Source organism: Vigna unguiculata, chromosome 4 (genome assembly GCF_037176805.1).
Source record: "Vigna unguiculata cultivar grain cowpea cultivar isolate G323 ecotype 2 chromosome 4, ASM3717680v1, whole genome shotgun sequence".
Classification (NCBI taxonomy): domain Eukaryota; kingdom Viridiplantae; phylum Streptophyta; class Magnoliopsida; order Fabales; family Fabaceae; genus Vigna; species Vigna unguiculata.
In genome coordinates, this window is record NC_140795.1 from 28,220,787 (window position 1) to 28,292,875 (window position 72,089).

General features: G+C 34.7%; 1 protein-coding gene and 1 long non-coding RNA gene across 2 annotated transcripts; both read right to left on the reverse strand.

The window, feature by feature from the left end:
* Positions 1–22,127: 22,127 nt before the first annotated feature.
* On the reverse strand, positions 22,128–35,352 carry LOC114180593 (uncharacterized). Its single transcript, XM_085671957.1, has 20 exons — positions 35,221–35,352; positions 34,974–35,128; positions 34,763–34,883; positions 34,382–34,561; positions 34,220–34,297; positions 33,951–34,151; positions 31,777–31,870; positions 29,462–29,590; positions 29,191–29,265; positions 29,002–29,073; positions 28,574–28,744; positions 28,382–28,477; positions 28,234–28,287; positions 28,094–28,151; positions 26,904–27,641; positions 25,458–25,924; positions 24,202–25,350; positions 24,020–24,156; positions 22,497–22,635; positions 22,128–22,198 (listed from the first exon to the last, which is right to left on the reverse strand). Exons 1-20 carry the CDS (start codon positions 35,350–35,352, stop codon positions 22,128–22,130), a joined length of 4,317 nt encoding a protein of 1,438 aa, XP_085528083.1.
* Positions 35,353–35,482: 130 nt separating this feature from the next.
* Positions 35,483–35,882, reverse strand: LOC114180252 (uncharacterized). The gene is made up of 3 exons (XR_003603647.1): positions 35,816–35,882; positions 35,596–35,717; positions 35,483–35,522 (listed from the first exon to the last, which is right to left on the reverse strand). It is a non-coding gene; the product is annotated as an uncharacterized LOC114180252 (long non-coding RNA).
* Between the last annotated feature and the right edge of the window lie 36,207 nt (positions 35,883–72,089).

The window sequence follows — 72,089 nt, forward strand, 5'->3', positions numbered from 1 at the left end:
TTGAAATTGATGGGTTAGATATGACCTTGGCTGTGATCTAATCGAGTTGGTTGGTAACAAAGTGGCATGGCATTGATGTGAGATGGAGTTCCATATTCATGGTTTGAGAATAATGGGTTGTTATGGATTCATTAGGACTATGACAGAGGTGGATTATGAGGCACTAGTGTGTGATATATGTATATATATATATATATATATGTATGTGCATGTTAAACCCTTCTTGATTGATTGAGTATGATTGGTCCGTGTCAGTGCGTAATTCCTTGAAATCTCTAGGTGAGATTTTCAGGGTCGTGCTTCAATGGTCGGGACGTAATTCCATGGCTCCTGTTAGTGGGTGTCCATGGTGGATCCCCATCTATATAACTTGGTAAGGATTCAAGGTAAGGATTGCATCTAAACACTCTAAGAAGTTAGTTAGTCTCACTTAGAGCGGACTGACTCATGTGGTGGGAGTAGTAGGAGGCCTGAAACTCATTAAGGGCTAACCTTGTGTGTGAGGGAATTTATTCATTGTAACACTTGTAACACATTGCACGATAAGTATATATAGTTTTGTTTACAGAAAATTGCACAAGAAGGTTGTTTGCAACTTTGTTCACAAAGAAGTGTATGAAAGTTTGCAATTTTTTCCAAAAAAAAAAATGCATGTTGAGCAGTAACACATTTTCTTGACTATTCGTAGATGTAGACATTGAGGTGTTAAACCATGTTAAATTTTCTTATGTGCTTTTACTTATAATTCTACTATTATTTATGGGTGTGCTTATGCTGAAGAGATTATATTCTTATTGCGTGATTCCTAACAATTGGCGATGGTGGTTGTGGATTATATGGGATGGTGGCTTTTTATTGTAAAGCCTAACCTGGAGAGAAAAGAGAAGAGGGGAGTATGTTAATTCTATCATGAATATGTTTCCCCTCCTCCTTAAGCATGAAAAACGTATGTTGGTTGACAGTATTCTACCTTTGTTTTTTCCTGTTTCTTGCTTTCTAACCTTCTTTTCTTGTTAAACACAATTTAAATAGTGATAAAAGTCTGGCGAAATTGTGAGAGAGTGGATGTCTTTTCTTTGTTTGAGTTTTATTATGAGTGTGAGCTTCAAGTGACGACTCCGCTTCAATAATCTCAAAACCTTCTTCATTCATCTCTATTTATTCTCATTCCAATCGGCTTAAGTTTTCAATTGCTTAAGTCTTGAACCCCGTAAGTCGCAATTTCCATTTACTTTTCAATTGTTTCCTTCTTTAAGTCTTCTTGAGGTGTTATCATTGTGTTTTTATTTAACCGAAATATTTTTGAATCTAAGTATATCTAGTTTACTTGATTTTCATAGTCGAATTGAACAATGCAATTCGCATTTGAACCACACTTGATAGTTTACAATGCATTTTAGCTTGTATCAATAATGCCCCTTTATACAATTGAACAATGCAATTGTTTCTTTCTTTTTAGGCCAAAACAAACAACTATTATAAGGGATAATTTCTCTCATAACACTTATTAATTAACGGTTTAAACTTTTTTTAACAAAATCACTAATATATATATATATATATATATATATATATATATATATTATGTATATATAAATATATTAAATTTAAAATATTTTACTTTAAAATTATGTAAGATTAGATTTTCTTATTTTTATAAAAAAACAATTGTACAGAGTCCAGACATTTATCTTCTAATATAATTATTCTATATATCCAATTTATTTTTTTATTTATCTTATTTATGTATTTAATTTATTTATATTTCTATCCATATATTTATTACTATAAATAAATATAAAAGAGACAAATTAATGTAAATCTTTAATTAAATATATGTAAAAATCTTTGGTCTCCTCTCAATTTTCTTTCATTTAATTTAAATGTTCATATTCTAATATTTTAATGTGTAATTTCATTATCTTTTGGTTAAAATAATTTCAGTGGTTTTAACAATATATTTTTAATAAAATTTAAAATATCTTTTGATATACTTTTTTTATATATTTTTGTATTTTTAAAAAACTGATCTTTTCAAAATTATATATATATATATATATATATATATATATATATATATATATATATATATCAATGAAATTTAAAAATTGAAATTATTTTGATATATTTAAATTTTCGAATAATCACCTATCATAAGAGGAAAATAAAAGTTAAATATCAATGAAATTTAAAAATTGAAATTTTTTTGGAAGCCGTTAAAAAAAATGAAACCTAAGTTTATTACGCTATTATGTTATTAATATTATAGTTCAAATTTCATTTCAAACCGTGTTTTAAAAATAAATTTACCTATTATCATTTTCGAAATGATCTAATATATTATCAATCTATTTGTTTCTAATTGATAAATATTTAATTTTTTAAACTAAACTCAATCATCTCCATTATTTGACAACTAATTTTAAATGTTTCAATTAGGAATGTAAAAAAAAATTCGTACTCGCAAATATTCGTGGATAAAACTCGCAACTAATTTATGACATTGATGTCTTTTATTTTATTTGCATTTATGATGAAATATTTATTTTTTAAATAATTTTGTAAATACCCGCAGATATGAAAAAAATAGGCGGATACACACAGGAACTTGACACGTGACATTTTTATTTTTAAAAAAAATAATAAAAAAAATTAAATTTTTTTTATAAAAAATCAAAAAATCCACAGATTGACACGTGACACGTTGACTAACGGCGTTAGTCAACTCATGCAATTAACACTTTTTTTAAATTCGGGTACCTATTTGACACAGTAGTCCCAAACTGGGTACTATACAAGTAATTATACGAATTAAATTCAATCTAACAATTGAAAACAAAAAAAATTAATGTCATATAATTTATTACATAGCAAATAAAACCAAAGGCCAACTTTTGTTTCAAAACTACAAAACATTATAACTACCCAAAATTAAGACAAATATATATTTTTTAATATTAATTTTAATGTCTTATTATATGCAACATTTTGATTTTTTTAATGTACTATAAACCTATTAAAATTATCTTCTGAATTAAATATTTTGATATTACTTTTTTACATAGCAATTTTTCAAGTCCTGATGTCCATTAATTTGTGGAAGACATAACGTATTAGAAAGGATTAAAGTCACATTGATTTTCATAAAAACAATAAGTTAATATATTAAAAGAGAAATTTAAAAATATTTAAAATACTAATTAAAATAACAATAAACATGAAATGTAAATAAATATTTTTTAGAGAAGAAAATAGTAAAAGTTATAATTTATTTAGTATCTAATTTAAAAATGATATTTCATATTAAAAAAATTATTGATTTATAAAATTCTACATTTATGATTCTTCAAATGGTAAGTGAGTTTGATAAAAAAAAAACTAAATATTTAATTAACAAGTGTCATGAGAGAAATTCTTATTTGTAACAAACAATTTTTTTAACCTAGAAGGAGACAAACTTAAATGAATTTAGATAAGTTTATATTTACTTCTTTTTTTTTTTCTGTAAATTGTAAAACGGTATTGATATCATTATATTAAAAGTCACCATGACAAGAGAAACTTATTTAATAGTTTGTGTTAGAAAGTTACATCTCCATACTAGGCCTAGCTTTCTTTGACATAGGTTCATTCAAGTAAAAACTCGCAAAATATATATATATATATATATATATATATATATATATATATATATATATATATATAAACTAAAATGGATTGTATGTTATTTGATATGTTGCAAATGTAAATTGCATTGTTCAATTTGGCAAAGACACTCAAGTGAGCTAAATATATTTGGATAAAAAACTATTTGGTTAAACAAAAACACAACAATAACATCTCAAAAAAAATTCAAGGAAGGAAATAATTTGAAAGTAAAAAGATAGGCCTCAGTTGATGTTGGGATGGATGCTACCACCATACTTGGAAGAAGATTCTAAAACGAGAGGAGTCCCTGCTTGAAAGTCACCCTCAAGATAATAAGACTCAAAGAAATACGTGACAATCTCGTCTTTCACAATTCTTTTCAGAATTTAGAAATAACTTTTACTTCCTCTCATGAAATTATATTAGTAGAAAATCAATTTTTAGTATCGGTTACCGACGATTATAAATTTTATTAATAGTTAATTATAAGAAAAAAATTATTAAAATGAATTGAGCTTCTCAAAGAAGTTAAATTTCTACTTGTCGACTTCAGTCTTGCGTCACCATGATCAAGTCTTAGAGTGTCATTTATTTGTGAGTTAATATCATAAATGTTGGTTTGTTTTAGAATTGCAAAGGAACAGTGATGTAACTCTTATTTATTACAAGATATATAGTTGATATATTCATTAAGTCTCTACTAACAAACAAGTTTGAAATGTTGAGAATGAAACTTGGTGTTTGTAATTTCTAAAAAAAATAAGTGTTTTAGTTGTTTAGGACTATTATTTTATTTTATTATTATTTATTTATATTTTTAATAAATAAAAGTTAGTTTCATATTTTTTAAGAATTAAACAAATCATCATTGAATTTGTTATAAACGTGACCTACATTGTATGTTGTAAATTATTTGATTCCTTTAAAATAGCCAACTCATTAAAAATTCTTCAATTGCTGCAACATAAATAGGTAGAGTCTGATGTTTTTTTTTTTTTTTTTAAAGTTGATACATTTTCATCAATTATTATTATTCACTTTTTCTTATTAGTTAATGTTCTGTCTTCAACTAAGTTGCAAAAGAAGAAGCTCAATTATAAGACATTATTTTGGTTACTCGTAATGCAGTAATATGAATTTTATTTCTGACAAATAGCATTTTTTTCTCTATTTTTTCTGAACCAATGAAAGAAGTAATTTAATAAATATTGTTTTTACATCCAACTATTTATAATAAAAAATTGAATTTGCAAATTAAAATTGTTTCCTCCTATAAAATAATCTTCCATATGCGTCACTTTGATTATATCTTATTTTAATAAATGAAGTACACTATGAATGCATATTTACATGATAAACACATATCTAATTATGCATACCACATTTTTATGTTGACAAAATATTTTATTATTATTATTATTATTAATATCCTTGTTTATAAATGAATATAAATAAATCAATTTTTTAAAATAATTTCAAGGTATGTAATCTTATACACGAGTCTATGAATACATTGATTAGATGAGTATTAGCAAAATATATTTTATGAATTTGTCGATATATTAATTAGACGACTGTAACAATATACATTAGACTAGTCTATTCATATATATATTAGACGAGTCTATTAATATACATTAGACTACTCTATCGATTATCTAATTACACAAGTCTTGTGATACACATTTAGATAAGTCTATCAACACAATGATTAGACGAGTCTAACAATACAAATTAAATGAGTGTGTTAATACACTGAAGTATAACAACACATATTAGAAAAGTTTGTCAATAGATTAATTATACAACTCTATTTATGAAGTTAATTAAGAAGGTTTTTAAAACTATTATCCACACCTCGGTGAAAAATGTTAACTATTAAGATTAAAAAGAAAAACACACACACCAAAGACTTTTTGGTGGATTTAAATTAACCTCTTTTTTTCTTAAAATAAGATGTTAGTGGATATCAATAAGGGTGATGATCATGATAACTAAAATATTTGAAGATTGCAAGAATAATTTATTTTTTTATGAAAATAAGATAATATATCAGAACCTTCCTCATTCATCTCTGTTTATTCTCATTCCAATCGGCTTAAGTTTTCAATTGCTTAAGTCTTGAACCCCGTAAGTTGCAATTTCCATTTACTTTCCAATTGTTTCCTTCTTTAAGTCTTCTTGAGGTTTTATCATTGTGTTTTTATTTAACCGAAATATTTTTGAATCTAAGTATATCTAGTTTACTTGATTTTCATAGTCGAATTGAACAATGCAATTCGCATTTGAACCACACTTGATAGTTTATGTTCCTGCAGAAGAACAAATAAGATAAGTTAGGCACGAGTGTCACCTTACCATGTAGTCCGCTATCTCCTCAGTTGGCCTCTTCTCATTCGATACATGTCGGCTTGAACCCAGGAGGGGTTACCTGCAGAAGAATCTTCGAAGCTCAAGTAGGTCAAAGCTCTCAAAGAGTCAAATTAGTGATTAATGAATGCGTACCTTTAAATGATGAGGTCCACGTGTATTTATAGAACATTAATGACGTTTGACCATTGCATGGGCTGGGTTTTGACTTGGGCCCCAGCTTGGGCCATGAGTGGGCCTGGGCCCCCAAAACAGGCCTTGGAGGCCTTTTGAAGGCGGGGCATTGATGTTAGTTAACTTTCTAGACAGGTAGTCGGTTTCGACCGGCTACCTGCCTAGGTGGCTTATGCCAGTGGTGTCCGGGTACTAGATGCTAGGCGGTTTTAATGTGTATATTGTTTACTTGGTTGAGTTTGGCTAGGTACGGTACACCAGTCCCCCAGCCTTGTCCGATATGAGTTGTCGGTCAAGGATTACATGTGTTGGTGAACTAGCAAAACCGGCTAGGTGTGATACACCAGTCCCCTAGCCTTTAAGTGTGGTGAACAGTGTTAAGGCTTGGGATTTGAAGGTGTCAGAAGGTAGGTGCAATGGCGTCAGGTGGTCACATCGTTAACTTTTGGCGCCATCGTTTTATGTGTCATATCCTTCATAATGATGGTGTCGATTGGTATGGGGTTTTATTTTGGCGGGAAGAATTTTAGTCGTTTGGGATCGTGGATTATAAATATGGGTTTGAAAGCAACGGAGGGTTTACTTGGTTCATTTGCGAGAGTTTCGAATTCAGAGATCTTGTACGCCTCATATTGTCTGACTAGTTCCCAAATTCAACCGACATCTTTCCGTAAAAATGAAAACAGGTATGTCTAGTAGCGATAGCACATCGTTATCTGCGTCTAGTAGTAGTCAAAGTACTGAGTCGGATAGGAGTAGGGATGAACGGCTTTGCGGAGAGGGTATGAGTGCTGGAGTTGGCACAAGCGGAATGCCAATGGAGGTGGTGAGGGAAGTTCGAGAAGATCCTCCTGAGGAGCTGGAGGAGAGTAACTGGCCAGCCAAGGGCGGTTATGCGTGGGTCGCATCTGATGTTCGTGACCAGTCATCACTATTTAGGTGGTCTCGCTTGTTGAACTCTTGGCTAAACTGTACACCCGTCATGTCTAGAGGGGTCAGCGGAGATATTGTTTCGTTGGAAAGGGTGAGCGCCATCGAACGGGTATGCCACGGGCAAGAAGGGGCTGCCGAGAAGTTCTTTTATATGTATATGTGCCATTTTTCCCAGCTTCACATACGACTACCCTTCGACGACTTCACTATGGGCGTGCTGCCGGCGTTGAATGTGGCGCCTACTCAGCTACACCCTAATAGTTGGGCTTACTTACAGGCCTTCCGCATTCTGTGCGAGTCGTTGTACTTGGAGCCTTCCCCTTATGCATTTTTGTATTTTTATGATACCAGACCCCGGAGGCCGGCTACTTGGCTTTCTTTAATCAGTCGTCCTAGCATTAGCAGGTTGGATGCATTCTCCCAATCTTTCAAGCACTTCAAAGATGGGTACTTCAAGGTCGTAGTGAAGGAGGGAGGTGAGCCGTATTTTCTGAATGCAGATGGGAGTACCAAGTTCCCTTTTAATTGGACCAACAATCCTTCTCGTTACAAGGACATGGGAGTGGAGGAGTTGTCGGCTGGAGACAAGGAGGTGGTGGGGATGTTGTTAAGATTTGTGGATAAGTTGCCCACTAAGGGCTTAATTAGGGTTTATAATTCGGTGCATCCGATAATAGATATTGAAGGTATCTGTTTATTACTTAAGCTGTGTTAATGATGCTAAGTTGTTTTGATCCGAGTTGTGATATGTTATTGCAGGGCATATGGCGCAATCTGGTAAGAAGAACTTGGCGCTCTTTCAAGCACTGAGGAAGGAGATGGCCGCCAAGGCCAAGGAGGCTGGGAAAGCTGGTGTTCCCAATTTGCAGGAATCCGTGGTGGAAGTACATGTACATGGCGGAACGAAGAGGAGAGCTGAGCTCCTGCCTCGACCTGGGAAGGGTAAGGATGTGAAGAAAATAAGGGCAGCTATCCTCGGGTCAGCTGATGGGGCGGGATCGGCCAGCGGGGAGAAGTTGCCGGAGGCCGGTCTGATTGAGTTGCCGGAGATATCCGTGAGGAAGGACATCTCGATCAACCTCCCAGATACTGTTGTGAACTCTATCGATAACATGGAGGTTGATCATATCGTGAGAACAATGGTTGAGTTTGGGAGCAAGGCGTTAGTCTTGGGCCGACGTGTGGGGTCCCTTTACAGAAGGGAAGTGAAGGAGGTGGGGGAGTTGCAGGGTAAGGTGGACAAACTTGCGGAGGAGAAGGCGGCGCTAGAGAAGGAGAAGGAAGGTTGGGAAGCTGAGAGGAAGAGGTTGGCGTCATGGAAAGTACGTTGTTTAGATTCCGAGGAGAAACTGAACAAGCGTATAGGGGAGCTGGAAGAAGACTATGAGGACTTCAAGGACAAATATGACGGGGCTGTTGGGGAGTTGGATGACTTGAAAAATAGCGTTATCCAGGAGCATATAAATGGTTTCGAGAAGGGGTTGCGGCAGGCGGCTTTCTTCTATAAGGATGTAGATGCCCTGGATGCGAGGTTCGATGTGGATAAAGATGTGGCTGGCGGAAAGTTGGTAGGGGAGGATGATGAGGGTGGGGAAGAGGTTGGGAATGAGGCGGCTGAGGAAGAGAAGGATGTGGACGCGACCGTGGAGGGTGATGACAACAAAGCAGCTTAGGATGTAGTTTTTATGATGTTCTATTTCGCACTGAATCCTAAGTCTGTAATAACTCGTACAATATTTTGACTTGTTTTTAATGTGATGCATATTGTGGATATATATGTTTTGCGGTTGTTGATGATAGCATATGTAATAGGAACGTGTTGGTTGGATAATGATGTTTTGTATGTGATATGTTATGTTATATGCGTATTTACCTAGGGGAGTATTGCTGATGTTTGTATGTTAAATTAGAGTACTCGACTCGGGCCGCTAGCGTGTGGATGAGGTGATGAACTAAAAAGATTTGAAATTAAGTAAAGGGTGTTCGACCCAGGCCGCTTACTTGTGGTAAGGGTGGGGAACTTAAACGAATTAACCACGAGTAAAGGGTGTTCGACCCAGGCCGCTTACTTGTGGTAAGGGTGGGGAACTAGAAAGATTTGAAATTAAGTAAATGGTGCTCGACCCAGGCCGCTTACTTGTGGTAAGGGTGGGGAACTTAAACGAATTAACCACGAGTAAGGTAGTATAGAGTCATAAAGTAGGGAACCACTCATTTTATTTATTCAAATAGGGGTGCCTCGTTAAAACCTCCTTGGCCAAAACCCTCCTTAGGGAAAAAAGACCAAGTGAGGAAAAAGAGTACACCTGTGGTTACAAGTATTGATCCGCTTATGATACATGTTCAACTGAAGTAGAACTTGAGGTGGGATACATTCCATGTGCTGGGGATTTCTTCCCCAGATAGGTGCTCTAAGCGATAAGCCCCACCTCCTGCGTCTTCTCGTATGCGGTATGGGCCATCCCAATTGGCGGAGAACTTGCCATCCTTCTTTCTAGCACTGCTGGCCATTCTCCATACTATGTCTCCTATGACAAACGATCGTGGGTGCAGGTTTGCGTTATATTTCCTGGCAGCTCGTTGTTTGGTAGCGAGATTGCGTATTTGGGCCTTTTCTCTAAGTTCGGGAAGGAGGTTGAGATGTAAGGCCATGTTACGGTGGTTGTGAGTTGGGTCGTACAGTTCTCGGCGCAGGGATGGTTCGCCAATTTCTACTAGTATCATGGTGTCTGCACCGTAGACTAGGCTGAAAGGGGATTCATTTGTGGACGATTGAGGGGTGCATCTGTAGGCCCATAGCACTTCAATTAATTCTTCTGGCCATCGGCCTTTAGCGGTATCCAATCTTTTACGCAGCTCTACGAGGATAACTTTGTTTGCCGCTTCCGCTTGCCCATTGGTCTGTGGGTGTTCTACAGAACTTGTGATGTGTTTGATGCCTAAACCGGTGTAGAATTTTGCTAACTCCTTGTCAATGAATTGTCGGCCGTTATCTGTTATGATGGTATGCGGTATACCATATCTGCATATGACGTCCTTCCACACAAACTGCTGGACCTGCTGGGCCGTGATGGTGTCAATGGCTTGGCTTCAATCCATTTGGTGAAGTAATCAACAGCTACGATTAGGAACTTAACCTGTCCTTTGCCGGGTGTGAAGGGGCCTAGGATGTCCATTCCCCATTTAGCGAATGGCCAAGGGGACAATATGTGGTGTAGCTGTTCTTGTTTTTGATGTATAAGGTTGCCGTGCTTCTGGCATGGTTTACATTTCTTGACGTAGTCTTGGCAGTCCGTCTCCATTGTGGGCCAGAAGTACCCGGCTCTGAGAATTCTTGTGGCCATGGTGCGCGCGCCTGAATGATAACCACATATTCCTTCGTGTAGTTCCTTAATGACGTACTGGGCTTGTTCTGGCGTGACACATTTAAGTAGTGGCTGGCCGTATCGGCGTTTGTAGAGGTCGTCGCCTACCATAATGTACCTGGCGGCCTTGGCCAGCCAAGTTTTGTCCGCGTCGGCAGGGGGGTTGCCAGTTTTGAGGTACTGAATGTAAGAGGTGGTCCAGTTTGGGTTTTGGGTGGGGAGGAAACTGTTTGATGGGGTGTGGGTTAACGTTTGGCAAGTGTGTGTGACGGAGGGTGTGGATAGTGTTTGCTGTAGCAAGGACCGGTTACGGTTTTTGAGTTTGGTACTGGCTAATTTGGAAAGGATGTCAACTCTGACATTGTCGGTTCTGGGTATGTGTTCGACGCGGACTTGTTCAAAGGCGGATTGGATGATTGCGCGGACCAGATGGTAATATTGTTGGAGGATGGGGTCTTTGATTTGGAACTCGTCGTTCAGATGACCTACTGTGAGTTTGGAGTCGGTTTTACACGTTAACTTTTTGACGCCGACTTCACGGGCTAGAGAGAGCCCGGCCATGATAGCTTCGTATTCGGCTTGATTATTCGACGTTTTGAAAGCGAAATGAAGAGATTTCTCAATGAGGATGTCGTTGGGGCCTTCCAGTACAATGCCGGCACCGGCACCCCTTGGGTTCGAGGAGCCATCTACATGAAGCGTCCATTGGTCCTCAGCAGGTGCTTGCTGTAGGTCGTTGACGAAGTCCAAGAGACATTGGGCTTTGATGGGGCCGTGTGGTTCATAGCGGATGTTGAATTCGGAGAGCTCCACGGCCCATGATGACATGCGTCCGGCTAAATCTGGTTTTTGTAGTATTTTCTGAATTGGGTAATCGGTCTTGACGGTTATGGTGTGGTTTTGAAAATATGGGCGTAAGCGGCGTGCGGCGTGGACCAAGGACAAGGCTAGTTTCTTTACCATTTGGTGTCTGGTTTCAGGATCTTGTAGTGTCCTGCTTACAAAGTAAACAGGATGCTGCGTGCCTTCTGCTTCTTGGACAAGGGCAGCACTGACGGTGTGATCGGTGGTCGTGATGTATACTAGCAGGGGTTGGGTGATGTCGGGTTTGCGGAGGATGGGGGGTGAGGTTAGGGATGTTTTGAGCTTGAGGAAGATTTGTTCACAATCTTCAGTCCACGTGAACCGGGCGGATTTCTTTAGGAGCTGAATTATGGGTTGAGTTTGTTCTGCTAGTTTTGGCAGGAAGCGAGATATAGCCGTGAGGCGGCCAATTAGTCGCTGGACTTCCTTGATGGTGGTGGGGCTACGCATCTCGATGATGGCCTTGCACTTTTCGGGGTTAACTTCTATGCCGCGCTGGGTTAACATGAAACCGAGGAATTTACCCCGGTCGACGCCGAAAACGCACTTGTCCGGGTTTAGGCGGAGGTTGTACTGGCGTAGGGCGGAGAAAACTGCCTCTAAATCTTCAGTGTGCTGATGATGGCTCGGGGACTTGACGACCATGTCATCGACGTAAACTTCGACACAGTGTCCGGTGAGGTGGCTGAAGACTTTGTCCATTAGCCGCTGGTAGGTTGCCCCAGCATTTTTGAGGCCAAAGGGCATGACTCTATAGAAGTAGTTGGCATCATCTGTGATGAAGGCGATCTTGTGCATGTCTGCTGTGGCCATGGGTATTTGGTTATAACCTGAGTACGCGTCCAAAAAGCTGAGTACTTTATTTCCTGCCGCACCGTCTACGAGGCGGTCGATGTTGGGTAGGGGGTAGGCGTCGCGAGGGCATGCCTTGTTCAGGTCTGTGTAGTCCACGCACATCCGCCATTTACCATTGGCTTTCTTGACCAAGACAACGTTAGAAAGCCAGGTGGTGTACTACGCTTCGTCTATAAATCCTGCGCTCAGCAACTTCTCGGCTTCTATCTTGGCGGCCTGTCTGCGTTCTTCCCCAAGTTTGCGTTTTTTCTGGGATACGTAGCGGGCTTCTTTGTATATTGAGAGCTTGTGGGATGCGACTTTAGGGTCTACCCCAGGGAGGTCGGCGGCTGACCAAGCGAAGAGATCCGTGTTGTTTATGAGGATGAGTGTAATTGTGGCACGTTCATCAAGATTTAAACCAGTGCCCAAGTTGATGGAATGACCGTTGGGGAGTTCCAGAGGGGTTGTGTCCTCGACTGGTTCGAGGCGGCCATCCCGGCCTATTCTGGGGTCAAGATCCTCGCCCGATAGGGCTATACGGGAATTAGATGGTCGTTCAATGTGGTTTGTCTGTTGGATTGGGAGTTGGGGCCTTAAGCTTGCCATGTAGCATTCACGTGCCAAACGTTGATCACAGTGGATGGTTAGGATGTCACCGGATGGTGCTGGGAACTTCATGGCCAAATGGGGGGTGGAGACGACTGCACCAAGGGTGTTGAGGGAAGGACGACCCAGGAGTATGTTGTAAGATGTGGGTGCGTCGACTATAAGGAAGCGGATTGGGATTGTTTTTGTTTGGGTTCCTTCCCGAAAGATGGTATGGAGGTCTATGTAGCCCCGGGTGGATACTTGTTCGCCCGAAAAGTCGTATATGGGCTCATCATACGGTATCATAGCGGTGTCGGGGAGTTGTAGCTTCTGGTAAGTAGTCCAGTAGAGGATATCAACGGAGCTGCCTTGATCTACCAGGACTTTCTTGACGGCGTAGTTTTCAATTTCCACTGTGATGACCATTGGGTCGTCTTGCTGGTGGTCGAGGCCATGGAAGTCGTCATCTGTGAATACGATAGGGGGCATACGTCGCCTGTGATGGGATTGGGTGAAGTGCTTGATGGATTGTATGTGGCGGAGGTGTTTCTTTCTGGCGGAAGAGGTGGAGCCTCCGCTTGCGAAGCCACCAGAGATGGTGTTAATGGTGCCTCGTAAGGGGGGGTCAGCAGGGGTAATGTTGGTGGAAGCGGGCTGTGGTTGTTGGTCATTGGGTTGGGTGGGGTGGTTACTGTGGTGGGTACCGCTTTGGTGTCGTCTGTGGTCATGTCGTGGAGGGTGGCGGGTGTGGGAGGAGGAGTTGTGGTCATCCTTGCGGATAAAGCGGCGAAAATGGCCGGCGCGTACCAGTTCTTCGATCTTATCCTGGAGCGCTTTGCACTCTTCTGTAGTATGGCCGTGGTTGCGGTGGTACCGACAATATTTGGTCATGTCGGCGTTAGGAGGGGTGGTTGTCTTTCGTGGTGGGGGGAGGAGGTCAGCCTGGAGGGCTTCGTCTAGGATGCGGGAGCGGGCTACTGTGAGTGGGGCGTATCTGGTGAAACGAGGTTGGCGGGGTTCACGTGGGCGGGTTTCAGGGCGCGGGTAAGGTTGTGGGGTGGGATTGGGGGTGGTATTGGAGGTGTTGGCGACATAGTCGCTACAGAATTTGGTGTGAAGGGTTTGCATTTCCTCCATGCGAACGTAGTCAGCTGCACGCAGCTTGAGTTCATGCATGGATGTGGGTGGGTGGAGGTATACATTGTTGGCGAAAGGTCCGGGTTGTAGGGTGAGGGTCATACATTGGAGTATCATCTCCTGATTGAGGTGTGGTGTGCGAAGGGCTGCTTTACTGAAGCGATCGATGAATTTTCTGAGTGGTTCATTGGGCTCTTGTCTGATGCCCAGTAGGGATATGATGGTGGTTTGGTGTGGGCGGCTGCCGGCGAAATGTGTGGAAAACATGTGGGAAAGGGTGTCAAAATTATCAATTGAGTATGGTGGGAGGGTGGTAAACCATTCTAGGGCGGGTCCTTTGAGGGTTGTGGGGAAAGCTTTGCAGAAGACTGCGTCTTGGGATGTATATAGGGCAACTGTGTGATGTACACTTTCAGGTGTTCATCGGGGTCGGTTTCGCCAGTGTAGCGATCGAGGTTTAATGGTTCCCACTGGGTCGGTAGAGGGGTGTTAGCGATAAAATCGGTGAATGGGTGGCGGCGTCTGGGCTGGTGAGGAGGGGGAATGTGGGGTGGGGGTGGGTGGGTGATCATAGCGGGAAAGGTGGAGGTGATGTTGTGAGGAGGAATGTGGGTTGTGGGAAGGTACTGTGGGTTGTAGGGTGGGACATATGTGGTATGGATGGTGGTGGGTATGTTGTAGGGGATGTGGGTGGGAGGGAGGGTGGGGGCGGGAGTTGGGGGTGCGGTGAGCCCCGGTTGACCGGATGGAAAATGGTGAGGATGAGTAGAGGTAACGGGTGTCTGTTGGGTGGTGGTGAAGGTGTGGGGGGTGGGATTGTATTCACTTTCCTCCTCCGTAGGCTGGAAGGCCGGAGACTTCACAGCTTCAGAGGTCTCTTTGGCTTTTCCCTTGAGGTCGGCATCTGCCTCGATCCTCCTTCTGAGGCGGGAATTCTCTTGTTTAAGCGCTTCCATTTCTTCAGCGTTGCGCTTCTTCGGGTCTGCGAGCTCCTGTTGCATTTTCACCTGGCCGTCTAAGATGGCGGCCAAGTCAGGGGTGATGCCGGAAGGTCCAGAGGGACCAGCGTCCACTTGCTTGCTAGCTCCAGCTTTGCTACGGGTAGAAACCATCTTCAGAGAAAAACGGGTACTAAAGGTGTTCGTCTCGTGCCCCACGGTGGGCGCCAATTGTTCCTGCAGAAGAACAAATAAGATAAGTTAGGCACGAGTGTCACCTTACCATGTAGTCCGCTATCTCCTCAGTTGGCCTCTTCTCATTCGATACATGTCGGCTTGAACCCAGGAGGGGTTACCTGCAGAAGAATCTCCGAAGCTCAAGTAGGTCAAAGCTCTCAGAGAGTCAAATTAGTGATTAATGAATGCGTACCTTTAAATGATGGGGTCCACGTGTATTTATAGAACATTAATGACGTTTGACCATTGCATGGGCTGGGTTTTGACTTGGGCCCCAGCTTGGGCCATGAGTGGGCCTGGGCCCCCAAAACAGGCCTGGAGGCCTTTTGAAGGTGGGGCATTGATGTTAGTTAACTTTCTAGACAGGTAGTCGGTTTTGACCGGCTACCTGCCTAGGTGGCTTATGCCAGTGGTGTCCGGGTACTAGATGCTAGGCGGTTTTAATGTGTATATTGTTTACTTGGTTGAGTTTGGCTAGGTACGGTACAGTTTACAATGCATTTTAGCTTGTATCAATAATGCCCCTTTATACAATTGAACAATGCAATTGTTTCTTTCTTTTTAGGCCAAAACAAACAATTATTACAAGGGATAATTTCTCTCATAACACTTATTAATTAACGGTTTAAACTTTTTTTTAACAAAATCACTAATAAAATGGACTCAATTACCATTTGAAGAATCAATAATTACAAAATCTTATAATTCAATAATTTTTCAAATATGAAATATCTTTTTTTTATAGTGGATACTAAGTGAATTAGAAATTTTCACTATTTTTTTCAGTAAAATATATTTGTTTTCATTTTATCTTCATTATTATTTTAATTGATATTTTAAATATTTTTAACGTTCTCTTTTAGTATATTAGCTCGTTGTTTTTATAAAAATCAACATGACTTTAATACTTTTGTATTACATTTTGACTTCAACAAATTAATGGATATAGTTTTTGAAAAATTGGTATATAAAAACTAAGATCAAAATATTTAATTGAGAAGGTCACACCAGGTATTAAAAAAAATAATAAGAATGTTACATATAAAAAGACATAAAAATAAGCAAAGAATGTTACAAGTGATTCGGTCACAACATCCCAAGAGTTTCAAGAAAAGAAAACTATTAAGACAAAACAAAGAACACCTAGTGACAAGTAAGAAAAACACATAAACAAGGAAAGCTAAACTCTAAAGAAAAAAAGTTTGAGACAAAACTTTTAACAAGACTAAAACAAGAAAAGCACATTTTAAGGACTCTATGGAAAGCACTTGACAAGCATATTCAAGTCTTAAATCATGCATACACCAAGAAAGATCATAACCAAGTTAAAGCATGGAACTAATTAGCCAATATCACCCAATTCTCAAGTATGAAAACTAGTAGCATAACACCTAGTGAAAAACACACTTTTAGTTCACCAAGGAGCAAGGTTGCTCTCGTTTTTAGGCAAAAATTGATGCAAAATTTTCTTCTTTCACAACTAGTTTCATAAAATGGTGAGAAAGAGTTTTAGGTGGCTTGGACACTTAGTTCCTCAAGTTTTAGGCCAAAATCAATTTCATGGAGCTTACATCAAGCAAGACATAAAGTGAAAGCAATATTCAAATACTTGGAAAAACAAGAATAAGAAAACTTCAAGTTAACATACGACATATGACTCAAGCAAAAGTTAGATACATTTAAAGACTCAACATGACATACACAAAGACACAAACATATAGCTATCATGCATTTAAACTCATGGATTTGAGGCTCAAAGACTAAGCATCCAAAGACATGTTATCCAACCACATTTAGGAGCTGAAAGAGGTGCAAAAATCGTAGCCAAACTGCCACAACAGAACCTGAAAACGGTGATTCACATATTCTTGGCAGATCTGACCTTTGCTCACTAATTTGATCATAACGTTCTCCACAAAACTCCAAATGCGTTGGGTCTTCTTTTTTTCTGGAAACTAGAGTCAAAGAGCTTTCTTTCGATACCAAAAACGTAACTTTTGGACCGCTGAGCGGGTGCAGTTTAATGTTTTAAAATCATCACGTTTTCTGCCAACACTATTTTTTTGTGTAATGGAAGTGGATTTGAACCATACAAAGATAGTTACAACAAGACAAGGTTAGCACATGAAAAACACCATATTAAAGATAACCTAGGCTCTATATACCAAATGATGAAGGATTATCTTGTTCCTTTTTAAGATTATTGAATATGGTGTGAGCTGATTAAGAAAACTAAGTGAAATCCCCACTGGACATTAAGATAGCAAGCTATCTAGATGTGAAGGTTCCTTTTACAAAGCTCAAGAGAAGAAGATGATGGATTGATTCAAAACAAAAAGGAAATGGAAAGCACATAAACCATAGAAAACCAAGAATAATTAAAGGAAGAAGAAAACATAAAATAGAAAGGAAAGAAATGGTAAAAATGTGAGAAGCACGCCACTACAAGGCTAGGCTAGAAGCCATGGCAACCTTGAAGATGAGTGGATGTGTGCCACCACTTGCTATGCAAGATAAGGCTTAAAAGTATTCACTCCCTAGGGAGGAAACTCTCACAAATGGTTGAGACACAAGAGTGTTTTTACTTCAAAATGTTCAACCCTTTTACATTTCTAGGAGCATCCCTTATATAGAAGAGTTTAGGGGCCTCTAAGCAAATAAAAGATACCTAAGGATGTCTCTAAAAAAACCTAACCCTAGCTTCTAGAAACTAGGTCAAATAAGGTTACAAAAATGAGAGACAAAAGAGCTAACTATGGTGTGTGCAAGGCTAATTTCGTTCTAGCACAAAAGGAGACAAAGAATGTGTCTCATATGTCTCCAAAAAGCGGCCAAAGTGTGCTAAAAACAAAGGAGACCAAAGGTACATAGGTACACTTGTTTCATGCCTTTTACTTTATACTTTATGCCTTTGCTTTACTCTCTCCTCCACATCATTTATGCTCCCCAATCACCATGCACCACCTAGCATTGCTTTCTTACTCCTAATTAACCTACAAAGCAAATAAACATAGATTAACATGTTGGCTTAACTCTAGTCAACTATAGTCAACAAGTCAAACCTAGCCAAAGGTCGACAAGTCAACTAATGTTGATTCAACTAAGTCAACTTTGGGAATCAAAAATAACAAACACAAATGAAAGGGATGAAGGATTAATGAACTTCCTTTCTAAACATGCTTAGTCTTCTTAAGCATGTGCCTCCATCCTTGGTTGGGGTCCATCCTTCATGAGTATTGACAGTAATAAGGTGAACATCTTGATAGTAGTAATGACAATGGTGCATTGGTTTAAGATAAAGAAGAAAGTAGGTTTCATTTTTTTAGAGAGAAAAAAGAGAGTAGGTTTCGTGAGATGTGAGATGAAGAAAAAACAATTTGTAACCTAGTTAGAGGGAAGAAGAATAGTAGAGATAGTTTTTAACTTATATATGTTGTTACCTTATTAATACTTTTGCCATAAATATGTCTCACATTTGTTTTTTGTTTCTTCATTTATTTTTTCTTTTTGTAATTTAAATTTGTCAAGTCAATTAGACATTATTTTTGTGTATGGTTTAACCTTAAATTTTTATATTCTTAGGAGTTAAATGAGACTTTAAGTAAAATTTTTCTATAATTTTTATTCACGATAAAGGTTACAATTTCAAAGTTATAGATGAATATAATTCTTTACTGATTGAATCTAACATAAGACCGTTGGCTTTTATTGATCCAGAAAAAAGTAAGTTATTCGGTATACTTTTTTACTAGAACTTTTATGGTGATTAATTTCTTTTTATTTTAGATGTTTTTATTTTCTATTTATAAAAGTTATATGCTTAACACGAAATAAATCTCATTAGATTTGAGTTTCTCACCATCATATACACCCTATCATATTATATATATATATATATATATATATATATAGTGGCGGAACTTGACCAAAAATTTTAGGGGGCCAAATTATATTTATTATATATAAATTATTTTTTTAATTAAAAAATAATAATTTCTTTTAATTAAAAAAAAAATTATTTCTTTATATCATTTTTTTATTCAAAATAAGCACCCATGACAATAAAATCCAAACAATATAACAATAATATATATGAAAGAGGAACATAAAGTTTATCATCAACAATAATATATGCATAAGAAAAACAAATCTTATCTCAGATGCATTTGATATGGACCCCATTTTAGATAAGTATTTCATACCTCATCAATTTGATTTTGTGGGTGATGAGTCATTATTTTCTTCTATTCCACTAGCCTTTGTGCACCCATTAGACAGTTGATTAGTGCTTAATTGTTCATCATTAGAGTGTTTTACATCTGTTGGGCTTTATTGGGCCACTGTTCCGAATTTGGACTAATTTCACATTATTTGGCCTAATTTTTGTTTTTAATTATTTTTAGGTATTTGGGTGAAGCAAATTTTGGAGCTTGGACATTAATATTTAGCTGAAGAGACTTTCCACATCATTGCCACATCATTTCCATGTCATTTCCACGTCAGCAAAGTCAATGGGTCAACATTTGAGGCCTAGAGTGGCATTTTTGTAAATTTGAGTGGCAGAGTGGCAGTTTTGTAAATATGAGTGCCAGGAGTGATATGACCACGAATTAGGTCTGCATGAAAGGAGGCCAGCCGCTCCATCATCTTCAACCTCTCTTCAAAACCTCCATTTTCGTTCTCCAAGCCTCCATGGATGCCCCCCTTGCGGTTTTTCACGTTTTTGGCTCATTTTTACCGTTTTTATGCATATTTGATAGCACCCATTGAGGGTTTTACGTTTTGAATTCGTTTTCTTGCTTGGGCAGTTCGTTTTGTGGGTTTTATTGACTTGGAACAATACCCATTCATGGGATTTTCGCATTTATATATGACAATACCGTTTTGCATTCCATTTAAGCTTTGAAATCTCTATTTTTGCTCTTAAATTGCGTTTTTGAGATTTCATAAGTTAGGGTTCTTGGTTCTATTTTGTTATTGCAGTTTTGAAGTGTTTGATTGTTCATTTTCCATGTCTAGCTAAGTTTTTCGTATTGGTTCCTTGAAGAAACTGATTTGAAACCATGAGGTTGATGTTTTGCAGTGCACTCCAATTCCTAATTTCTCTTCATCCTATTCAATTTCGTAGCTTTGAATGAAATGGAATTTGTGATGCTTAATCGTGGGTTCATATTTTGCACAATTTCAGAATCCTTGTCATGCTTAGTGAGTTCGGGTTTTGGCCACAATTGCTTAATCTGTGTGTGTGTGTGTGAAATTGAAAGTAGGATGTGTGCTATGCTTAATGGCATAATGAAGCTGTGTTAATTTTCGCATAGTTGATTAATTCGGATTTCATGAAAGTAAATTGGATAAGAGACTTGATTTAGTAACCTGTGATTGGTGGATTTTCAGTGGAATCAAGGGACCAGTACGTTTTGAATTGTGTGTTTAATTCAGTTTTGGTGTTTTGATTAGAATTTAGCAAACTTGTCTGAATCTGCCAAACCCCCCCCCCCTTGTGTTTTATTGTTGTGTTAATCTGGAAATTTCGCTTTAAATGAAAATATTGGTCGTTGGGAGACGACTTGGTTCACTTTCATATACTATATTTAATATGTTTTAATTTGGTGGGGTACGGCCTCTATCAGTGGGTATTGCCAAATTTGAAGACGCTTCCCCGCATCACATTCTAAAGTATTTTCAAATTCATTATATGTAACTTTAGGAACATTAGAGAGTTGTTTTTCGTTTTCTTCAATATTTGGATTCTCATGAAGTTTCTCAATTTTAAGATGCATTTTTTTCATCTTCATCACAAGCCTTCCTCAATATTTTAAGAAAACTAATAACTTCTAAATGATTAGCTTCCCTTACCTTAGAGTAGATTCCTAATCTTGTTCTTCCCTTACACAACCTCAAAGCCTAAAATAGCTTCATCTACATAAAGAAGAGTTTGATCAACAATTAAAGTATGATTTTATGATCTCTAACAGATAGAGATATGTCTAGAGCGTAGAAAAGTCGCGTACAAGAGGGAAACATATTGCTTGAAAAACAAAGAGGAAAAGATGAACTTACTTAAAAGAAGAAATTGTTCGATCCAAAATGTTCCTTAAGTCTTCAATTTTGCCGTAGTGCAATTTGATTTTGAAAATAATAAGGAATTGATGGTGAAAATCGAGCTGAAAATAAAACGAGAAAAAGATATGGAAGCACATAAGAGAGAAACCAAATAAAAAAGTATAAAAAATTATAATAGAGAAAAAAACGTAATTTTTAAATTTTAAAAAAATAAATTCCAAACTAAATTAATATAAATAAGGTAATAATATATAAATAAAGTAATAATATATAAATAAAGTAATAATATATAAATAAAGTAATAATATATAAATAAAGTAGTAATATATAAATATAAATTTTTTAAATATATAAAAAATAAAATAAAAATGAATCAATATAAGTAAAATAATAATTTATAAATATATATATATATATATATATATATATATATATATAAGTTAAAAAAAAATGGTTGGGGAGCCGTGGCTCCCCTGTCACAACATTCTTCCGCCGTTATATATATATATATATATATATATATATATATATATATATATATATATATATATATATATATATATATATATATATATATATATATATATATATATATATATACTAGTTTTTTGACAATCAATTATATATTGTAAACAAAGTTTCAATAACCATTTATTATAAACAATTATATTGTAATATAACAAAGTTCAATATCCAATATCCATAATTGATGAAGTACATAACTATATTGTCATATAACAAAGTTCAATGACCATAATTCATCAACATTAAAAAATTATCGTTAATCTAATCACAACAACAACCATTCACGAATACTTCAATATTTGATTCGATGAAATCATTGTCTACTTGAAAGACAACAATATCTCCTTCTTTTAATTCATTTTCAGAACAAAATAACCTCCAACCTTGACCAATCTTTGTTGAACTTCGTTGTTTGTTGGATATTAGTATTTTGCAATTCACTATAGTTTTAGGCTCTATAAGAAAGACGTCTTCTACGTTGACCTCCCGAATAAAGTTGGCAAACTTTGATGGCAAATCCTACATCATTAAAATGTTTATTGTTAGTATAAGTATTTGAATTTAGTTATAGTAATAAGCATAATAATAAATAAGAAGGAATATACCAAGTGACTTGCTTTGCTTTGATACTTTGACAATTTCACTGAAAATATAGATCTTGTATTTTGATGATTAATACGGTTCATAAATGTTGTCCAACTTGTTCGTGTACATCCACCTTTAAACACTGTTAGGTGAAATAAACAATTTCCCAAATACTGAAACTGGATGTGAGAATCACTTTGAATTTGATATAAATTTCTCATATTAAACCAACCTTCAGTGATCCTTGGGTTATCTGAATCCATGTTATAGGTAACTGTTGTGCTCATACCATTTACATCTACCAAGTGCCACTGTGGGCCTAATTCGTGTGCATAACTAACAGCAAAGTGTCGATCAACAAACAAAAATGGCTACAAAATAATGAGGACACTAAATTATTTTCAAACAATAAAGACATTATGAATATTTTTTCTGCAATAACAGAATGAAAAACAAAACATATATAAGTTGTGAATAGACTTATATATCAACAAAAAATATATTTATTTATAACATATTTATTGAATTCAGAATTAATAATTCTTTTAAAAAATAAATAGAAAGAAAAAAAAATTGAAAAATTTCTGAACATTGAAATAATAAACAAACTCAAGTGAAAGGTGCAGTACATACGTTATGAATACATAACACTGCGAACCACATAGAACAGAAAATCTCAATGCAGGGTAATAGATCTAAATTTGTAATTGTGTTAAAATTGAAGACATACCTTAGAGAATATGTAGATGGTGTTGAACTTCCAAAGTATTGTTCTCTGATCTTGGGTTTGGTCCATTTCCAATTTTGTAATTGCAGAGAAATGGAGGTTCAAATATAGTGTTGAGTGAAGGATGTGTATGAAATGGTAAAGTGAAAGTTATGAAGGAATGGGAAACTTTAAGTCAAAATAGAGAACATTGTCACATGCAAACAGTGACAACAAATTTAAAATTGTTATTGTTCACTGTCAGAAAAAGTAAGAGATAAAATAAAGTATAGAAGTTACAGGTAAAGTAACAGCAAAAATATATAATTCAGATTCTTTAACATTTAGAAAATTAAACAAATGAAATGCAATTATGTCAACTCGGATTCAGTAACACCCAAGCACATGTATGTAGATATTTATTGTTGACAATACAGTAAAGCAACAAATAACAATTGAAAACCAACATATATATAACTAATAAAAGAAACAATAGTGTATTAATATATAAGAAGCATTACTGGAATTCAAAGAAGTAGCTCGTGGAAAAAAAAATGATAAACAATGAAAGTATGAAAACATTTATCAATCACTATATATTATACAGTTCTAATCTGCATGAACTGTAATGTGCACCAAAATTTGTATATGGACCCAAAAAATAAAGTAATCTGCACCAATTGTAATCTGCAAGGTAAAAAATAAATACAGTTAAATGTAAAATAATTGAAAAATTGTAAGAATTATATAAAAGTAATTTGTATACCTTTATCAAAGATTTTCAAAGATTTCTTTGTAAACCACATTTGTAGTTGTAGTGGTTACTTTTCCATCTTCATCCAAAATTGTCCATGAGTAAAAATTGGGCGAGGAAGATAAAGTCCAACTTTAGAAAGAGTTTGACCTTGGCTTTTGTTTATTGTCATCGCAAAGCATAAGGATATTGGAAATTGCCTCCTTTGAAATTTGAACGGGATGCTAGAATCAAAAGGTGTCAAGTTCATTCTTGGTATGAATATTTTGTCACCAACATTTTTGCCAGTTATTACTGTAGCAGAGATAACATTCTTTCCCAAATCATTAACTTGCAACCTTGTACCATTGCACAAACCATTTGCTTGATCAATGTTTCTTAAAAGCATAATTGGTACGCCAACTTTCAATTTAATCCTATGATTTGGAATTCCTGAACATTTAATATCATTTAGAAACTCTTGAGTAAACCACTCACCTTGAATTTCTTGATCATCATCAGATTGGCAAGGAGTGTCTGAACTTAAATAAACTTGTTCTTCACCAGGAATCAAAGATAAAATGAAGTCATTTACTTGTTCAACACTATCAATTGTAGGGCAAAGTATTGCACCATCATCAAAGAATCCAGGAGTCATGATATTTTCAATTAGACCACCATAAACAAATTTGACTAAAGAAAGTAAAGGTGTTTCACTTTCCTGAATTAGAAGATCTGTTGGTATTGAAAGGTTGGCTTCACCACTTTCATTCAAATTCATATTTCCATCTCCAATTTTAAGAATCCAATCAGCAAATTCTTTTATATCTTTTGCACTTTCATTTGAAGTAGCAGTCTTTAACCTCATGTTTTGTGATAGCTTAAGAACTGTGCAATATTGCCACAAATCAGAATAGTTAATTGATGAGTTCACAATATCATACGTTGATCCCTTTCTTACTACGGGCAAGATTTGTCTAAAATCACCGCCCAAGACCACCACCTTTCCACCAAATGGTTTGTCAGCATTATGTTGATTCGTAGCTCTCATAATGTCTCTCAATGTTCTATCAAAAGCTTGAAAGCATAGCTTATTCATCATAGGAGCTTCATCCCATATTATAAGTTTTGTTTCCATCAATAGTTTAGCACGAAGACTTCCTTGATTGATGTTACATGTTGATTCATCATTGATTGCTAATGGTATGCAAAAAGTAGAATGAGCAGTTTTACCTCCAGGAAGCAATAAAGATGCAATGCCACTTGAAGCTACATTAAGGGCAATCATTCCCTTTGCTCTAATAGCAGCTGACAAAAGTTTCCAGAGATATGTTTTTCCAGTACCACCATAACCATATAAGAAAAAGAAATTCCCTACCTCTGAGTTCATTGTTGTCATAATTTTGTTATAAACATGTAGTTGCTCATTAGTGACAGACTGCAATAGAGATTGATGTAGCTTTTCCATTTGTTCTTTATCATAATTCATTTCATCAACAATGAGCCTGTTCTGAAATTTGAATGAATTTGAAAGATCAGGTTGAGGAAGGCAACTATAATCTGATAAAGCTCGCCCATTTGAATTTAGAAGTTCTTGTACTTCTAGTAAGCAAAGATTGTGTAAATCATGCTCTTCAATTTGAAAATCTACAAAATAGAATAGTAATTAATACCTAATTATGGAAAAAATAGTGTAGAATAATTCAATTTAGTACCTGGTATGTTCAAGTCTTTTCTTTTTTGAAATAGGATACCATCTGCAAGTAAAGTCCAAGTTGCATCCCAAACAACATTTGGCTTAGACATTGTATTCATGATTAACAAAGCAACAAATAACCTTCTAAGTTGATTTCCAGATGCAAGATGGCTAGCCTCTTTAATGGCATCAATGAATTCTTTGTCATCTGCCAATAATCCTAATTCTTGGCAAGCCTCTTGGTATGTGGAGAATGTTTTACCATTAATTGTCTTTATACTATCATGATCAATACAACCTTTTTGTTTTGTTAGTAAGATTCTCATGTAGTAGCATTCACCTGATCCTGGAGGAACATATGTTAGTCGACCAATACTATAACCTTGCTTTCTTGGTTTCCATTGTTTTTGTTGAGACATCCAAACAAACTTTGTTGGAAATTCAGCATAGGTCAAGTTTCTACCTTCCTCAAATTTTTTGTTAGCTTCAAACCAAGCTAGGAACATGGCGTTCATATTCTCATTCCTATGCAATACATCATCAATTCAATCATCATCTTTAAACAAAACTGGTTGTTGATCTTGTAAGTGAAAAGTTAATCGTTGAACAGCTGGCCACCGATGATGGATATCAAAACCAAAAGTTCGCCAAACTGCTTCACATGCAAATAAATATCTACAATCATAGTATCTTTTTATCTCATCAACAATACACATCTCTGTAGATTCATTCTCCTTGTCTATAATTTTAATTGTTGCTCTATCAGGACCTTTGTTTACATATTTGAACAAATACTTGATTGAGTTAGATTTGTTGCAATATTTTGTATTAACATGAGCTTGATAACGCATTAAGAGAAGAGGACTATACGGCACCACATTTGCATTACCTAATTTATGTCCATTTTTCAACACAAATAAACCGTCATCTCTACGTCTATATACAGGATATCCATCTTCATCAATTGTAGTTGAATGTCTAAATTTTTTAGGAAAAAATTTAGAACACCGACCTTCTTTCATACATGGCGAGTTGAATCTAGCAGCTCCGCAAGGACCATGTATCATATTTGTTTGAACATCCTTTGAAAGTATAGGATAGAGATCTAGATGAGGAAGTTCAGCAGAGATAACTTGATCTATATGCTTTGCATTTTCTAACTTGTTAGAGTCACTCAACCATAGTAATATATGAGCATGTGGCAGACCTCTCTTCTGAAATTCAACTGTATACATACCTAAATTTGTAAAATAATTATTAGAGAAAATAATAGGCAGTAAGAAAAATAAATTAAGAAAATTAAAATTGTATATCTGCTTTGACTTTGCCAAAGAAATTATTCTTCTTGAAATCGGTCATCATTTGGTCTAATTTCATTTTAAAAACTCTGCAAACTATGTCTGGCCTATCTGAAGCAGTTAATCCTCGTGATTTGACAAAATCAACAATTTCAGGCCAATTTACATTACATGTGATTGTTATAAACAAATTTGGATAGCCATACCTCTTGCAAATTGCCATAGCATCTTGGCAATTATTGAACATGTATCTCATACCACCTATAAATGAAGCTGGAAGAACAATACGCTTACCAATGGAAGAAGGATCAGTTTCACCTTTGTTAACAGCTTCTTGTAACCCATTCAGAATATTTGAACGAATGAGTTTTTGATTATTTCGTATAAAAGACAACCTTTGGGCTTCAATCATGGTGTATGTATCCACTAAAAACTGTTGAAACAATCTACGTGAATTTACAACATTACCAAATTCAACCTTTCTATCTTGTATTCTGAAAGCAATGAATTCTCGTAAAGAAATGCGAATTCTCTTTCTACTTTGTCCATATTTTTGACAATCTCTAATTGGAATATCCTCTTGATAACCATCCTCTCTATATGGGAAAATCAAAGGATATTGAAGAGGAATGAAACATGTGTGTGTTTCATGTAGTCTTGTTAATTGACCAGAAACTTTCTTGACAATGATGTCCCTTCCTACATCTAAGGTGCTCAAATCACCAACAATCAATGCTGCCACTTCATCTGCTACTGGTGTATTATATACTCTAGGATCCTTAAAGCGATGTCTAAATAACCTCAATCCAAAATCTGATTGTTCATGATCATGTATAAAATCTTTTACTCTTCTGAATGTTTGAGCAAGTACATTGTGTTTGTCAATCATTTTCTTCAATTCTTCGATCAATGATTTATCAAATATGGATTGCTGACTATCAGACCTGAAAAATTAAAAATTAGTCAATTATATGCGCAATGATGGCTAAAACATCAAAAAACTATTTAAACATACCCAAAGTGACTAACTTTGTTGCTTGTTTCATTTTCTGTGTCATAAATATATAGTTGTGCAAATTTGGGATTTGATCCTTTTTCAGGCAATAAACTTCCAATGCGATGGTAATTTTGACCACTAAGAATAAATTGAGGAGGACCTGATCCATCGTTGATTGAGGAATGGATCTTAGCACCAATGGATGTAAATGAGAACATGTTGTTGTAACTTCTTATGTAATGTAAGAAATTCTGGCTTGTACTGTCTTCTCCTTTTAACAACTTTTGAAGTAATTGTGGAGGTTTCTTCAATAATGGAAGTTGTACTTTTCCCTTTTGACAACAAAGAGAGAAATCAACTTGTTTTAATCTTTTGCATTTATCAGATCTTTCTTCGTACCACAGTTGAGCTTGACAATAGGGACACTCAAGTGAACACTCCCCAACATCAACATTTCCTAAGTACATAAAAAACATATATGTCAGTAATTAAATAACATTTATACTTAAATATAAAAACACTAAAAAGTATTGTTTCACCTTGAATTTCAGCTTTTGAATACAAATCAGATTTGAAATGTCCAATTATGTTATCTGAAAGAAATAGAAAGTATTTATTATTTAAAAAACAATTTTACATAAAGAAACAGAAAGTATTTATTATTTAAAATGAACCATTATTGATTACCACCATTTTCATCTTCTTTAGAATTATTGTCAAAATCCAATATCTTCGAAATAGATCTAATAGCCTGCTCCCGAGAAGGCTGACAAAATTGTAAACCTTTAACATAGATTGAAATTAATATTAGCAAGCTGAATTTGTAACAATTAAAGAAATTAAAGTAATGAAATGAAGTTTGTTTATATTATAAATTACCATGACTTTGGTGTTGTTCAACATAAAAAGGATTAACAACTTCAGAAAAAGCACAAGAATTTAGTGAAGCATGACTGAAGCTGCTACCCACAATTTCTTTAGGTAACAGTTCTTCTGTATTAAACACATTGATTTTGCTTCTTCCAATAGGACAATCCAATTGAACAATACCTGTAGGTACATCCATAAATTAATGAACTAAATATTATTGATATATATGATTTTGTAATTATGTTCTTAATTTAATTTATCATTGAAATATAATTGTAAATAGTAAAATATATTAGTGGTATACATTTGAATAACTAAAATAACTTCAATTTCAGTATGCACAACTCAATTTTAAAACAAAAAATAGTAACATATATTAAAGCACTAATATATTAAGAGAAAAGCATTAAAAAAATTAATATATTTTTCATTTGTACTTGTGTTGTTACTGTTGCTGTTTTGCAAAATTGGAGCATTGGTAGATCCAATGGATGTAGAACCATGAAATCCTAATAAGAGAGGTAGTAATAGAAAAATTTAGTATGAAAGAAATTCAATTGAAGATAAGATAATAATAGATATATAAAGAATTAGTATTTAATCATTTTTATTACGCTTGTAATTACTTTTATCTGCCAACTTCTGATTTATAATAAGTTTTCTTCTTCTTCGTGCAGCTTTCCCGTTATTTTGTTCAAGTTCTGCAAAATGCAGTGAAAAAAAGGATTATGAAATGAATTTAAAGATGAAACCAATTAATTATGAAATGATGTCATCTAATATCAATGTGTGTTAATTGTATAATATGCATTAAAGATGAATAATGAGACTAATAAGTATGCAGTGCTAGCATTTGTACTGAATTTGAATGAAAATTAAATTAAAAAACAAACTTACCATAATATGTCAACTCGGAAAGTGGCGTTCTAATAGTAGATTGAATTCTTTTATTCTGCACGTCTGTATCTTCATTGAGAGATAAGTACGTTTTGCTAGTTGAATCTAGCGTAACATTTTCTTTCGATACTGGTAGAATAGTTAAAAAGTCAAATGAAAGAATAGATGTAAAATGAATGCATTAATAAAGATTTGTGTTAGTGCAATCAATGGATTCAGATTTGTGAATGAAATGAAAAATAGTTTGACAACAATGAATGCAGTAATAAATTTGTTGGATGAAATGTATAGTGAATGAAAAGATTATTACCACAATATCTTAACTGAGAAAGAGGTGTAGTATTTGGAAAAGCAAATGCTTCAGTTGGACTGGATTTGTCCTCATTTGTTAATGAAATCAAAATAAGAAAAAAAAAATAACATAGAGGAAGCAAGATTAGAATTTGCATCTTTGTTTTTACGTATGAGTGTAGATTTAATTGGATGAGAAACAAATGAAATGAGTTCCAAAAAATGAAGAAACTTAAAAATGCAATGTCAGAAACATAAAAATATTGAACCTGTGGACTTCATCAAGGTATTGGAAAAATTTTGTGGGATAATGTTCTTCCTTTTTCTTCTTCCATTTGTTGAATCCATTTTGTTGTGATAATGTTCAAAGTGTGCAGAAGTTATGCATTGTATTGTGGTATTATGGTGTTTTACAAATTCATTACATGTTGGAGGAAGATTTAAAATTAGAAATAGAAAACTAATAACAAAAGCAATTAACAAATGCACTGTGAAGAAAGAAAAGCAGAGAGGAACAAAAAACCTATTAGTATATGTAGGCACATTTTTAGTATTCAACCAACATTCTTCCTGATGATTCAGGTACTGTCAGTACAAACTTTTGACAAAAAACAACAAACATTTCATTGATATGGAAATATCAGAACTGAACAAATAACTTAAAATTTGGAAAAGCGTACCTTTTGAAAAAGATTTGATCTACAAAGTCCAAATTGATGATTTGCAGACAATGCAAAGCCTCATTTCAGAATGTGGATCTATGATATATGTCCTTTTTTGCCAAGCACAAAAGTACTATGCTTTGTAATAGTCAACCATTAAAGTAAACATTTGTTTCTACATTGAGTATAACATGCAACTACTAAAGAAAGGGCAAAAGAAAATTATTTTATTGTTTTCAAGTTTAGAAATGAAAAAAAAAATTCGAAGAAATAAAATTGAAATTAAAAAACTTGTAAGAGAGTTCAAAATGAAATGGGTTTTAATGTTTTCATGGTTACTCTATTACTAAAAAACAATTTCAATAAATTTTGCAAGAAATATGAAATTATTTTTTGTAAAGAAATTAATAAAATCTTTTGAAAATTATATTCAGTTAGTATGTCCAATTATTAGTACTGCAGAATATCAACTTGGCTTCTTTATTATTACTTCTAACCTTTTTTTAAAGAAAAATAATAAAATATTTTAACATATTTAAATTCTTATCATAATCATTTAAAGTATTTATAGTATCGGAAATGAAAATTTATTTTAGAAAATCAGTACTTAAATAAAATTTGTATTACGAAAATAATTAAAATATAAAACTTGACGATAATTAAATTAGGTTAAATTAGGTTAAATCAGCAACAAAAAAAGATGCTAAAACTATTACAAACAAAATAAGACCAAAGTACTTTCAAAGTTCTTCAAAAAAACATACATAATATAAATAGTAAACTAAAAGAAAAGTGCAATATTAGAAACTGCATTCTTTGTGGACGTATACTTTGATCTTCTTCTTTTTCATTTTTTTGTCTGCTAGAAACACAAGAATATCTCCTTCTTCCAAACGATTGAATGTGCAGAAGTCCTTCCATCCCTTCCCAATCTTACTTGACTTCTTTGGTGTATTACGGAGCAGAAGTTTACATTGCACAATGAAGGTGTTGTGACGTCCCTGCAATTCCAACCTCCTCAATCTACGTTTACGAACGTAATCTGCAAAGTCAAATTGTAGGTCCTGAAAAAAGAACAAAATAAGACCACAAATAAAAATATATAAATAAAACCAAATATAAAACCAAAATAATAAAATTATAAGTTCACCATATGGCTTACTTTGCATTGAGATTTTGACAATTTGACTCTAAAGATATGTTTTTTTCGCAACCGAATTAGGTTTGAAAGAAATTTAGCACCAGTCGATATTGTAGACATGTTGGGGAATACAGTGATGTGGAAGGTAGAATTGCCAACATATCTAAATACAATTTGATGGATATGTTGCAGTTTATAAAAAACTCGTAGGCTATACCAACCATCCGTGAGAACGGGATGATTCACATCCATATTAAAGGTTAACTGATGTTGATTCCCTTCAATATCTTCCAAGTGCCAAACGGGTCCTAATTCCTAACCAAAAATAGCGAAAAATATTGGATCAACATGTCCAAACTCCTAATGAGACAAAAAACAGATAGAAAGGTGAAAAAGATGAATAAGACAAATATGATACTGATGATGAACGCATAAATATTAAAATACAGGAATAAAAACATGCATGGGTGATGTAAAACTGATAAAAACAAAGAACAGAAAAGTAGTGAATTTGAATGGTTAATGAAAAAAGTTGACATCTTTAAAAGAAACCAATAGTAAGTCAGAGTTCAAACAAAGTAAAAATATAAGTTGTCTTATGAAAGACAAAAAAGGTGGACATAGATGAGAAATGCATAAAAAACAGTAGTTTTAACTGATTTCAAAGATTATTGAAGAAAGATGACATTTTGATAACAAAAAATGAAATGAAGTAAGATTTGGAGAATAGATGACGAAGGAAAATATAGTTTAACATACATGAAGCATGGGAAACAAATAGAAAAAAACGACCTTTGAACGATTATTGCAGAAAGTTTGAATTTTTAGAAAGAAAATCGAGAATAAGTAATATTGTGTAAAAAGTGAAAACATAAATACATGTTTTTGAACGATTAAGATGGATGACGAAGCAATGTGGTACGGTCTAAACTTAAAAAAAAACATCAAAGCACATATTTTTTTTAAGTTTTTGTGAAGTAGAGGTACCTGATTATGAACAAAATGATACGTGGTGAACCTTCCTAAAGTTTTTCTGGCAGTGACACTCAAAGAGGAATCCATGGCAGCAAGTGTAGGGGAGTGACCTTTCTTTTTCAGTGATTTTGTAAAAACATAAAACTTGATAGTAAATAAGGAAAACAGACGGTTATATAGATATGAAAAGACTTGTAATTAAAGAGAAAGCTTTTTGAAAATTGAATCATATTTAATAATATTTTAAAATTAATTTTGAGAAAGTAAAAATAACTTTATAAATAATATACATTTTTAAAATAAATAAAAATTTGAAAGAGTAATAACAGATAAAAATAATATAATAAAAATTTCTGAAAAAAAAAACTAATTAATAAAAGAATAAAATATAATATTAAAAGTTAATATATAGATATGAAAAGACTTGTAATTAAAGAGAAATTAAAGAAGGGTTTTTCAAAATTCAATGCTACTTAATAAAATTTTAAAATTAATTTTGAGAAAGTAAAAATAACTAAAAAAAGTATAAAGAAATGAACATTTTTTTAATAAATAAAAACAAATAAGAAGTTGAAAGAGTAATAGCACATAAAAAATAATATAATAAAATATTAAGATAAAAGATAACTAATTAATAAAAGAAGAAAAGATAACATTTAAAAAATTGTACCATTATGATTAAGAAAATAAAAATCAACTTTTATCCTTTAAAGGCAAAGTTACAAATGTTTTTTGATTTGTTAATCAATCTGTTTGATGAAGGAATCATGGTTTTGAAAACATGAAATAAATTTTATATGTTACGAAAACAATAATGTAGTTGAAAAATATACATAGATAAAAACTTAATGACTTTGATGTAGCTAGCATCATAATGTAGTTGACATTAAAAATAATATCAAAACTTCGACATTAGGCTAGCAATATATACTAAATTTTAAAAATAAGCATATACAACAAAACGTATATAAATTTAAAGAAATCTATTTAAAAAAGGTAAACAAATAGTGAAAATAAAGGATTTTTTATAAACCAAAACAAAAGGAAAAACCTATGCTGAAATTAATTAATTTAATGTAGCTAGCATGATTATGATGTTGACAATGTCAAATTATATCAACACACTTTGATTCAGCTAGCAAATTTTGAATGTAAAGATAGAGTACAGAATTAAAAATAAGCATGAAATCTATTCATAATTAAATTAAAACATAGTTGAAGTAATATTGTTTTCAAAATAACAACCAAATGGTCATGAGTACAAATACATAACAGCAGCAAATGTTTTTCAAAAAATAACATAATAAACATAAAAATCCAAATAAAGTCTATCACTTTTCAATCTTTATATTCTTCTTCAACATCTTCACTGGAATCTTCTTGTTTTCTTGAACCATAGATCGACTTTGTCTTTAAGTACTGGAACAGGTGGTTGAGTACCCAAATCAAGATTGTCCAGATGATATGATTCTTTGCGAGTTAACTCATGAATTTGAACATCAATTACATTTTTGTTTTTCAAGGATTCTTCGGGAGGAACATGGCTTGATACTATATTGTTCAAATCATCACTTAGAGTCTCAAGATCATTTGATTCTTCTGTGAATTTGATCAACAAATCCTAATAAAAAAAACAAATTAGCATATACAAAGCTTTACAAAATAAGTTAAATTGTAATCTTCAACTACCTCTACAATGGAATCAGATGAGATTTGATTTGTTTGCTCATTTAATTTGCTTTCTTCTTCATTTGCAGAGTATAGATCCTAAAAATTGTATACAATATTAATAATAATAAAATTTAAGAAAAAAATAGGCTAACACGTGAAAAAAAATAAAAAAAAACTTACCAAAGACTTAATTTCAACATCAGAAAAACTTTCAATTACTTTTTCATCCATGCAAACTTTTTTAACTCTGAATGATTGTTCAAATTTGCTATTATAATCATTCTTGCACTCAACTTTGAACAGATAGGTCTTATCAATTAGGACTTCAAACTCTTTAGGCAAGTCTCCAGCAGCAGTGTTCTATTAAAAAAAGGATTAATATAAATGATGTAAATTAATGTAAAACAATTAATGTACAACAATAATGAGTAAAATAAGTGGAAACGAAGTACCCAATATAGAATAGGAAATAATTGATTGTGAATTCATTTGAAAATTATACAAAACATTTAAGTTAAATGTCAACAATATAAGCAGAAATGATTAGATTAAAAACTTAGCCTTGTCTTGCAAGTCAAGAATGTTAGAGCATGATTTCTTCAACATTGCACTTGCATCACGATCAAATACAACAAAAGTTGTAGAATCCGTAACATCAATTACACAAAGTTTCAGTTTAAACCTAAAAAAAACAATAAAGACATTATGAACATTATTAAGTTTTCTTAATATTATATTAATAAAATCATGTTGTGAATATTGAAAATATTACCTAGGTGTAACCTTAATGACATGCTTGTTACACTTTTCACAAAAAAACATTTTGGAATCAGGATAAACTGCTTTGTTGCAGATACATGTTGTATACCACCAATCATCATGATCTAGCACATGTTTGATAGTAGCTTTTACTACAAAAGTACTTTCCTGTAAAATAAAGAATATCAAATTATGAACAAAAAAATAAATAGTCATTAAATAAAAAAATTTATGTGGAACATAGAGACAAATATTTGAACCTGCTTAAAATCTTTTAGACCTTCAATTGAACTCCTAGGATGCAGCTTAATGAAATCATCTTCTAAGCTAACTTTAGAAGAACCACAAAGTTGGGTAAGAGCTTGAGAAGGAGATTCAGTATTATCCCACATCCTACGTTAAAAAAATATGTTATATTACAAAGATATACATATATCTATCTATAAACAAAGATATATGTTATGTATATAGACTTACATTTTTTTCAACTTGGTTGCATCTTCACCATCACAGTTAAAAATGATCTTGGTACAGTTCATACAGTTTTGAATAGAAACTTTATCTACAAAAGAGAAAATGTCAAAAAGATTTTTATTCATTAATACAACTGTAATAATGTGGTTTATGTTAGTTACCTTGGAAGGTCTTCACTTTGCAATAATGCAAAGCAATGACAACATGTTGATCCTCTCCAGAGGCCAGAAATGCATTTAACATATCAACATATTGACCAAATAAAGTACACTCCAGTTGCAAACTATTGAATGTTAAAAATCACATAAAAAGAGAAGCAGATGAAATACATGAAGAAAAATAAAAAACAATAAAGAAAAAAAACAAATGAAATCTGCTTACCCATCAGCTTCAATAAGGATGACATTCATTTTGGTTTTCTTACCAGCTTTCTCTAGCTCCCTCTCTGTTCCAGTCCTCTAAAAAATAGATTCATAAATGAAAAAATAGAAGCAGATTTAAACTTACAAAAACATATCTAAACTTTTAGGTAAAAAAAAAATTTAGGAAAAGTCAAAAAATAAAAGCCGTTTATAGTTTAAGGAAGATACCTCTTGGTCTTGAAGAACAATTTCCATGGAAAATGGAGTTTTTCCTTTTGTGTAATCTTCAACAAACCATAACCTTTTAACTCTTGCAAGGATATTCCAACTCTCCTTCTCAGGGTTTAGTTCTTGTAAAGAGTGAGTGTGTTTTTGGATAACAGACATGGTTGAAGGAATGAGGGAAATGAGGGAAATCAGAGTAGAGTAAGGAATGAAGAAAGGTCTGCAGAAATGTATTCCTACAAAACATAAAAACATAAAAAAAAATAGATTGGAAGTTCATAAATACAAAACAACACAATACGCATGCTCTGGTTTTCATTTCACAAATTTAGAAACAATCTGCAAAAGCAAAAGCAGATTTTGACATGAAAAAAGATATTTACTGAAACAACACGCAAAGTGTGGTTTAGGTTAAACAAATGAAGTAAAAATTGGGAAAAGTGACTGACAAAAATACGAAGATCACAGAAAAAAACAAAAGTTGTTTTTCACATGGCTTAATGTTGTGCAATAAAAGGAAATATGGCAGAAAGCAGTACATAAAGAAAACAAAAAGTAACTTTAAATGTTGGAAAAGGTTGACAAATCAACGAAAATAGGAAATAAAGATCTGATTTCAAGTTTCAAGTTTGAACATTTGAAAGTAATGAAAAAAGTAAGGGGAATGTAATATTCATAACTAATCAACAACATGCAATAGGCCACAAAAATATATTTTTAAAACTATAGTATGGAAGATCTTTGAATCAAAGATACAACAATTAAGAATCAAATAAAGAACATCAGACATCAGAAAATCAATAACAAAGAAAGACATGTTTAATCAAAACACATGAATTAAACAATTAAACAATACAACATATTAAAGGAATTAATTTAATTACAACATATTCTGATCAGTAGTGGATAAAAAGAAATTTGATCAGCAACTGGAATACGTAGTGCACGTCAGGATGAAGTTATCTTATTAGAGTTAATGAAGGAATGAACCCAAAAACAATCTACATAAACCAAAAAAAAAATGAGTTAGAACAACATATCAGATTGATGAAGTAAGATAAAATATAAAATTAACATAAAAATGAAACAAACCTCAAATGTTGGGGTTCGAATTAAGCAAACCTGAAATGGTGGGATTTCTTGAAAGTTGATGTATAATCGCATCAAATTTGAGCAAACATTAACAATAAAAAAGATTAAGAAGTGAAGCAACTTTATCAATTAATAGAAATCAATAAAACATGCAATAGGCGACAAAAAAAGATTTTTAAAACTGTAATATGGAAGATCTTTGAAAGAACGATACAACAACAAAAGAAATCAATACAAAAAATTCATAAATAATTCATAAAGAATCAACAACAAATCATCTTATGAAATAAGATGGCAACAGATTCTGCATTAAAAGTTGAGGGACAATAAGATCAAGCTCAAAGTTCTTCATCAGACATCAGAAAATCAATAACAAAGAAAGACATGTTTAATCAAAACACATGAATTAAACAATTAAACAATACAACATATTAAAGGAATTAATTTGATTACAACATATTCTGATCAGCAGTGGAGAAAATGAAATTTGATCAGCAACTGGAATACGTAGTGCACATCAGGACGAAGTTATCTTATTAGAGTTAATGAAGGAATGAACCCAAAAACAACCTACATAAACAAAAAAAAAAACAAAAAAAATGAGTTAGAACAACATATCAGATTGATGAAGTAAGATAAAATATAAAATTAACATAAAAATGAAATAAACCTCAAATGTTGGGGTTCGAATTAAGCAAACCTGAAATGGTGGGATTTCTTGAAAGTTGATCTATAATCGCATCAAATTTGAGCAAACATTAACAATAAAAAAGATTAAGAAGTGAAGCAACTTTATCAGTTAATAGAAATCAATAAAACATGCAATAGGCGACAAAAATAGATTTTTAAAACTGTAATATGGAAGATCTTTGAATGAACTATACAACAACAAAAGAAATCAATACAACAAATTCATAAATAATTCATACAGAATCAACAACAAATTATCTTATGAAATAAGATGGCAACAGATTCTGCATTTAAAGTTGAGGGACAATAAGATCAAGCTCAAAGTTCTTCATCAGACATCAGAAAATCAATAACAAAGAAAGACATGTTTAATCAAAACACATGAATTAATCAATTAAACAATACAACATATTAAAGGAATTAATTTGATTAAAACATATTCTCATCAGCAGTGGAGAAAAAGAAATTTGATCAGCAACTGGAATACGTAGTGCACGTCAGGATGTAGTTATCTTATTAGAGTTAATGAAGGAATGAACCCAAAAACAACCTACATAAACAAAAAAAAAACAAAAAATGAGTTAGAACAACATATCAGATTGAAATTGTAGGGTTTGAGTCTGATTCAGCAGAGACATCGAGAGGGTTTCAAAAGGTACAGAACCACAAAAAAAATCTACACAAAGAAAAATATGAGTAAGAAATGAAAAATCAGGGTTTCAAAATTAAAAGTGAAGAGATAAAAGTTATTACCCAAGAGCGATGGAGAGCGTTTGAGGCGGCGTCAGAGAGATGGGCGCACAGAAGAAAAAAAACAATCTACAGAAACAAAACAAACCAAAAAATGAGTTAGAAGACAAAAAAATTGATGTTAACGAAGTTGGATTCACTGAGTCTAAGAACAAAAAATTAGGGTTTGAGGATCGCGTTTCAGGCGGCGTCAGAGAGCTGGCTAGGGTTTGATGAGGCAGAACGGGGGAGAGTGCGATTCCAATGGAGAGCATTTCATGCGGCACAAAAGTGGAGATGGTTTCAGTAAAGAGAATCGTGGAGATGGTTTGACACGGCAAAAATGTCGAATGAAGTTCAGAAAGAAGAGAGGTGGATCGCGTTTGTGCAGGAAGAGCGTCTGAAGCACAAAAACCATCTACACAAACAAAACAAACCAAAAAATTAGTTAGAAGCAAAAAAATTGATGTTAACCCTAAACAGTACGAATCGAGAGAATCATGGAGTTAAGAAGGAAGGGAGGTGAATCGTGTAGAAGTGGAGAATGCGTAAAACAGGTTAGGGTTTGACAGAGGGAAAGTGAAGAGAGGTGGAGAACGTTATTTGGTGTCGCGTTTGTGGAGGAAGAGCGAAACAGAGAGACTGAGGTGGAGGCGAAGGCAGAGGTGTGGCTAGGGTTTGAGGAAGGAGAGAAGTGGAGAGTGCATAAACGGTCTGAGAGAGAAAGTGAAGAGAGAGAGAGAGAGAGGAAGTGAAGGGTTTGAGGAAGGAGAGTAGTGGAGAGTGCGTAAACAACCTGAGAGAGAAAATGAAGAGAGAGAGAGAGAGGAAGTGAAGGGTTTGAGGAAGGAGAGTAGTGGAGAGTGCGGAAACAGACTGAGAGAGAAAATGAAGATAGAGAGGAAGTCAAGAGAGAGGATTAACGTGAGTGTGGTGAAAAGCGACAAAGATGGCTGAGACGGGCTAAGAAGATGACACGTGTCCAAATTACCTTAAGAGGTAAAAAAATTTAAATTTCTGAAATTGAACAAATTCTGAGAAAATGACACGTGTATTTTTTTGCTTTTTGTGATTCTTTGAATTGTATTATATATATATATATATATATATATATATATATATATATATATATATAATATGATATATGACATGTTGTGACTTATCTATTCTTTCATGGAATTTGTGAATTAGTGGTTCTTCATCACTGGTTGTATTTGAAAGCTATTCTTTTTTCTTAATGTCCTAATTCTTCTTTACATTTTTTCTGCATGTGTTTAACCTTCATTGTTTGTGTGACCCAATATTTAATATTTATACACTAAATACTAAATTATAGAAAAATAAAAGTTGCGACACATTATATTAGTTTTATAATATTTTTTATTTACTATTTTTCTAGTTGAGAAAATTTAACATTAAATTTATTGTGTTATCTTGAATTTTTATAATTTTAGAGTGGTGTTATTAAATACTGTTTCTGTAGAAAAGTAACATTTGGTTGAAATATATGTCAACAAATATTTTCATATATTCTTTTAGTTGAGAAAATTTAACATTAAATTTATTAAGTGTTATCTTGAATTTTTATAATTTTATGGTGTTGTTAAATACTGTTTCTTGAGAAAAGTAACATTTAGATGAAATATATGCTAACAAATATTTTCATATAATAATTTATGTAATTTAAATTCAAGTCAATTAGACATTATTATTATTTTTTGTGTATGGTTTAACCTTAAATTTTTATATTCTTACGGGTTAAATGAGATTTTATAATTTTTACTCACGATAATAAAGGTTACAATTTCAAAAGTTTGTCTTATGTTCTATCTATGCTTGGTAGTTATTAAGGCATTATTGATGTTTTAGCCAACTTTGATCATCATCAGGTCTTAATTATCACATTTTTGGGTTAATGTCTTGTGCATGTGCTATTTCTTGCAACATTTCATTACTTATATGATAATCAGAATCAGTTCTATTATATGTTTTCCCTTAACAATGCAAATTAATGATCAAAAATATCTTTTTAAATATGTTTTCATTTAGCAGAAATATGATTCCACGGTTCTTTCTAGTGCATTTTTTTAAGTTAAGATTTGTTGAGAGCAAGAAACGCAATAAATATCTTTCTTTATGTGTAAGAAGATACTATCATTAGTGAAAAATTATTTAACTTAGTACATTTTAAAAAAATTATAATTTGTTGAAATATATATATATATTTTTTTTATTTTTAAGGAAAGTAAATCTAAATGTTAAACAAATGCATTTTATAGAATCTAAGTATTTTGTTATAAATTTGAATTTAAAAAAAATTAGATATACTTAAATCTTTATATTTATTGACTTCTCTGTGCGTTTTTGTTTTTATTTACGGAACATTATATATAAGATTCTCAGTTAAATCTAACACTTTGGACTTAATCTCATGATAAACTTAGTTGTCTCTTTTGTTAGTGATTTAATAATTGTGAAGCCAATTATGGTGTTTGTATTCAGTAACGAAACAACTAAAAAGTTCATAGTAAGATACTTGTTTGGGCAACAATAATATTTATTCAATAAGTATGACCATGTGTATAAAATGTTAAAATAAAAGATAGTTATTTAAGCAAATTATGGTGTTTGTATTCAGTAATGGACCAAATAAAAAAGTTCATAGTAAAATACTTGTTTTGGGCAACAATCATATTTAATTGAATAAGTATGACCATGTACAATATGTAAAAAAAATAATTATTTGTACGCGGGGCAACAATAATACTGAATTGAATAAGCATCACTATGTGTACAAAATGTCACAACAAAATAGTTATTTGTAGGGAGAAAGACACTTATCGTATCTACAAAATCTTACAAAAAAAAGATAAATAATTGTACAAAGATAACATTTACGTCTTTCACCAGTAGTGTGGTACACGACCATGTGTACAAAATATCACCAACGAAAACACAGTTATTTGTTCACACGTCTTTCACCAGTAGTATGGTACACGACTATTTGTACAAAATATCACCAAGGAAAACATAGTTATTTGTTTACAGAAAAACACTTATATTTGTCATTACTAATGTGGTATTGAGGTAGTATTTAACATGTGCTTTCATTACTAATGTATGGATCGCATCTCAAACTTTGCTTCTTCTTTTTTTTAATGTTTCTTATTCAAGATAACTAGTTCTGTGCGGATCTAAGGTATATTAAAATCTTTTAATTTTTTTCTTCATTCAAAATATCTTATTTATAATATTAAATTTCCTTATATTTATAAAAATTTCCTGTGTAACTCACTCTATATTTTCACATATTTATATATATATATATATATATATATATATAATAAATATATTAATTTAAAATATTGCACTTTAACATTACATAAGATTAGATTTTCTTATTTCAATAAAAACAATTATATGTAGTCCACTCTTCTATCTTTATATATATCTATATATATATATATATATATATATATATATATATATATATATATATATATATATATTTGTTTAATGTAGGCATTTATCTTTTTATATATTTCTTCTATATATCCAATTCATTTGTTTATTTATCTTATTTATGTATTTAATCTATTTATATTTCTATCAATCTATTTACTACTATAAATAAACATAAAAGAGACAAATTAATGTACATCTTTAATTAAAAATATGTCAGAATCTTTGGTCTCTTCCCAATTTTCTTTCCGGTGTTTCATGTGTCACAACTGAGGAAGTATGTATTCGACCCGGCCCACGTGTTGGAAGCTGAGGATATACAAATCAGGGAGGATCTCACAGTGGAAGTACCACCCATCGCTCTCGAGGATAGCAAGGTTGAGGAACATCGTGGAAAGACCGTCAGTCTTGTCAAAGTCATCTGGGATCGGAGAACGGGTGACTCGACTTGGGAGTTAGAGGAGGACATGAGAAAATCACACCCACATCTGTTTACCTGGTGAGTCTTTATTTTCGAGGTCGAAAATTTTGTTGTTGGGGAGAATGTAAGGCCCCATTTCTTTCCTGCCCTAAAAGTTAGTGGGTTGCCCTACAGTATTGGGCCTAAAAGGCTGGCCCATGATATAAAGACCCTAGTGTTGCCCTAATTCCACATTTTTTTCACTTTCAGAAAAGAACCAGTCGTCATCCCCTTGCTCTCACGTGACGCTCTGCTAGGGTTAGGGTTCTGCCGTCTTCGACCTAGTTTGAGGTTGTTTCCTAGTCCGTGTAAGTGTTGCGGCAGGCCCATACTTGTTTCTTTTGCTCATTCCGTTCTTTTCCCAGCTAGGGTTCCTAGTGACCATATCATGCTTCTGTTCAGCCATCTTTCAGCTCTTACGTTCGCTCATTTAGTCGCTGTGCTCGTGTGTTCGGTATAAAGGGCGCGTCGGGTCTTTTCCTAGCTATTCCCAGGTAAGGGAAGCTAGAACCCTCTTGTTCGGTATAAAAATGCTTGCTTGGATGTTGTTTCGTGATTTTCGTACTTCTATGTGACTGTGAACGTATGGTGTGAATTGTTTTGTTGGCGGGAAATGGAACTGTGTTGATGGCAGAGAGGAACAGTGGCAGAGTCTGATAGACTCGCCCAGGTGAACCTGTCTCGCCCAGGCGAGAGTTACAGGGACTCGCCTAAGTGTTTCTTCACGAAGGGTCGCCCAGGCGACCCACTACACGTTTTGGGCGAGCGAACGTCTCGCTTAAGCGAGGAGAGTCTCGCCTAAGCGAGAACGCGCGCAGGATTCCCAGGCTGGAAGTCGAGCTCTCGCCTAGGCGAAGGGAGCTCGCCTTAGCGAGGGTCCTCCTCGCCTGGGCGAGACCTTTCTGCCTGAGCGAGATGCTGGGCGAGAAATGGTTTGGTCTCGATGTTTCTTGGATTTTAAAAAGTGAACAACATGCTTGTATGAGTTTTATCTTTAAATTTATGAACTGGATTGCCTGTATAAATGGTGTGGCGGGCGAGTGGTGAGTTGTGGGTTTTGACGTAACGGGAACATGATAATGGTATGAGATGATTCATGAAATTGGAGTGACAAGTTTGGTATGAGTAACAATAAATCTCGATGGTTGGTAAACCAGGGGCATGGTTATGTTATGAGGAGAAACGCCTTACTCATGTTTGGGGATAACGAGTTGGTAACGATTCAACATATGAGAAATGGAATCTTGTTATGGGTGTTGGGTTGAAATCTTGTGTGCAACATATGTAAAAATTATTGGTTGTTTATGTACGTTGGTCCGTGTCAGTGCATAATTCCTTGGGGTCTCTAGGTGGGACTTTCAGGGTTGCGCTTCAGTGGTCGGGACGTAATTCCATGGCCCCTGTTAGTAGGTGTCCATGGTGGTGCCCCATCTGTATAATTAGGTAAGGATTCAAGGTAAGGTTGCCTCTTGACACTCTAAGGAGCCAGTTAGTCTCACCTAGAGCGGACTGACTCCTGTGGTGAGGGTAGCAGGAGGCCTGGGACTCATTAAGGTCTAACCTTGTGGTGAGGGAAAATTTGATTCATCGTAACACTTGTATTACATAGCTCAGGATCGAGCAGCTCAGGGTCGAGCAGAGGTATCCACCACAAGTGCAAGCATCCGCTGAATCCGACCAAGTTATACGTATCCGGATGAGTCGAGTCGAGTCGTAGTGTGTTGAATGAAGAGTCATAATATGTTTGGTTGTTATATGGTTATGAGATGATGAAAATATATTTGACTGTATGATGAATATGTGTTGGCTCTAGCTTACCCGTTTTGTTGCATGGTTGTGTTGTATGTGGCTATTCTTCCCTGCGATGATCATCAACTTGGTTGATGGGAGCAGATGAGCAAGGTTCTCGTGGCCAGCAAGGGAACGGTGATTCAGCAACTTAGCCATCTGGGCTGGAGTTATTTTATTCATGATTTCCTTAGGGCTACGGCCCCTGTATCGTCTTATGATTTCCTACTCTACACACCTTGTTAGAAATGTATCTGTTTTATGTTGGCATCGTGGTGTGCCAGGTTGTAGGGGTTGCGTTGAGGACCCCAAGACTACGCTGCTATACTTTATCGCGTGACGTTTCCTTTAATTTCGTTTAATAATTAAATGGGACGTTACATTTATGGTATCAGAGCGGTCATTCCTTAGGTCTGTGGACTTGGATGTCCGCTTAGCTTTCTCTGTGTCTTCTAAGTGTTCCTAGTTGAATTTTTGTCTTTATCGAGCCTAACCAAGTGATTTTCTATGTGCCAGTGGACTATGGCACCTCCTCGTAGGACTTCGCAATCATCCCAGGGAGACGTACCTGATATCGCCAGAGCCATAAAGGCGATGGTAGCAGCTATGACGCAGCAGAGTGTTGCGATGATGCAGCAGCATGAGGCATCCATGCAGCGACAGGCGGCGTCGCTGGAGCAGCAGCAGGCTGTGATGCAGCAGATGGAGGCTGCGAGAGTAGCTGCTGAGGATGCTGATCGGCAGCACATGGAGGCCCTCCGCCAATTAGAGGAGAACAGGGCGACTGCCCCTGTGTTCGGTCCTAAACCATGACCTGCAGTTAGGGAGTGGAGTCTGGAGGACTTTCTGAAGCACCACCCGGCGAAGTTTGACGGGAATACTAGTCCTGACGCCGCAGACCAATGGCTGAAAGACCTGGAGCGCATCTATGATGTGAAGATATGCCCTGCAGAGAACAGGTTGGCGTTCTCTGTGTACATGCTCACGGGGAAGGCGAAGCATTGGTGAAGCAGCACCAGATCCATCCTGGGGGAGAGTGATGAGCCGGTGTCATGGGAGACTTTCAGGGAGAGATTCCTATCAGAGTACTTTCCTGACAGCATCCGGTACGCCAAGGAGGTGGAATTCCTCCAGTTGACCCAGGGAGGGAAGACAATAGCTGAGTACGCTGAGAGGTTCAAGCATCTCAACCGCTTCTATACACTACAACTGGATGAGGAGTGGAGATGCCGTAAGTTTGAGAACAGCCTCAGAGGAGATATTCGCTTGATGGTGGCACCCTTGTCCATCAAGGACTTTGCTGCTCTGGTAGAGAAGGCCAGAGTGATGGAGAAGATGAAGCGTGAGGTGGAAGGTCAGCGCCCACAGCAGCCACAGCCGCCTCAGAGGATCGGTGGACCATCTGGGTCCAGGCCCAGACATGAGGAGAGGAGGAGACCATATGATAGACCACACCATCAGTCTCAGAGGTCTAGGGGTCTCCCTCCTCAGCAGGGTCGAGTGCAGTGTTACACATGTGGAGGACCCCACCCGAGGTATGCTTGTCCACGTAGGGAGTGTTACCGCAGGTGCAACAACTGTGGCAAGGAAGGCCACTTTGGGAGAGATTGCCCCAACCTTTCTAGGACAGCGACACGCCCTCCAGTTCAGGCACCCCAGCAGCATCAGGGGAGGGACAGAGGCAACAGGTCTCAGGCGACGGGCAGAGTCTATGCCATGACCGGAGCTGAGGCTGCAGGTTCAGGAAACCTTGTTATGGGTTATTGTGTGATTTCTGGGATGAGGTGTTGTGTGTTGTATGATTCTGGAGTGACACACTCTTTTGTGTCTTTTGCTTGTGTGGAACGGTTGGGTTTGCCGTTGCGCGAGCTGCAGTGTGAGCTTGCGGTGTCTACTCCGGCGTCGGGTTTGGTCAGGACGTCGTCCTTGTGTGCTAGGCTTCCAGTGGAGGTAGAGGGGCGCAGGTACAGGGTGAACTTAATCTGCCTACCTCTACAGGAGTTGGAGGTGATCTTAGGGATGGATTGGCTCTCTGCCAATCGCATTCTGATAGATTGTTGGGAGAAGAAGTTGTTGTTTCCCGACTCAGAGGAGCATGAGTTGGTGTCCTCCCAGGGTGTTATGAGGGAACTACAGGACGGTGCGCAGTGCTACATGATCTTCACGCACATGGAGGTGGAGAGAGGAGAGACGACGTCTGTGATACCAGTCGTCCAGGATTTTGTGGATGTGTTTCCGGAGGAGGTACCAGGGTTGCCTCCCAGTAGAGAGGTGGAGTTCTCTATTGATCTAGTCCCAGGGACAAGCCCGGTCTCGATGGCCCCATATCGCATGGCCCCAGCAGAGTTGGTAGAGCTCAAGAAACAGATAGAAGATCTAATGGAGAAACAGTTCATACGGCCCAGTACTTCGCCTTGGGGAGCACCAGTGTTGTTGGTAAAGAAGAAGGACGGGAGTTCGCGTTTGTGTGTGGACTACAGGCAGCTCAACAAGATGACGATCAAGAATAAGTATCCGCTCCCGAGAATTGATGACTTGATGGATCAGTTGCATGGGTCATCAGTGTTCTCGAAGATAGATCTGCGATCGGGTTATCATCAGATTTTGGTAAAGGCTGATGATGTACAGAAGACAACCTTCAGGTCGAGGTATGGCCACTACGAGTATGTGGTGATGCCTTTTGGCGTGACCAACGCCCCAGCGGTGTTCATGGACTACATGAATAGGATCTTCCGACCCTTCCTAGATAAATTTGTCGTGGTCTTCATAGACGACATCCTTATCTACTCCCGGACGTAGGAGGAACATGCAGAGCACCTTAGGTTGGTGCTTGGGGTTTTGAGAGAGAAGCAGCTGTATGCCAAGTTGTCCAAGTGCGAGTTCTGGATGGATGAGGTTCAGTTTTTGGGGCATGTGATATCCGCCCAGGGGATTGCAGTGGATCCAGCAAAGGTAGAGGCAGTGATAAAGTGGGAAAATCCTAAGTCGGCCACAGAGATCAGGAGCTTTGTGGGGTTAGCGGGCTACTATAGGAGATTCATAGAGGGATTCTCCAAGATAGTGGCGCCTCTGACTTTGCTTACCCAGAAAGACCAACCCTTCACTTGGACGGACAAGTGTGAGGAGAGCTTTCAAGAGTTAAAGAGGAGATTGACGAGTGCTCCTATATTGGTAATTCCGGATGTGGGGAAACCGTTTGAAGTCCACTGCGATGCGTCTCATCTTGGACTTGGTTGTGTTTTGATGCAAGAAAAGAAGGCAGTGGCATATGCTTCAAGGCAGCTTAAGATACATGAGCGTAACTATCCCACCCATGACTTAGAGTTGGCGGCTATAGTTTTTGCCTTGAAAATCTGGAGGCACTATCTTTATGGTGCACAGTTTCGAGTGTTCAGCGACCACAAGAGTTTAAAGTATTTGTTTGATCAGAAGGAGCTGAACATGAGACAAAGGAGGTGGATGGAATTTCTCAAGGATTATGACTTCGAGCTCCTATATCACCCGGGGAAGGAAAATGTGGTGGCAGATGCTCTGAGTAGGAAGACGGTACATACGACACATCTCATGATAAAAGAGGTAGAGCTACTAGAGAAGCTTAGAGACATGAGGATACAGGTGGAGTTGGGATCCGAGTCCATTAGGTGTAGTACTCTTACTATATCTAGTGACTTCTTGGGCTCAATCAGAGAGAGGCAGTTATTGGATGCCAGTTTGAACAGAGTTAGAGAACAGATTGGATCAGATGAGGCTAGGGATTTTGTTTTGGGTGAGGATGGTATACTGCGATTTCAGGGCAGGGTATGCGTACCTGATGACGCAGAGGTGAGAAAGTTGATTCTTGAGGAAGGACACAAGAGTCGTCTTAGCTTGCATCCTGGCATGACTAAGATGTACCAGGACCTCAAGGAAACTTTCTGGTGGCAGGGGATGAAGAAGGATGTGGCTCAGTTTGTATCCGCCTGTCTGACGTGTCAGAAGGCGAAGGTGGAGCATCAGAGACCCGGTGGCGTTCTATAGTCATTGGAGGTACCGATGTGGAAATGGGACAGCATCTCCATGGACTTTGTGACTCATCTTCCTCGGACTTTCAGGGGACATGACACCATCTGGGTGATAGTGGATCGGTTGACCAAGAGTGCTCATTTCTTGGCGATGAACTTGAGGATGTCCATGGCCAAGTTGGCTCAGCTGTACATTAGAGAGATAGTAAGACTTCATGGGGTGCCCTCGAGCATAGTTTCCGACAGAGACCCACGGTTCACGTCCCGGTTTTGGCAGACGTTACAGAGTGCTATGGGTAGCACGCTCACCAAGAGTTCAACGTATCACCCTCAGACAGATGGCCAGTCTGAGAGAACGATCCAGTCGTTAGAGGATTTGTTGAGGACTTGCATAGTGGATCATCTGGGTGCTTGGGACGAGGTATTGCCTTTGATAGAGTTCACCTATAACAACAGCTTCCACGCGAGCATTGGCACAGCGCCATACGAGGCTCTTTACGGCAGGAGGTGTAGGACTCCTCTTTGCTGGTATCAGGATGGAGAAGCCGTGTTGGTTGGACCCGAGTTGTTGGAACAAACCACCGAGAAGGTGAGGATGGTGAGAGATAGGATGCTGGCGTCTCAGAGTAGGCAGAAGGCCTATGCGGATCGTAGGAGGAGGCCTTTGGAGTTTGCAGCGGGAGATCATGTGTTCTTGAGGGTGACCCGAACCACGGGAGTGGGAAGGGCTCTCCGCTCAAGGAAGCTTTCGCCCAAATTCCTAGGCCCATATCAGATCACGAGGAGGATCGACCCGGTAGCCTACGAGATAGCTTTACCCCCACAGTTGGCGAACCTTCATCCGGTGTTTCATGTGTCACAGCTGAGGAAGTATGTATTCGACCCGGCCCACGTGTTGGAGGCTGAGGATATACAAATCAGGGAGGATCTCACAGTGGAAGTACCACCCATCGCTCTCGAGGATAGCAAGGTTGAGGAACATCGTGGAAAGACCGTCAGTCTTGTCAAAGTCATCTGGGATCGGAGAACGGGTGACTCGACTTGGGAGTTAGAGGAGGACATGAGAAAATCACACCCACATCTGTTTACCTGGTGAGTCTTTATTTTCGAGGTCGAAAATTTTGTTGTTGGGGAGAATGTAAGGCCCCATTTCTTTCCTGCCCTAAAAGTTAGTGGGCTGCCCTACAGTATTGGGCCTAAAAGGCTGGCCCATGATATAAAGACCCTAGTGTTGCCCTAATTCCACATTTCTTTCACTTTCAGAAAAGAACCAGTCGTCATCCCCTTGCTCTCACGTGACGCTCTGCTAGGGTTAGGGTTCTGCCGTCTTCGACCTAGTTCGAGGTTGTTTCCTAGTCCGTGTAAGTGTTGTGGCAGGCCCATACTTGTTTCTTTTGCTCATTCCGTTCTTTTCCCAGCTAGGGTTCCTAGTGACCATATCGTGCTTCTGTTCAGCCATCTTTCAGCTCTTACGTTCGCTCATTTAGTCGCTGTGCTCGTGTGTTCGGTATAAAGGGCGCGTCGGGTCTTTTGCTAGCTATTCCCAGGTAAGGGAAGCTAGAACCCTCTTGTTCGGTATAAAAATGCTTGCTTGGATGTTGTTTCGTGATTTTCGTACTTCTATATGACTGTGAACGTATGGTGTGAATTGTTTTGTTGGCTGGAAATGGAACTGTGTTGATGGCAGAGAGGAACAGTGGCAGAGTCTGATAGACTCGCCCAGGCGAACCTGTCTCGCCCAGGCGAGGGTTACAGGGACTCGCCTAAGTGTTTCTTCACGAAGGGTCGCCCAGGCGACCCACTACACGTTTTGGGCGAGCGAACGTCTCGCTTAAGCGAGGAGAGTCTCGCCTAAGCAAGAACGCGCGCAGGATTCCCAAGCTGGAAGTCGAGCTCTCGCCTAGGCGAAGGGAGCTCGCCTTAGCGAGGGTCCTCCTCGCCTGGGCGAGACCTTTCTGCCTGAGCGAGATGCTGGGCGAGAAATGGTTTGGTCTCGATGTTTCTTGGATTTTAAAAAGTGAACAACATGCTTGTATGAGTTTTATCTTTAAATTTATGAACTGGATTGCCTGTATAAATGGTGTGGCGGGCGAGTGGTGAGTTGTGGGTTTTGACGTAACAGGAACATGATAATGGTATGAGATGATTCATGAAATTGGAGTGACAAGTTTGGTATGAGTAACAATAAATCTCGATGGTTGGTAAACCAGGGGCATGGTTATGTTATGAGGAGAAACGCCTTACTCATGTTTGCGAATAACGAGTTGGTAACGATTCAACATATGAGAAATGGAATCTTGTTATGGGTGTTGGGTTGAAATCTTGTGTGCAACATATGTAAAAATTATTGGTTGTTTATGTACGTTGGTCCGTGTCAGTGCATAATTCCTTGGGGTCTCTAGGTGGGACTTTCAGGGTTGCGCTTCAGTGGTCAGGACATAATTCCATGGCCCTTGTTAGTGGGCTTCCATGGTGGTGCCCCATCTGTATAATTAGGTAAGGATTCAAGGTAAGGTTGCATTCTGACACTCTAAGGAGCCAGTTAGTCTCACCTAGAGCGGACTGACTCCTGTGGTGAGGGTAGCAGGAGGCCTGGGACTCATTAAGGGCTAACCTTGTGGTGAGGGAAAATTTGATTCATCGTAACACTTGTATTACATAGCTCAGGATCGAGCAGCTCAGGGTCGAGCAGAGGTATCCACCACAAGTGCAAGCATCCGCTGAATCCGACCAAGTTATACGTATCCGGATGAGTCGAGTCGAGTCGTAGTGTGTTGAATGAAGAGTCATAATATGTTTGGTTGTTATATGGTTATGAGATGATGAAAATATATTTGACTGTATGATGAATATGTGTTGGCTCTAGCTTACCCGTTTTGTTGCATGGTTGTGTTGTATGTGGCTATTCTTCCCTGCGATGATCATCAACTTGGTTGATGGGAGCAGATGAGCAAGGTTCTCGTGGCCAGCAAGGGAACGGTGATTCAGCAGCTTAGCCATCTGGGCTGGAGTTATTTTATTCATGATTTCCTTAGGGCTACGACCCCTGTATCGTCTTATGATTTCCTACTCTACACACCTTGTTAGAAATGTATCTGTTTTATGTTGGCATCGTGGTGTGCCAGGTTGTAGGGGTTGCGTTGAGGACCCCAAGACTACGCTGCTATACTTTATCGCGTGACGTTTCCTTTAATTTCGTTTAATAATTAAATGGGACGTTACACCTACTACTTGCAGGTACGAGTATTTTTGATACCCGTTAACGAGACGGGTATCATAGTATCTGTACCTGTGGATATCTATACCCGCTAAACTATAATTCACAAAAGTACCCTCATATATATATATATATATATATATATATATATATATATATATATATTAGTAAAAAATATTCTGACCTAATTTTTTCTAATCTGCACATCTTGTCTTGTCTTCCGTGTTCATTCTTCTAGCTTCAAGTATTGGTACACTTGTCTTCTTCCAGGTACACCCCTTGACATTCTTCTCTTTCCTTCCTTTCAAATTGGGTATATATATCAAACCCTACATAGACAATGGGGTTTATGGTATGCTTGTTTTTGGGTTTTAGTTGAATTAACTACATACCTCCAAATATAATATTGGAGAGAACTATAAGTACATGAACAATGGTGAATAATAAATATATTTACCAACAATATTCTCATTACCTTTTCTATAGAATAGTCAATAATTTTACAATGTGGTAGCTTGAATTTATGCAAGAGGAGAATATTTATATACTTACAAGGAGAGAAAACTTGTCTTTAAATTTATTTTGCATGACAATATGGAGATATATGTCTAGTTTCTAGCATAAACTATTCTGAAAATTCCTCGTCACGTTAAATAATTCTCTCATAATACTTTTACTTAATGATTTAAACTTTTTGATAACAAAACTCAGTTACCATTTGAAGAATCAATACGTATAGAATCTTATAGTTCAATAATTTTTTAATATGAAATATATGTTTTTAGATTGGATACTAAGTGAATTAGAATTTTTAAATTTCTCTTTTAGTATATATTAACTCGTTGTTTTTATAAAAATTAATATGACTTAAATACTTTTGTATTACATTTTGACTTCAACATATTAATGGATATAGAAGTTGAAAAATTGATATATAAAATTAACTAAGATAAAATATTTTAATTGAGAAGGTTTTACCATTATTAAAAAAAAATGTTAATTGTAAAAGGACATAAAAATTAAGCAAATTTATTTATTTTTAATTAAAAACATTCTTAATACAAGAGAAAATTATATTTGTTTTAATTTTGCTAGTAATTATAATATTGTGCAGTTTCGAAACAAAAATGGCCTTTGATTATATTTTCTAATGTAATAAATTACCTGAGATTAAATTTCATTTATTTTCAATTGATAGATGGAATTTAACTCTTCTTCTGCAAGGAAATATAGTTTTCACATCACAAATTCAAATATTTCATTCACATTTTCTTATTTAAGTAAATGAAAGAAATTAAAAGTATACAAAAATGGATAGAAAAAAATAACTAAAAAGAACAATATCGTGTTCTATGATTTCAAATCTTGGAAATATCATATTTAAAATTTAACTTCAACCTTTCAAAATATTGGAAATCACAATTTTTACTTTATCCATTTGTATTTATTTCCATTACTTATTTAGATCTATTGTAAATAGAAAAATTACATTATAAGTTTCGTATTTTTTTTTACTAGAATATGCATATATGTGAACAGGTCAACAAATTCCAATATGTAAAAAGATGTTTTTAAAAAAAGGTATAAAATACTATAATATAAAAAATTAAAAGAATGAAAATAAAATAATATAAGAAAAGAAATCTTAATTTTAAAATTCAACACTAACATAAAATATATAAAAGAATAATAAATAGAAGAAAAAAACATGTCACATGATCGGGTTTTAAAGTCTATGTTCTTCTTCAATGTATGTTATCTATACTAAATCCAGCATTGGTGCATTGCCTTATTAATAATTTTGTCATAAATTCAGCATATTCAAGTATGTATTTAGAAATAATTGTGTATTTGGTGTCAATTCATCTGTTGTTCTTGAAGTGTGTATGAGACAATACTACACTCTTCTTGATAAGATATGCTAAAAGACTGAATCTCAAACAAAAATGTATATGATGACTATTTATGTTATTTCTTTATTTAAAATTGATTAATGGGGGTATTAAATTTATATCCTTACCAGCAAAAATCAGGAACCTCTCAACAAATTACATAATAATCAAGTTCATTACACAAACAATCTTTTACTAAACACTCCAACCAATCACGGATCATCCATCAAAAACTCAATATGTATTATTCATAAATTAATAATAATTTACAATATAATTGATATTGACAAATAATATAATTTATTAATTAAGGTTAATCGATAATAATTATATAATGAAATTATATAAATATAACTTTAAGTCCTATTATTTATAAGAGGATCTATTTGTGTTGTTTATTTCAACACAATTTGTGCACTTTAAGGATTTAGGTAAACTTTATATATATATATATATATATATATATGTATATATATATATATATATATACATATATATGTATATATATATATATATATACATATATATGTATATAGATATATATATGTATATATATATATAGGTTTGTAACTGTAGGTAGTAACATGATTTTTGTAAATCCCTGGTAAATTGTGTTAATTCCAAGGGTTGCTGAGAATCTCCGATAATTTCTTGATTACGCAAGCTCTTCTAGAAGAGAGAGGAATTGTGGTTAAAACCATTAGTGAGGGTGAAATCTCTAAAAATACAAAAATAACTTCAACTTAAAATAATAATTTTTATAGTAGTAGTATAAATATTTGAAATAACTTATAAACATGTCTATAAACTATTTTTCTTACGATTCTTATTATAAATTATAATACAACACTTTATTATTATTTTGTTTTAATAATAGAAATAATTTATGCGTTAATATTTACATTGTAAACATATATGTGATAACTATTTTGGTATTGATGAAATAAATTTCAGTATAAACATTTTTGCAAAAACAGAGTTATTAAGATGAATTAAACTTATAAAAAAAAGTTAAAGTTGTAACGTCCCATTTAGTTAATATGCGTAATTAAAAGAAACGCCACACATGAATAGTATAACAACTCAGTCCTGGGGTCCTTAACATCACCCCTACAAAACTAGGCACACCATGATGCCAACAGAAACAAGATAACAATTCTACTAAAAGTACATAAGTCCAAGAACAACAGATACGTGGGCCACGACCCTAAAGAAAACCCAAAAGAAACTAAAGCCCAATCCACGCGGACTATGCAACAGAATTACCACCTCCCTGTTGTCCACGGGTGTTCCTCGCCTCTGCTCACACCAATAAGTTGATGATCATCGCAAAAGAGAGTACCACACAGCAGAACACACAACAATGAAAGTAGGGTAAGCTAGAGCACAAAAGAATTCATTCATCAAATCAGATATAATTCCACAATCCATACACTCAATCAACCAAGCATGTTATGACTCTTCAGGCAATACACTACGACACGACTCGACTCATCTAGATACGTATAACTTGGTCTGATTCAGCGGATGTTTACACTTGTGGTGGATATCTCTGCTCACCCCCGAGCTGCTCACCCCCGGGCTATATGTTAAAAGTGGTATAATGAATCAATTTTCCCTCACCACAAGGTTGGCCCTTAATGAATTTCAGGCCTCCTGCTACTCTCACCACAGGAGTCAGTCCGCTCTAGGTGAGACTAACTGACTCCTTAGAGTGTCAGGATGCAACCTTACCTTGAATCCTTACCTAGTTATACAGATGGGACACCACCACGGATTCCCACTAACAGGGGCCATGGGATTACGTCCCGACCACTGAAGCCCGACCTTGAGAATGTCACCTAGAGATTCCCAAGGAATTACACACTAATACGAACCAAACATTCTTAATCAATCAAACGGATTCAACATGCATACCCACAGATAAATACTTATACATCACATATAGTTTCTCATAATTCACCTCATTCGTATTCCCAGCCAAACCATACCAACTCATTATTCTCGAACCTTGGATATGGAATTCCAACTCATATCGTTATCATGCCATTTTAATAATAACCATCTCATTTAGTTCACATGCCAACTTTCATACCAAACCCATCATCTATAATTCATGATTCATGCCAAGCATACATAATACTCCATTATATACATGTTTCTCATCATAACATTCATACCCAAACCAATACCAATCATCCAAGAATGAACAAACACCCAAACAACGTACTGCCTCGCCCAACCCCTCGCTCAGGCTGAAGGGTCTCGCTCAAGCGAGCCCCCTTCGCCTAGGTGAGGGTTCGAGTAAGCATCCAGAGAACATCACGAGATCTCACTTAGGTGAGACCCCTCTCGCCTGGGCAAGGTGTTCGCTCGCTCAAAAATTTGAGCAGGTCGCCTGGGCGACCTTTCGCGCAATAGGGTTTGGGCGAGCCTTCGTCAGACTCGCTTAGGCGAGCCCGACTCGCCTACGCGAGATTAAAAGCTCTCGCCCTGATTCACCTGCAACAGATGTGTTTTTGATCCAACCAAACATACCAAGCACTTCACGCACCAAAACAGTGATTTATCCATACAAACAATAAGCAAGCTCAGAAACAAGCCCCAAACAACATAACTCGAAACCCTAATTTCCCGTACCTGGAAAACAAGCTAGCAGAACGCTCCGACACACACAGTGAGCAAAACTATCCCTAGGATGGTCAAAAGGCTGGAACGAACGGTAAAACAGAGAAAAGGGACGGGTTATTACCAAACCCTAACGGTAAACAATGAACATAGACCATGAAAAGAAGGAGCATGAGCTGATGTGTGACTTACGTGGAGTAGGACCTGGTGTGCGTTAGCTCGAAGAAGACCTAGAGCAAACCCTAACAGAGTGTTCTGTGAGGGCCAAGAGGAGTGACGACTGGTTCTGTGGAATAGTGAGAGTGAGAGGGTTAGGTGAGATTAGGGCTTGGTTTTATCACTTGGGCCAACCCTAGGCCCAATTATAAAGGGCAACCTTTTACTTTAGGGCAGAAATAATAAAGCGAATTTTTAATGGGCCTTACAAAAGTTCTTTTGTATAATTAGTTATTTGCGAAATTAGAGAAGATTTCCATAAAAATTAACATAGTTTACCTTGGAGTAGAACTTATTCCAAATTTATTGGTTGCTAATTTATTTTAAGATGAAATTTTGCAAGGTGACTAGAAAGTCTCTCACATAGTCCTTATTAAAATGCAAAATCCAAAAAAATATTCAATCCAAATCCAACTAAAATAACTGGATTTGAAATATAAAAAAATAATTGGATTTGGGTTGTATGGCTTGAATTTGGGATAAATCTATTTAATCGACATAAAACAGTATGGATTTGGGTTGTATGGATTGCATCTCTTGACTTTTTTATTACAATCTTTTTTATTTTATTCATTCAATTTAAACTTTCATACACTTATGATTTTATTGTGTCAATTCTTTTAAGCGACTAATAAATTGAAACTTTGTTGTGTTATTTCTTTTTTATACAAATATAAAATATTTAAAATTTTCATCCTTTTAATCTTAAATGAGTAAAATTATTTATTTCTTAAATGAGTAAAATAACATAAATTCACTTAAATCTTTTTAAATTATATATATATATATATATATATTAATTTCAAAATATCTTATTTATAAGATTAAATTTCCTTATTTTTATAAAAATTTTCTTATGTGTACTTCACTTTCTATATTTTTATTTCTTTCTTTTATATATCACATATTTAGAAATATATATATATATATATATATATATATATATATATATATATATATATATATATATATATATATATATATGATGTATATATAAATATATTAAATTTAAAATATTTTACTTTAAAATTATGTAAGATTAGATTTTCTTATTTTTATAAAAAAACAATTGTACGTAGTCCACTCTTCTATCTTATATATATATATATATATATATATATATATATATATATATATATATATATATATATATATATATAATCCAGGCATTTATCTTTTTATATAATTATTCTATATATCCAATTTATTTGTTTTTTTATCTTATTTATGTATTTAACCTATTTATATTTCTATCAATATATTTACTACTATAAATAAATATAAAAGAGACAAATTAATGTAAATGTTCAATTAAATATATGTAAAAATCTTTGGTCTCCTCTCAATTTTCTTTCATTTAATTTAAACTTTCATATTCTAATACTTAAATGTGTAATTTCATTATCTTTTGGTTAAAATATTTTCAGTAGTATTAACAATATATTTTTAATGGATACTCGACGGATATGGGTACGAGAACAGGACAAATATTTATCCAGTAGATAGTGTACAAGAGAGCTACTACCAGTATCCTCTCCACCCCGTTGACATCCCTAGTCACAATACTGAACTAATTATGTATTACTTTTTAAACTTTATCATTGGAATTTTTTGCTTACATCTAAGCCAATTATCTATCTATATATGTATAGATCTTATTTATCAATCTATGTAGTTATTCAATTTATACATTTTTAAGTTTATCTATATCTCTTTATTCATAAACTACAAATATTTAATACATAGACACCATCACAAAACTACAAACTTTTTATACAGACAACAACGTAGATATAATTCAACACTATGGGATGATTTTTGAAGTATTTCTCTTTCCTTGTCAACTTTTAGGATTAATAATGTGATACTTCAATAGCTATTCCGATAATTCCACGAAAATTATACAATAATATTTGAATATATATATATATATATATATATATTATTTTTGTTTAATTTTATATACATAGAATTTGGAAGATTACAAGATAATATATAATTTTTTATTTTTGTTTAACTTTATATATATATACATATATATATATATATATATATATATATATAATCTTCGAAGATTACAAGATAATATATCATATTTTATTTTGTATAATTTTATATGTATAAATCTTTATAGATTAGAAGATAATATATCATAAGACACTTTAGACATTTAATGTTCAAAGTCACTTCGAAATATTCTCATTTGATTGTGTTTGCAATTAATTTCAATTCATGAAATGCTAATTAAATACTTTTTTTTATGATTTATCCATCAATTTTTATACTTTTAGAAGTTAAATGAAACATAAAAGTTTTTCACCATCTTCTATTCGAGTTGAAAGCCACGATTCCAAAAGTTATTTTATTATTAACTATATCAATTATACATAGTTCATATTTTCTTGTCTAATGTGTGAATATATATAGTTATTATATATCTTGTTGTAAGAATTCATGTTTCTACTATGGTAATGATCCATATTTGTTTTTTATAATACCAAAGAGAAAAGTGGTTTTAATGTTGTAGCAATCACATATGAGTTATTGGACAAAAGGTAAATGAATGTGTTGTTCTATTAAAAGATAATTCTCAAAATCTCCTCATCTAACTTTACTAATGCAACTAAATCAGGTTATTCTCATGAAAAAAATATGAGTTGAAAAGTATATTTTCTCAAGTGATTTTAGGGTTTTTACATTTTTTATATTTTTAATAAACATGATGATAAATTTTTTATTTTTAATAAACATGATCTTATAATTGAGTTTTTTATGCAACCTCATTTGAAGACAGAACATTCATGAGTAATAATAATTGAAGAAAATGTATCAACTTTAGAAGAAAGAAAAAGAACATGTAGACTCTACCTATTCATTCTTCAGTAACAAAAGAAAAGCAAGTAATTGAAGAAAGTGTTGAATTTTATATATTTGAAGATATTAAAAACATTATTTATATTCGGTCAACACTCTTTATAACCTATATTTTTGTCACCTTTCTACTGTTTTCTTCAATTTTCTCAAAAAAAAGAAAAGAAAGGGAAACAAATGAAGAAACATGAAAAGAAAATGAATCATATGAGTATCAATCATATGAGTAAATGTATCAAATCAATGGACAATCATTAATTCATAACACTCCCCCTTGAGTGTCCATTGATAAAAGAATGTGCCTCGTTAAAACCGTACTAGGAAAAAAACCCTTTGGGATAAAAACAAAGTAGTGAAAGGAAAATAGTACAACATTCTGTATTCTTTAATACAATATTGTTCATCACATATTCTATTTCTCCCCCTCATGTAAACTTACATCATTGAGGTGACGGAGTCCGAACTTGTGAATCATTTTCTCAAAAGTTCTTCTTGGCAAAAACTTCATAAATAGACCTGCCATATTTTCACATGAATGAATTTTTGGATATCTATATCATCCTTTCAATTAAACAATACTATTATCTTCATATATGGTTGTTGATTCCATCTTTGTTAGGGATAGTCACAAGTTTCTTGCACATGTTGAATTATAAACCTTAACCAAACATGATTAGACGATGTTTCTACTATGGTTTGTTTCATATACCTTCATGAAACCATTGTGCTACCACATGTGAATAAACATGTTGTTTGTAATCAACAATTGTGACATTGTGAGAATATGTAAAATAACATGCATATACATAACCCATTGGTCTGAATCTGAATCATTTGAATGGAATAAGCTCATATTCGTAGTACCCTTAAAGTAACAAAGTATATGTTTTACTCCAAACCATTTTCTTCTTGTAGTTGAAGAACTATATATTACTTAACAAATTTACAGCAAATGCAATATTAGATCGAGTATAATTAGCAAGATACATTAGTGTTTCTATGCTACTAAGATATGGTGCTTCTGGACCAAGAAGATCTTCATCATTTTCTTGAGGTCTAAGAAGAATTTTTATCAACATCTAACGACCTCATAACTATTGGACTGCATAATGGACATGACTTGTCCATTTAGAATATATTAAGCACCTTAATTATATAAACCTCTTGACGTATAAAAACACCTTTATTTAAATACTCAATTTCTAATTTCAAATAAGAGTTTGCCCTCCAAATATCATTCATCTCAAATTATTTCTTTGAGTAATCAATTGCCTTTGTGAACTCATTAGCAGTTCCAACGATGTTTTTGTCATCTTCATAAACAATAATTATGGCAAATTCATTTTTGGATCTTTTCATATAAATACAAGAACAAATAGGATCATTTCTATATCCTTCTTTTAATAAGTATTCAATAAGACAGTTATGCCACACATGTCCTGATTTCTTTAATCAATAAAAGAGCATGTTCAATTTTATTGAATAACCCTCTTTAGAATTTGTCTTGTTGGGCAAATAAAATCCTTCAGGGATTTTCATATAAATATGATTCTCAAAAGAACCGTACGAATAGGTTGTAACATAATCCATTAGATGTAAATGCAAACCTTGTTGTGCAACTAGGATAATTGAATATTGTAATGTTGTTGCATCCAATACTAGTGAATATGTTTTTTCACAAATCAATACAAGATTTTGTGAACAACCTTGAGCAACCAATTGTGCTTTGTATCTAACAATTTTTCTTAATTTGATTTTTGCACAAAAATCCATATGTACCCAACAAGTTTCACAACTTTAGGTGTGCGAACTACACGTTCAAAAACCTTTCGTTTAGCAAGAAAATATAATTACATATTTTCATTTTGACCAATATTTTCGTTGCTGACAATCTTCAATGATCATTGCTTATTGATCCTTATTGTCATTCATAGCATTCATCGCTGTTATAAGTAAAAGTTTCGTTAATGTTAACTACATTTTGGTTCCATATTATATGATTCATGACATAATTTATTGAGATCTCATCATTTTCAACAATTTTAGGTACTTGAGGTTCTTTTGGAACCAAACCATTAATTATGTCAAATGAATCCTTTGGGATTTCAACCTTTTCGATTAGGTCATTTTGCATTTTAGCTCCCTTTCTCATTCAAGAGTTTTTATCTTTGGAACCAATAGGTCTATCACACTTCAAACGTGTCTTTGGAACTAACGCACCTATACAATACACATGAAAAGCATGAGATGTAGTTTCACTAGTATTATCAAAACAGATTTTCTAAATCGGATAATCTGGGAAGTGAACTCTTAACTGTACTAATAACTTTGCAATTACTTGATTACGAGTTGATAATAAACAAATGTGACCATCTACTTGATGCATCAATTAAAACCATGAAATATATAAATGTTCCACATGGTGGGTGTATTGGACCACAAATATCACTATGTATTCGTTCTGAAAATGAGATTGACTCATTTTTTATTTTTCTGGTGATGGTCTAATTATCAACTTCTGTGAACGTATAGTTCATAAGAACTCATTGGTCTGAAGAAGTTTCTTAACTCATAAGTGGGTGTCAATATGAGTTTTTGAACCTTTTTTTTCCGCATCATAATAGATCTAGGATGACCTAACTGATCATACCAAACAAGGAATTCATTTTGATTCTCAAACTTTTGGTTTACCATGACATGCTTTTTAATTGTATTAATATATATGTAGTACAAATCACCCAACTGATCATGTCAAACAAGACATTCATTTTGATTCGTAAACTTTTAGTTTACCATGACATACATTTCAATTGTACTAATATACGTGTAGTATAAACCATAAGAGAATGTTGATAATTTCTCCAATATACATTTTTGTTTTTCAACTCAATCGTAGAGATATAAAGATATTTCATATCTTTTTCATTGTTTGTCTCCATGTAATATCCAATTAGACAAATATCCTTGAAACTTAATAAGTTTGTATTCAACTTCTTGGTAGAAGTATAATAACTCTTCTAGAGTCTTCAAATATATTTGTAGTACTATAAATAATACTAACATTGATGTCTCGCATTATGAGACAAGATAAAAATTTATTACTCTTGAGAATTGTATAAGTTGTTGCACTATCAATAAGACACATATCCTTTGATACTAGTGCAAACATTCATTTTTCATATAAATGTAAATATCAATATGAGATTTTTTATATTTTTTTAACACTCTCATAATCAATGAGGTTTTTCATATAAATGTAAATACAAAGATTAGTAGCATCCATATGACCATAATCAGAATCACCATCTTCATAAGCAAAGTGTGTTTCTATGTTCTTCTCATTATTTGTAAGATGCTTTGTTGTACAATATGTACAACTCAAATGGCCTTTACCACCGTAATAATAATATATACTTTCTTCTTTTTGTCAATATTTTCACATTTTCATTTTTCCTTTTTCATATTATTGTGCCACTTCTAGTGACAAAAGGTGTCTTTGAAATTTTCTTTATAACCATGTCCATAATCAATATCACGATCACCATCGTGAAAATATAAATCAAATGTTGTTGCATTCACTTCTGGGAATGTAGCAGAACCAATTTGGACAGGTTTCATGATTTTCTATCGAAAGCTCATTGCTTTGTTCAGCCATACAAAGGCATGAAATAAATTCGTAATATTTATTGCTGCATTCACTTCTGGGAATGGAGCAGATTAGGCGGATCTCATGATTTTTCATCAAAAGCTTTATTGCTTAGTCCAGTCAGCCATACATAGGCATGAAAAAAATTCATAATATTTTGGTCACATGAGCAAATTAGTTGCTTAGATGCTTTTATTTCTTTATTTAATGGTATCCCAATATCCATTACATCTAAATGTATTTCAACATTTAAAATCCAATATAAGGAATTCTTCCTTGTAATATCAAGGGTCACAAATTCAAATTATTATTATTCACTTTTGTTTATTAATGTTTTGTCTTTAACTAAGTTGCAAAGGAAGAAGCTCAATTGTAAGACATTATTTCGACATTATTTTAGCTATTCGCAATGTAGTAGTATGATTTTTTTTTTTGACAAATACCAGTTTTTTTTCTCATTGAAAACTGTATTTTTTTTGAACAAGTGAAAGAAGTAATTTAATAAGTACTCTTTTTACATCCTAACTATTTATAATAAAAAATTGAATGTGCAAATTAGAATTATTTCCTTCTATAAAGTAATCTTCCATATGCGTCACTTTGATTATATCTTATTTTAATAATAAAAATACACTATGAACTCATATTTACATGATAAACACATATTTAATCATGCATACCACGTTGACAAAATATTTTATTATTATTATTAATATTATTATTATTATTATTCTTATTTATAAAAGAATATAAATAAATTAGTTTTTTAAAATAATTTCAAGGTATGTTTTTAAGTTTTTTTAATATTTTTTTATTGATTTAACAAGGACTTAAGTATATTTATTTTATATTTACTGTAAATTTGAAAACAAAAATATTAGATGAGTCATCTCATTCGTTGATTACACGAGTCTATAATTACATTGATTAAATGAGTATAGCAAAATATATTTTACAAGTTTATCGATACACTAATTAGACGACTGTAACAATATACATTAGACGAGTCTGTTCATATACATATTAGGTGAGTCTATTAATATACATTAGACTACTCCATCGATTATCTAATTAGACAAGTCTATACACATTTAGATAAGTCTGTCAACATAATGATTAGAAGAGTCCAACAATACAAATTAAATGAGTGTGTTAATACACTAAAGTATAACAACACATATTAGACAAGTTTGTCGATTGATTGATTAGACAAATCTATTTATGAAGTTAATTAAGAAGATTTTTAAAAATATGAAAAATGTTAACTATTAGGCTTAAAAACAAAAACACACACACCAAAGACTTTTTGGTGGATTTAAATTAACCTATTTTTTTCTTAAAATAAGATGCTAGTGGATAGCAATAAGGGCGATGATCATGATAACTCAAAAATTTGAAGATTGCAAGAATAATTTTTTTTTATGAAAATAAGATAATATATCATAAAAAAGCGTAACATATAATATATAAAAATATAATAAATATAACAAAAGTTTGTGGCAAAAAATTGGTTTCAAAAATATAGAACACATTACTCGTTCGTAGGCAGCCATTTTGGCATTAGTGATAGGGGCGAGCTTCTTTTGGGATATTAAAAAATAAAAGAAAATGATATATGATAAAAGAAAAATTTATTAAATTGAACATATGTTATATATATAATATTTTTAATGAATTTCTTAAAATAGAGAAAACAACTACTTAAAGCTTTTGACTATTTGCCAGTCGTATTAGTGTTGATTCTGAAGTGAGTATTTACTAAAGTTTTATATGAAATCATATGATAAATGTTTTTAAAGTTGTCACTCCAACTTAATGTATGGGAAACTTGGATAAATGTGTCATTAGATGATTTGTAATTTGGCAGGAAAGATTGAACAAGGAAGGTTTTCATTTTAGTTCACAAAAAATTATACGAGATTGCACAAGAAGGTTGGTTAGCAATTTTGTTCACAAAGAAGTTTATGAAAGTTTGCAATTTTTAAAAAAAAATTGCATGTTGAGCAGTAATACTTTTTCTTGACTATTCATAGATGTAGACATTGAGGTGTTAAACCACATTAAATTTTCTTATGTGTTTTTACTTATAATTCTACTATTATTAATGGGTGTGCTTATGCTGAAGAGATTATATTCTTATTGCGTGATTCCTAACAATTAGCAATGGTGGTCGTGGATTATAGGGGATGGTGGTTCTTTATTGGATAAGGTGAACTTACTTTTAGGGTCAAATGAACTTGGCTTGTAGGTCAGGGCCAACAAAACTACGCTTTGAAAGTCGAGTGTTTTAGAAATGAGGTCGGATGAATTACGCTTATTGGATCATATGAACTTGTACTTTAAGGGTCAGGTGAGTTGGGCTTCGAGGTAGGGCTGACAAAGGTAGTTTTTTTTCTTAGGTCTAATGAACTTGGCTTTGACGGTTACATAAATTAGGCTTTGAGGTAGGGCTAGCACAACTAGGTTTTTTTTTCTTAGGTCTTACGAACTTGGCTTTGAGGGTTACATGAATTAGGCTTTAAGGTAGGGCTAACAAAGTTAAGGTTTTTCAAGTTAGATGAGGCTTTGAGGAGTAAGTGAACCAGACTTAGAGATATTGGGCTTATTGGACTAGGCTTAGCGATTAGAACAAGTGAACTGAGCTTCTTGGGCTAGGTGAACTTGGACCTTGAGGTGGGGGCCAACAAAGCTGGATTTTAAGGCTTGGTTAACTAGATTTTAAGGTTCAGATGAATTACGATTTTGAGGTTGGGCTAGCATAGCTGGGTTTCTCAAGAGCTAGAACTATTGGTTTGAAGTGTTAAATGAATCTAGTTTGATTGTCGGGGTAGCAAAGCTAGGCTTTTTAGGTTAGAGATAGGGTCAGACAAACTAGCTTACTAGTATTGGGCTTAGACAAGTGATACTAATTACATTAAGTTTTGGGGGACTGGTAAATTGGGCTTTAAAGGACATCTAAGCTAGGCTTATCAGGTAGGAGATGGATTTTGAACTTGAGTTGACCAAGCAAGGTGAGTGACTAGTTTATTCATGAAGCTGATGTAATGGATGTATGTATGCATGACTTGATATGAATCTATGCATTACGTATGGAATGCCTTGGCTTTTTTTTTTTTTTGCAATTGATCCCCATCTTGTTGCAATGCAGTCATTCTGCTTTGACTCCCTCTTTTTTATTTGAATTATTTGAAATCAATTCTTTGGTCTCATCAGTTTATGGAGAAACTTTGTCTTTTATCTTTTTTTGAAGCATTATTTGAGTAGTGCGCATGAAATTGTCAAGGGTGTTCGGAAAGCTTGAATTTCAACAAGGGATCATTGATGAGATGATGAAGATAAACTAGGGAGTTGCACCAGTTTGAAAGTTTTGAATTGGTTTTAGGATACAAGATGTGTTTGACGACATGAATAACTTAAAAGAAGATGAGGACTTCAAAAGTTGCCCCTAGTTTGAGAGTTTAGATTGGCCTTAAGGTGCAAAGGTGTGTTTCGCTTGCCTCAATTATTGGTGGCATGATGAGGTTGAAACATGATGGGAAACTTCAAAAGTTGCCCCAATTTGAAAGTTTAAATTTCAACATGGGATGGTTGATAAAGATAAACCGAGGAGTTGCCCCAGTTTAAGAGTTTGGGATCAGATCCAAGACACCACAAGTGTTTGGGGTTACCGCACCTTATGATGTGACTTTGTCAGCCAAGTTAAAAAGATCTCCCATTTTGAAATGAATGGTTACAAGGTATTGTAAATGGAGCAATTGCCCTAGTTTGAATGTTGAAGTGAGAGAAAGTGATAATGGTAAGAAAATGGATTGGTCTGAATTTAAGCTCAATAAGAAGGAGAAAAAATGTGACTTCTTCAGGAAGAAATAAAGGTGAAATCCATGAAGAATGAAATGAAAGAAAGGGATGCCCCATGTTCGACAGATTATTCATGCTGATTTTAGGGCTTTTGTAACTTACTAAAAAAAGGCATTGCCTCAATGTTTGAAAGCAAATCTCAGAGCATGTTTTTATTCAACTTTTTTGCAACCATTTTTTCAATTTCTTTTTTTTTTTAGGAGAAACTGTTAACATGTTAAAATAGTTTTTCCTTTAAATTCAAACTTATGAAAGATAACAACAAACAATCCTTGATTTGTGTGGACTTTATGGAGCTTGTAATGTGGTTGAGGTTGATGGGTATAAAAGAAAATGGATACTAAAGGTCCAAAAGAGTGATGTGATGGTTATTTTGGAACAAGGGCCTTTTGAATGGTGTTACTTTCAAAAGTTTTAATGCTCAGGAAAAGAGTTTTATTCATGCGACAACTTGCCCCTAGTTTTTGTTGATTTTTTTTTTAATTTTTCTTAGACCGCCCAAAAGGGTTTTTGGTCTAATGACATTTCTTTCATTTTTTTTGTTGTTTTTGTTTTGTTTTGAGAATTGCTTCCATTCATTGTACAAGAGCGCCCCCATTTCATGATGATTCTTCATGAACATTGCAAACAAGGCCATGGTAAAAAAAGGATGGAAAAAGGAATGAATTTGAACAACTTTATGTCATGCACATTAGGCGAATGCTTCAAAAGTAGTGATATCAGAATCATTAATTTTTTTTTTCAATTAACTAATTTGATCAAAGAATGTTTTACTTTTCACTTCCTACAAGAAAGATTCTAAGAGTCTCAATGTGAGCAAAATGGGAAACAATTTATTGCAAAGTAACTTTATTTTTATTTTCTTTTTTTCTTCAAAATTTTATGTTGATGCATGTTATGTGTTAAATATAGTGATATGAAAATGCAATATGTGATTGAAAAATCACATATATATGTGTATGTAACAACATATGCATGCATGTTATGTGACAACATATGCATGCATGTTATGTAAGGTATGATCATGCAAGATGTTATAATGAATTTGTAGACGACCACAACATATGAATGAATGATATGTATTATGCAAGCAACATGTGAGTGAATGTGATACATTATGCAGGATGACATGAGGATGTATGCCATGCATTTGAAGATATGTACACAATATGCCTTAGAGGGTACTTATTCCAATATTATGATGATGTGATCCTAATTAAAGAAACACCATGAATGATATGCAAATAACTAACAAGCCTAAATGTTATTCTGATGAAAGATGTTGTGCACTTATCAATATGTTATGCATGATATGTCATTAACTTATCTAATGGAATGCAATGTATGTTTATGCCTCAAGAGACATTTATTCACATGATATGATGGTGAAAAAGTTATGTGTTCACTAAAAATGCTACATATGATATGTAATCAATTGACAACCTAAATGATATGTGCTTATTAATAGGCTTGATGTGAAATTATTTGATGCAATGGATCATAATGCATGTTTATGCCTTAAGAGATGTTTATCCATATGATATGTTGATGAAAGATGTGATCTACTTATTAGTATGTCATGCATGATATGCAGTTAACTGAGAAGTCTAAATGATGTGTTGGTGAAAGACATTGTACACTTATTAGTATGTTATGCATGATATGCAATTAACTAACAAGTCTAAATGATGGGTTGGGTGAAAGTTGCAAATATCAATACGAAGAAAAAAAAAAGGTGAGTGATGAATGAATCAATTATCTCCCTTTCGTGCCTTAATAGAGGTTTGACACTTAAAAGTCTAAGGCAAATTACATGCACTCACACGGATGGTTTCCTAAACTTAAGATCAAGGTCACTAGAGCTATGATTCCCTTCACAGTATTTCCGACAAGGATTGAGTAATCAACTCGGTGTGGAAACACAAATAAAGAGAATAGACTCTAGTTGGGGTTCTCACAATAGCCAAATAGGAAATGCATCCCAAGTGACATTGCTACACAACCCCTCTAATTCTAAGTTGTATTCAGACCCGGGTATAGGGCCTCACTCATATATGCACAAGGTGTGTGTGTGAAGGGAGAGTGCAAAATAGCCAAAAAAATCACACACAAATATATAACAATTTCTTCGATCCTATAGTTCAATATTTAGCAAGAGTGATTACGAAAAAAAATATACAAATATGCAACAAAACACATAAATCGAAAAACAAGGGGGAAATAAACATTAATAAAACATTAACTTTTGTGCCCGACGAGAATTAACCTCAGTCCTACGTATTTCCATTTAAAATGGAAAATCAGGAACCACATAGTTCTAGACAAAAAGACAATTTAGAAAATACTTTTGAAATATTTTGGATTTTTGGAAAGTGAACCCGACAAGGATTGACCTCGGTCCTACGTATCTCCATTAATAATAGAGAATCAGGGATCACGTAGTTCTTTAGACAACATTCGTCAGTAGAACATTTTTATAGGACATATTTGTGAGTAGAAAAGATTTTAATTTTAGTGTTATATTTTGTAAAACCTGAATTATGAATATAAAAAGATGTTTTCAATAATTTTAGAATAACCAAATTAGAAATATATGCAAAGTGATTTTAAAATATAAAATTAATCGAATTAGAAATGTATATAAAGTGATTTGAAATATTAAAATAACCAAATTAGAAGTGCATCCAAAGTAGTTTAAAACATTAGAATAACCAAATTAGAAGTGCATCTAATATGGGTTTAGAAATATTAAAATAATCAAATTAGAAGTGCATCCAAAGTGATTAAAAATATTGGAATAACCAAATTGGAAGTGCATCCAAAGCGGTTAAAAATCTTAAAAATAATCAAATTAGAAGTGCATCTAAGGTGGTTTAAAATATTAAGATAAACCAAATTGAAAGCACATTGAAAGTGATTAAAAATCATGAAATAGCCAAATTAAAAAAACATCTAAAGTGATTTTAGAGTCTTCAATTAACCAAATTGGAAGTGCATCCAAAGTGGTTTTAAAATCTTAAAATAAGGATAACAAAGTTAAAATATTAATAATAAAATAAGTGTTGTGAAATTGAAATAAAAGCTTATCTTAAAAATGAAAAAAAAAACTACAAGTAATGAATCCTAGAGGTGCAAACAGTAAATAATAAGCTAAAGACATGGGGAGTAACTAACGAAATGTGGGGTGCAAATAGTAAAAGATTATGAGGTGAAATGAACAGAAATGGCCAGACCCAAATTTCTCTTGCTGCAAACCTTAACACACCAAAGGTTTCACCTTCTCCCATCTCACGTGAGGCAGCGTCCCTTTCCATCACCGTCGTGCCACACACTGCCACCCCCACGTCGTACCACCACATCACACTGCCACTCTGCACTATCGTTGCCGCTTGCCATGGTTGGAAGAATAAAAGAAACCTCTCTTCCTCTTCTTCGCAAATTCTAGGGTTTCTTCCATCATCTTCAGCCTCCACTACTCAAGAGCAACAGAGGTGCCATCGCGGTCCAGCTCGAGTCCGACCAAGGCTATCGTTTGTCACCGCACTCATGTCCAGAGTCGCATCCTGCATCGTCGACAACCTTCTCTTCTCTATTTGTTTCCTGATTGGAAACCACCGTGGCAAGATAGTTGGCGGCCATTCCTCCATCTTCGCAACGAGGCTTCCTTATATTTTGCTTTTTATTTTTGTCGTGAGGATGAATTTATGCATTGGATGAAGATAAAAACGGAGGTGAATCTGTATGAAGATGAATAGAGGTTGGAGTTGGATTCTGGACTTCTTTTATGCGTGTATGAGGATGAAGATTTTTTGTGTGTTTAAATGGAGGATGAGGCTCTATTTGGAGGACAAGATGTTGTCTGTTATGTGGTGGTGGGTTCGTGTGTTTCAAAGGTGGTAATGGCCATGATGAATGGTGGTGTATTATGATGGGCGGAAGGGTTTGGTTTGTGGTGTAGAGGGGATGGAGGTGTGCATTTTATTATCAGGTTTCCGTTATGGAAAAGGTGATGGTGTCTGTAACGTCCCATTTAATTAATACGCGTAATTAAAAGAAATACCACATATAAAATAGTATAACAACGTAGTCCTGGGGTTCTTAACACCACCCCTATAAAACTAGGCACACCATGATACCAAGCGAAATAGGATAACGGTTTGACTAAAAGTATACAAATCCAAGAACAACGAATACATGGGCCATAGCCCTAAAGAAAAGCCCAAAGGAAACTAAAGTCCAATCCACGCGGACTATGCAATGGAATTACCACCTCCTTGTTGTCCACGGGTGTTCCTCGTCTCTGCTCACACCAATAAGTTGATGATCATCGCAAAAGAGAGTACCACACAGCAGGAACACACAACAACAAAAGTAGGGTAAGCTAGAGCATAAAATCATTTCATCAATGAAGTCAGATACATATTCACAGTCCATCATACATACGTCACACAAGCATATTACGACCTTCCAAACAATAAATACACTACGACTCGATTCGACTCATCCGGATACATATAACTTGGTCGGATTCAGCGGATGCTTGCACTTGTGGTGGATACCTCTACTCACCCTTGAGCTGCTCACCCCCGAGCTATGTGTCACAAGTGTTACGATGGATCAATTTTCCCTCACCACAAGGTTAGCCCTTAATGAATTTCGGGCCTCCTGCTACTCTCACCACAGGAGTCAGTCCGCTCTAGGTGAGACTAACTGACTCCTTAGAGTGTCAGGATGCAACCTTACCTTGAATCCTTACCTAGTTATACAGATGGGGCGCCACCATAGACACCCACTAATAGGGGACATGGAATTACGTCCCGACCACTAAAGCACGACCCCGAAGTCTCACCTAGAGACTCCAAGGGTTTACGTACTAACCACTTACCGACATATAAAATCAGCCAGGAAATAATCACATATACCATGCATGGAAGATTCATACCAACATCCCTCGTATATCACATGTCAATCAGTACCAGCTCGTATCACCAACCTGGAGGAAACATCTCCCCTCATATCAATATCATGCCACAGAATTACCAATCATCAAGGTTCATCGTTGTTCATGCCCGATTTTTGATCACATACATATCTAACCACTCTTGAAATATTCACGTAAGATCATGTCACTCTCACCCATCATCACATATGATCCTCCCCTCAACATATATATATTCAAACCCATCATACCATCATACAACAATCTTATTAATCGCATGCCAACCATCCAAAATGGAAAGGAATGCCAAATTAGACAACAACCTCGCCCAGCCCCTCGCTCAGGCAGAGAAGTCTCGCTTAGGCGAGAGAGACTCTTGCTCAAGCGAGACCTCATCACCTAGGCGAGAGCTCGAAATCCTGGAATAGTGGCCTCTGCACTGTCTCGCTTAGGCGAGACCCTCCTCGCCTGGGCGAGATGCTCGCTCAAATAAATGGAGCTGGTCGCCTGGGCGACCACTCGCGCGAGCAAACAGTTCAATAGCACATTCCACACACTCAAGGCAGCATACAGATCATC

Bases quoted from the DNA above. Each gene is read 5' to 3' on its own strand.
- LOC114180593 (XM_085671957.1), bottom strand. From the start codon at position 35,352: ATGTGGGATAATACTGAATCTCCTTCTCAAGCTCTTACCCAACTTTGT. The intron at 31,871-33,950 runs GTACTTAAAGAC...ATTTTTGGTTAG, and splicing joins GTACTCAACCACCTGTTCCA to GAATTAGGACCCGTTTGGCA. The intron at 28,152-28,233 runs GTGAAACAATAC...TTATGTACTTAG, and splicing joins TTCAAAAGCTGAAATTCAAG to GAAATGTTGATGTTGGGGAG.